The 66,618-nt window shown below is 61.1% G+C and overlaps 4 protein-coding genes across 11 annotated transcripts; 2 read left to right on the forward strand and 2 right to left on the reverse strand.

Moving 5' to 3' along the window:
• The first annotated feature begins 4,521 nt into the window (after positions 1-4,521).
• Positions 4,522-26,827, forward strand: IMPDH1 (inosine monophosphate dehydrogenase 1). 8 transcript variants are annotated; one of them, XM_083366420.1, is made up of 15 exons: positions 4,522-4,619; positions 4,849-4,947; positions 8,314-8,362; positions 9,010-9,111; positions 9,308-9,382; positions 9,626-9,832; positions 10,083-10,170; positions 10,328-10,527; positions 11,096-11,185; positions 14,280-14,385; positions 14,716-14,973; positions 15,391-15,535; positions 15,872-16,015; positions 16,661-16,744; positions 26,152-26,827. In XM_083366420.1, exons 2-15 carry the CDS (start codon positions 4,850-4,852, stop codon positions 26,171-26,173), a joined length of 1,668 nt encoding a protein of 555 aa, XP_083222546.1. In that variant the 5' UTR covers positions 4,522-4,619; position 4,849; the 3' UTR covers positions 26,174-26,827. The 8 variants fall into 8 exon arrangements, with proteins under 8 accessions (XP_083222546.1, XP_083222547.1, XP_083222550.1 ...); XM_083366421.1 differs by lacking the exon at positions 4,522-4,619 and having other exon boundaries at positions 4,796-4,947; positions 11,096-11,186; positions 14,290-14,385; XM_083366424.1 differs by lacking the exon at positions 4,522-4,619 and having other exon boundaries at positions 4,796-4,947; positions 11,096-11,186; positions 14,290-14,385; positions 14,830-14,973.
• A 1,109-nt stretch (positions 26,828-27,936) lies between these two features.
• Positions 27,937-45,859, reverse strand: PRRT4 (proline rich transmembrane protein 4; the record flags this gene model as incomplete). Its single annotated transcript, XM_083365409.1, has 4 exons — positions 27,937-29,639; positions 37,722-37,841; positions 38,121-38,695; positions 45,624-45,859. 4 exons carry the CDS (start codon positions 45,857-45,859, stop codon positions 27,937-27,939), a joined length of 2,634 nt encoding a protein of 877 aa, XP_083221535.1.
• Positions 34,139-35,578, reverse strand: LOC310642719 (adenylate kinase 8-like; the record flags this gene model as incomplete). The annotated part of the gene is made up of 1 exon (XM_083366606.1): positions 34,139-35,578. One exon carries the CDS (start codon positions 35,576-35,578, stop codon positions 34,139-34,141), a length of 1,440 nt encoding a protein of 479 aa, XP_083222732.1.
• Positions 45,860-51,973: 6,114 nt separating the features above from the next.
• Positions 51,974-59,527, forward strand: RBM28 (RNA binding motif protein 28). The gene is made up of 19 exons (XM_083365529.1): positions 51,974-52,135; positions 52,221-52,376; positions 52,476-52,573; positions 52,688-52,763; positions 53,035-53,127; positions 53,926-54,000; positions 54,230-54,314; positions 54,513-54,691; positions 55,237-55,306; positions 55,466-55,575; positions 55,786-55,859; positions 55,943-56,078; positions 56,226-56,290; positions 56,821-56,979; positions 57,489-57,623; positions 57,934-58,008; positions 58,250-58,590; positions 58,733-58,823; positions 58,915-59,527. Exons 1-19 carry the CDS (start codon positions 51,982-51,984, stop codon positions 59,053-59,055), a joined length of 2,313 nt encoding a protein of 770 aa, XP_083221655.1. The 5' UTR covers positions 51,974-51,981; the 3' UTR covers positions 59,056-59,527.
• The last annotated feature ends 7,091 nt before the right edge of the window (positions 59,528-66,618 follow it).

A 66,618-nucleotide genomic window follows, 5' to 3' on the forward strand; every position in this document is an offset into this window, starting at 1 on the left:
ACACCCAGAGCCCTGCTAATAATCCTGAGCTCATGTATGGCAGAGGAAAGGCTGGGGAATTCTGGGAGTTGAGGTCCACGAGTCTTAAAGTTGCCAGCCTTGGAGACCCCGGGGGCAATCAGGAGCAGCCACAGGATTGGCCACAGGAGCGTTCCTCCGCTGCAGCAGAGATGCCCACCCTGGGCACAACTGGGCCACCGTGGAAGGCCAGGGCCGCTGGGGGCAGCAGCTTTCATTCCTGCCCCAGCCCACCCCTGGGGTCTTCACCGGCCAGAGTGACCCAGAACCTCAGGCTGGCAACCGCTGCCTTAAAAAAGATCACGTGCATAGACATTTAATTAAGGAAACCTTTGAACCCGCTCCTCCCTTCTTTCTCACATCTTCAGTGTGAAATTTAGTGGCACACAGGACACCCACCCACGCCCTGCTGCCCTCCTTCAGCAAATCACCAGGAATCCTTAAGAATTGGACTTTTGCGCTTAACTCTGGCGATTCCTGGTGACCTCCTTGACCCCTTCGCCCAAGTAGCTGGCCGCTGCCTTCTTCCATTCATAGCCCTGAGATTCCTGGTGGCCTCCCATCCGAGCACGAAGCCTTACAATAAATTAAAGCAAATTTGCATCCCTGAACTCTCCATTTTCTGCCCTTCACTCCCTCAGATTTTCCCATAGTCCAAGTGCTTTATTGCATTTTGGTAGTGCTGTTTTGGAAGTATAAACCTTGTTTTCAGCACAGACCAAAAGTTTATACTGCTCAAAAGATTATTCATCTTTAATAATTGAGGTTTATGCTGATTCTCCATCATCCAGATCAGGGCTACCCCAAAAGTGCTTTTTCCAAAAGGCAGCTGGAATTTCTTGTTCCTTTTTCCTTGAAAAGGTTTCACTTCTCATTCAAGAAGCTTCCTCAGTTCTAACTGTTCTAAATAACTTTCGTTAAAACTGAAGAAGCTTCTTGGACGGGAAGTGAAAACTTTTCAAGGGAAAAGAAACAAGAAATTCCAGCTGCCTTTTGGAAAAAGCACCTTTGGGTTAAAAACTGATGTTTCTTTTTGTAGAAAGCGTTTGGGATAAGCTGACCACAAACACGTGGTATATATTTGGTGTATCTATGTATGTGTGTGTGTGTGTATACACAAACACACAAAGGTAGTCCTCAACTTACAACAATTGAGCCCAAAATCTATGTTGCTAAGTGAAACATTTGTTAAGTGAGTTTTGCCCCATTTTCTGACTTTTCTTGCCATCACTGTTAAGTGAATCACTGCGGTCGTTAAGCTAGTAACACGGTTGCAAAGCGAATCTGGCTTCTCGATTGACTTTGCTTATCAGAAAGTTGCAAAAGGGGACCGTCATAAATATGAGTCAGTTGTCAAGGGTCTGAATTTTGATCCCAGGGATGCGGCAACAGTCATAAGTGTGAAAAATGGTCATACACTTTTTTCAGTGCTGTTGTTAACGTCGGTTGCTCAATGAACTGTTGTAAGTCAAGGAATACACACGTATATATGAACATACATACATGTACGTACACACACACACACGCACACACACAAACTACCCACCTATCAAGGGCAGGAAGGAATCGGGGTCCCCTCTCACCATGAAGGCCTGTCAGGGGCTGATTAAATGTTCACCACCCATCAAAGAGACCTCTAAGGCCCGATTAAGGGATGCACTTAATTGTTTTGCCACGCAAGGAAGGGGAAACTTCACCGAAGGGGAATTACAGCCCCCCCCCCACAGCCCTCCCCCCTCGCCAGCTGCTGCTCAGTCTGACTGGGATTTTTCAGCCCAATTTTCGGTTTTTCCAGGGTGCCAAATCACAAGAGGAAGCAGCAGCCCCAACGCACAACAAGGGGAGGAGAGCAGGGAAAATTCCAGCCCTGCGGAACAAAAGGGATGATCCAGCCATTCCTTCTGGGTGGGGCATGTTTTGAACAGTCCTGAAGAAACGCAGAGCCCCCCCTGGTCCTTCGGGGAGGCCATTATCCCATGGTTCTGGCTGTCCTCTCTGGGCAAGGGGGTGCCCTACCAGAAGAGGGGGTGCCAACTTCCATCCCGCTCGCCAGTCCCGGGCACAGGGGCACCTGCTCGAGGGTCTTCTGGGCCTGTGCCCAGAGGCCACCGACTTGGCCTGGGTGTGATAAAGGAGGGAGAGCTCTGGGGGCCTCCAGGCTCTCTTGCTCCAGCGTTGCCAGCCAGCCTGGAGCCCTCCAGGCCGGGATGAGTCACTGCAGAGCCGCCTGTTGTGCCAGCCTGGGGCTCTAAGGAAGGGGGAGCGGCTATGGTGGGCAGCGGGGCAGGCTTTGCCTGGGCACAGCAGCTCCTCAGGGCTTGTGGGCACAGGAGCTGCCTTGTACCCCCAACCCAGAGCAGCTGCTGCCACCCCCCTCCGCCCTGGGGTCTCTGCTTCAGCCATCTCAAACTCCTGAAGTGTTCCGCCACTCTGTGCGTGTGCATGCGTGTGTGGTGAGGGGGACGCACAGCTCCCCACTTGCCAATTCTTGGAACTCCAAATTTCTGTCAGCGGCAGGACTAGGCCCCAGGCCAGCAGAGGAAGACGGGTCTCTGAGCATAATCAAAAGTGCCTTGCCTTTTCTTGCTGAGGACCTTAAGGCACTCTAAAGAGCCTCTCAGAATTCAGCCAAGTCACCTGCCAGGTAGGAGGTTCAGGTCTCTTGCCAGGCTGACCTGCATCCTCTCCAACCCTTGGGGGGGGGATGAGGGGGCAGGCGGTTCAAGGCAGGAACCTTGGCCCTGGAGCAGCCAGGCGGCCTCACACCTCCAGCCGCCTGCCAGACTAATGCAGTCCTTGTTTGTATAAACAGAGGCACAGAGTCAAGATCAGGTGAAGTTCTGGCACCGCTTTATAAAGCCTTAGTGAGGCCACACCTGGAACACTGCATCCCCATTACAAAACAGACGCTGAGACTTTGGGAAAAGTGGAGAAGAGCAACTAGGATGGTGAAAGGCCTGGAGACAAAAACATCTGGGTTTGGCTAGTCTAGAAAAAAAACAGGAAGGGCGACATGATAGCAGTATTTCAGTATTTGAGGGGCTGCTCCAGAGAAGGGGGGGGTGTCACCCTCTTCTCCAAAGCCCCTGAAGGCAGGACAAGAAGCAAGGGATGTAAACCGATCAAGGAGACGCAACCTGGAATTTAGGAGGAATTTCCTGACAGGGAGGACAATCGAGCAGTGGAGGGGCTTGCCGTCAGAAGTTGTGGGGGCTTCCTCAACGGAGGTTTTTAAGGAGAGGCTGGACAGCCGCTTGTCCGGAATAGTATCGGGTCTCCTGCCTGAGCAGGGGGCTGGACTAGAAGACCTGAATTGAAATCGTCTTCCTGCCCCATTCAGGTGGGGCAGGGTGGGGCTGATGTTCCTCAGCTGGGAGGTTTGCCCAGCCACCCTAGCTTCCCACGCCCAAGCGGCCCCTGCGGCCGAGGGGGTGGCCTGGCGTGGGCTTCTATTCTCCCACACAGGAGCCTGATGGGAAACGTTACGGGTGCTTTAAAGGCACCTGTTCTTTCAAGCAACTGTGGCTCCGCCCGGAACTACAGTTCCCAGCATTCAACAGGGCGGCAATGGTCAACCTAGCCCAGGATTTGGAAAAGGCCCTGTTGTTCTCTGCTGCCAGCTAGGCCTGCACCCTGGAGAGCACTTGCCCGGTCCTGCCCCCCCCCCCCCCCCCGTGAAAGTGGCACCCTGCCTTAGTCCAGCCGCTCTCGGCGCTGCTCTGTGCTCGGCCTTGAGATCCTAGATGTTGCCCTTTGGGGAAGCAAGGCTCCTCTCCTCCCCCCCCCCGCCTTTTTCTTGGCAGATGGACACCCCCCCATGTGTTCCTGGTATCTCAGTGCCAGCCTTTGTATTCTCCTTCCCGGAGGGGAACCTCGGCTGGGGGCAAATTGGAATCACGGGTCCGGAAAGGCAGGCAGGCGTAAGTGAGCCTGGCTATCACGTCCTGGTCAGGAGATCCGGTGGCCACTGCCCATCAGGAAGGGGGGAAGGTCAGCCGGGCTCCGTGCCATGAACCCCGAGGGGGAGCTGGTTCCCACCAAATGCCAGGCTGACACACACGGGGGGGGGAAGGATGGGGGTGCAAGACCCTGCCCCCCCTCTCCTGCTCCCTGTGGCCAGGCCCCCTGCCCCACAGCCGGACCGAGGTTGGGCTGGGCTGCTCGGGCAAAGCACAGCCACTAGGCCAGGGGTGGGAAGCCCCAGTCCCTCCCCGGGTGGCCCCCCCCCGGCCAGGGAAATCCCAACGGGGGCGTCTGCAGGGCAGCCCGGGCGGGGGGGGCTGCCTTCGCCCAGCTGATCCGGAGTCCGCTGAAGGAGGCCCCGGTCGCGGGCAGGACGCCCGCCGGAGCCAGCCCGGCCGAAGGAAGCGCCTGGCGCGAAGCGGGCGGGGGGCGCGCGCCGGCCCCCTCCGAAGCCCCGCCCGGGCTCAGGTGGGGCGGGGGCGGGCGCTGCAAGGGACGCCGGGACGGTGACGCGCAGCCAGGAACTCAGCCGGGCGATGCGCGCGGGAGGCGGCGGGGCGCGCGGGCCAGCGGGCAGCCTTCGCACGGCCCGTCTTCCGGGGGCGCCGCGCGGGACCGCAGCCCGGGCGGGCGGGCGGGTGAGCCGGGCGGGGCGGGGGCTCCTGCGGGGGCGGCGGGGGCAGCGGCGCATCCCTCCAGCGGAGCGCCCGGGAGCCGCCCGGCTGGGGCTGGGGCTGGGGCTGGGGCTGGGGCCGGGGCTGGGGCTGGGGCCGGGGCCGGGGCCGGGGCCGGGGCCGGGGCCGGGGCGGGCGGGGGTCCCGGGCGGGCGCAGGCTGACAGCCCCTCCCTCCCTCCCTCCCTGCGCAGCATGGCCGACTACCTGATCAGCGGCGGCACCGGCTACGTCCCCGAGGATGGGCTGACGGCGCAGCAGCTCTTCGCCGTGGCGGACGGGCTCACCTACAAGTAAGCGGCGCCCGGCGGGGGGCGGGTGCGGGGAGGCAGGGCGGAGGGGCGGCGGCGCACGTGGCTCTGCGGAGCGGGGCGCGTCTCTGCCCGGCCTGGGAAGGTCCGCGCCCGGCCCGGTGCTCGGGGGCCGGCCGGCGCTGCGGGCTCGGCGACGCGGAGGCAGCGCGCGGAAGGGCCGTCCGCCTCCCCTGTCCGTGGCGGCCGGGAGGAGGGGAGAGGGAGCCCTTCGCTGCCCTGGGCCCCCCTTTGCTCAGCTGATGGCGCCCCCGACCTCCAGCTAAGCCGTCGCGGGAGGCCTGTGTCTGGGCCGAAGCCCGTCCACGCAGCTGCTGAGAGGGGGCTCTGCCCAGCCCTTTGACTGAGAAGCGGGCCCTGGGCAGAACCCCTTGCGAGCCAGATCTGGCCTGCAAACCGTGGACAGGAGAGGCTGGCGGAGGGAGCCAAGCCCTCCCGCCTCCGCAGCATCCCGTCGCAGCATCCCGTCGCCCTGGCCCTGGGCGGACGCAGGGGTGCCTGGAGCCTGGTTGGCAGCAGGGCCCGGCCCTCCTGCCCCCGAGAAGGTGTTCTTCTGCAGGAGGGTGCAATGCCACCAAGAGGGCCAGTCTCCCCCCCCCCTCTTGGAAGTCTTAAGGCTCCAGGCGTGTTTACTCGGAGGGGCTGCTGCGTACCCCCATAGTGCTGCTTCCATTCAGTCCAAAGGTGTGCTCGTGCAACTGGGCCTGGCCCCACTGCACACCTGGGGCTGCCTGTGGGGACAGGCCTTAGCCTCCTGCCCCTGGGCTGGGGGCTTTCATGCCTTTTAAAAGGTCTCTGCTCTGAGGGTGGGAAACCCCAGGATGGGGAGGGGCTTCTCAACCACCTTAGCAGCCCCTTCATGCCCAATGGGGCCCGGGGCCCGGATCGGGGCAGGTCTCAGCCTGGCTTGCCTTCCTACTAAGAGGCACTGCAGGGACTCAGCAGGCAACAGGGGTAGAAGCAGACGGCGCCTCCTTTGGCCCAGCAAGAGCCCAGCACTGCCTGTCCCAATGCGGGGGGGCTGCTGCTGGGTCCCCCACAAAAATAGCAAAGCAGGGAGAAGCGAGGCAGGACGGGGGGGGGGCAGGCTGAGCATCCTGTTAGCTTTGCAGATTGTTGTGCAGACTTTGAGGGAGGGGGAGGCCTTCTGTTCCTGGCCCTGGTTTCGGAAAAAGAGAAGGACCTCCGGGAGGATTTCTCCACCTGTGAGATGCATGGGGGGCGAGCAAAGGAGTCCCGCGTGGCTCTTTCAACAACCAGACGTTTCTAAGGTGTGCTGTTTTCGCTGAGTCTCTGCTGCTCCACTCTGCCCGTTTTCCCCTGTGAAAACTCTGGTTTCACTTTCAGGCTCATAATAAAGTGGACATTTTTTTCATTTCTTGTTTCTGTCAGAGAAAACCAACGGTTAAAATTAGCTCCTTCTGAACCGCAAGAGCAGTTGGGGCCAGGTGCCAGAGAAGTGGGGTGCCCCCTTCCTCGGAGTTAGGGGCAGGGGTCTCTCTTGCATTCCTGAACCTGGCTGGGGCTACGTGCCCTCTTCCCGCTCTGCAGGCCCGCTTTTACTTACGTTTCATTGTCTCTTCGGGGAAAGCGTTAAGATATCTCCGATGAGAGCCAGGCTGCTTCTGCACGAGGCGGCTTGCGTAGCTGAGTCCTCCCCACAGCACCGACAAAGGGCCTCCTCCGGGGCCCCTGAACGGCAGGTTCAAACAGCCCCAGTGTTTAATCTGTCTTTCCAGTGGTGGGTTCTGTTAATGTTTGACTGCTGAGCCTTGCCCAGAATCCTTTAGAGCAAAGCTCTGCGACCTGGACAAGTTGGCTGAGGAATTCTGGGAGCTGAAGTCCACAAGTCTTAAACTTGTCAAGGTTGCAGAGCCCTGCTTTAGGGGACAGGCTGGGCACCGGTGTTTTAAACAAAACACTGGTTTTCAAAGCTGGCAGGTGATATGCCCAGAGCCTCCTCTTTGAGGCCTGGGGATGGTGGCTGGTGAGACACCAGACTGGGTGTCTGTATGTGTGCGGGGGGGGGCAGTCATCCTGAGTCCCAGGCATGTGAGAAGGAGGGTCTGATCTTTGTTAGCCTCTGTCCCAAATTAAATTGGTACTCATTTGCGCATCGTTTGGGCACCTGCCCGGCCTCGCGGATCATGTCACTTAAATGCCTTTGATTCACGGTTCAAGGAGACGATGTGTCCCCACAGGTCAGCTGCTGTTGCGAAGGCTCTGCTGGGGCCTGTGGGCAGGGTGGAGCCAGGCTGCTCAGAGTGGGGGTCTGTGCAGGGATAGGGGAGCAGCCCCTTGGTCCCGACACCAAGGTCGTGTGCCCATCACCGAGTGCACGGGCTGCCCAGGGAGAAGGCGGGGGCCTTTTCTGCCTTAAAGCTGAGCATGCGGCCAAAGGAAGAAGGGGCGATGATGCAGGGGTCTCGAAATGGGGTGGGCGGCCTTTGGGAAAGCTTCCTCTGGGGTTTGAAAGAACGGCTAGGATCCACTTTGTTTCCTGATGGCAATTTTGATCTAGTTGAGGATTTACAATTTGTTTTGCCTTGCTGGCATCCTCTCATGTGTATAAACTCTGTTGTATGAAAGTTGAAAAGTTAGATAAAAGTTCAAAGCCCTTTCGGGGTGTCCCCAGTTCACAGTACAAAGTTGACACTGCCTTGAACACTACCCAGCGAATAGGAAACATTTGTGCTTGCTAAACCCCATGGGAAGCAGAAACCAGCTCAAGGCAATGGCCTGGTTCAAAGCACAGGCTGGATCATGGGGGATCAGCTTAAACAGGCCCCCAACCCTTTCCAGTCTTGTAAACTGCACTGGTGCTTCTTTGTGCTATAGAGGAGGGCAACTGAACACACACACACACACACACACACACTGGACAATGTTGGTGATGTCTCTGATCTGAAAAGGTACTTTGGCTGACCAACAGCCTTGCAGCCTCCTCCTCCTCTGCTGCCCACCAGTTTCTGGCTGGATCCTGGCCAGGTGACGTGGGGATGTGGTGAATTTTGGAGGGCTGGCGACGGAGGCGGGGTGGCTGTCGCTCTGGCTGGCTTCCGGGCTGGGCAGCTGGAGGCTCCTGGCAGTGGTTCTCTTCCTTCATGGCCGGTGCCCGTTAGTGGGCTTAAGTGGGGAGGGGTTGGGGCGTGACATGCCCTGGATTGATGGATGAGAGAGGAGGGCTCCGGTACAGGGTTTCTTGGCTGTGGAGCTGCCCAGAGTTGCCTTTTACCAGATGGGCAGCCGTATCAGCTGCGGGCTGCGTGTGGTGCCAGGCCAGGACTGGTCCGCCTCCTGCTTCCCCTGGCATCGGGCATCGGGTGATGTCTGTGCCTCTCTCTGCAGTGACTTCCTGATCCTTCCTGGCTTCATCGACTTCACGGCGGATGAAGTGGTGAGTCTGGTAGGGGCCGAGGCTTCCCGGGGGGCGTCTGGGGAGCCCCATCAAAGGGGGGGCACAGCTGTCCCATTCAGCTCCCTTGTGCCGAGAGCTCCAACGTGGCTCCTGTGGCAGAAACAGGCTTTGCTTGGCCATCTGTGTCCGAGGGGCAGATCGCTCGTCGTATTCCAGGCCAGTGAGGTGGGCTTAGCTACGAAAGGCCCAGGTCGCCCCCTCCCCACCCCCGTTTCAGATCCTCCACTGCCGGTGGAGCTCCGGATGGCATCAGACCTCCGAACCTTCCGTCGCGGTCTGAAGACCCATTTATTTGAATTAGCTGGTCTGGCCTGATGGGGGATTATGGGTTTTAAATTGTTGTTTTAGAATGGTATTATTGTTTTAATTGGGCATTGGTTTAATCTTTTTAACTTTTGTATTGTTATTTTTATATGCCCTGTGAACCGCCCTGAGTCCCCAGGGAGAAGGGCGGTATATAAATTAAATAAAACCTTAAACCTTAAACCTCCTCCCTCAGCATCAGCCCTGTCTCCTCGGCAAGGCTGGAGGGGGGAGGGTCGCCTTCCAGCTTGGCCTGGGAGAGGACGGGGAGGGGCGGCTGGCGGGCAGAAGACCAAACTGACCCTTCCCCTCTCCCCTTGTAGGACCTGACCTCTGCTCTGACCCGGAAAATCACCCTGAAGACGCCCCTTATCTCCTCCCCCATGGACACCGTCACGGAGTCAGACATGGCCATCGCCATGGCGGTGAGCCTCTTCCAGGGCTGAGCCCGGTGTGGGTCTAAGGATGCCCAGGGGAGGAGCTCCCCTCGGACCCCCTTTCCACAGGGGATGCCAAAGCGGGGCGCTTCTGCTCCGGGGCCAGAGGGCAGAAGCCACAGCTGCCTGGGCAGCCCCCCCCCCAGCCCTGGGGCTTCAGGGCTCCCCCTCTCTCCCCCTGCAGCTGATGGGGGGCATCGGGATCATCCACCACAACTGCACCCCGGAATTCCAGGCCAACGAGGTCCGCAAAGTGAAAGTGAGTGTTGGCTGAGGACTGGGCTGGGTGTGGAGCCGGCCCAGAGACTCCGGCAGGAGGGGCCGTCTGGATGCTCTGGGGATGGCCCAGCAGTGGAAGCCCCCTCCCCAGACTTGCCTGCCAGGCTCCCCCGGGTGAGAAGGGAGGGCGGGCAGGTGGGGGAGCCGAGCAGAGAGAGAGAGCGAGGGGGGAGGGGAGGGGGGCTCTGCAGAAAAGGCCGCTCCTCTCTCTCTTGGGCCACAGAAGTTTGAGCAAGGCTTCATCACCGACCCGGTGGTCCTGAGCCCCAGCCACACCGTGGGGGACGTCTTGGAGGCCAAGATGCGGCACGGCTTCTCGGGCATCCCCATCACGGAGACGGGCAAGATGGAAAGCCAGCTGGTGGGGATCGTGACCTCCAGGGACATCGACTTCCTCTCCGAGAAGGACTACAACACCCCTCTCAGTGAGGTGATGCAGCAACCCCCGGGGGGGTCAGGAGCCCTCCTGCAGGGTGGGGCCCCTAGCAAGAGCCAGCCCCTCCTTTGGGGCCCTTGCCTGGCTGGATAGGGGCCCCTGTTGAGCCCCGTTTAGGAGCCCCGTTGCTGTTCCCCTCATCCCGGAAAGGCAAACCAGTTGGGGGGCCTGGTTCACCCCTCGGCTAAGGCAGCAGCTGGCATTCGGCCGCTGGCTGAACCTGGCCCCCCTTTCCCTCCCCCAGGTCATGACCCAGCGCAGCGACCTGGTGGTGGCCCCCGCAGGCGTCACCTTGAAGGAGGCCAACGAGATCCTGCAGCGCAGCAAGAAAGGTGGGAGGGGCTGGGAGGCTTCTGGGGCTCCCGCCCTCAGACGGGGTGGGGGTGGGGGGGGTCTTCCAGTGCCCTAGGGAGGGAGGGCCCACTGCGGAGAGGCTCCCTTCCCAGCCGTGGCCCGAGCGAGCGACTGGCCGGCCTTCCTGCTCTTCAGGCAAGCTGCCCATCGTGAACGAGGTGGACGAGCTGGTGGCCATCATTGCCCGCACCGACCTGAAGAAGAACCGGGACTACCCACTGGCCTCCAAGGACCCGCGCAAGCAGCTGTTGTGTGGGGCGGCCATCGGCACCCGGGAGGACGACAAGTACCGGCTGGACCTGCTGGTGCAGGCCGGAGTGGACCTGGTGGTGCTGGTAGGTGCGGAGCCGGCTCAGAGGGGGAAGGGTTGGGAGGCTTCCCGGGGCGATTCGGAGGGTGCCCGCCCCCTTTGCTGCTCCTCAGGCACCCCCAACAGGGAAGCCAAAGGGCCGTTTAGAAGGAGCAGAGTCTGCCCACTGACCTCCCCCTCCCAAAAGTAGCCCCCGGAAGGCCTTGTGTCCCACCGCTAGCCCCCTGCCCAGCTGAAAGGTCCCCCGAGCGCCACCAGGAGACCGAGCCCATGGCCCACCCGTGAAATGCCCCCGGGTTCCCTGCTTCCCTTCTGCTGCTCAGGTAGAGGAAGGGCAAGCCCCTCCCACAGCCCCCCCCCTCCTGAGCTGTGCGGCTGGGATCCTGGTCTGTTTCTCAAGGCTACGCTTGGCATTGCTCGCTGCCCCCTTGGCCTGGCACACGAAGGGCTGGTGCCTCCTGCCCCTTAACGTCCTTTGTGGGTAGGTGTGGTCAGGCGGCGCTGCTTGCCTTGTGTGCCATGGGGCACCTGTGGGGCTATTTGGGTGCCTAATGGTCCCTCCCTTTCTTTTCCTCCCTCCCCCACCCCCCCAGGACTCCTCTCAGGGAAACTCCGTCTACCAGATCAATATGGTCCACTATATCAAGCACAAATGTCCGGAGCTGCAGGTTGTCGGGGGCAATGGTGAGCACCTGGGGGGGACACTGGCCTTTGGGGTCCTCCTTTCGCCCCCCTCCTTTGCTTCGTGGTTGCTTCCCCAGCTGAGGGGGTCCTGCAGGGTCTAGTTGCAGCGCGCGCACACACGCGCGCACACACACACACGCAAACTTTTCCAGCTGACTGACCCAGCTGGGTTGCCAGGGGGCAAACGGGACCCAGTGACGGGTTGGGGGAGGGGCCTGTGACTGATTGGGGGGAGGGGCTCATCGCTCTGCGCATCCCACATTTCTGGCACCTGCAATTAGGTGCAGAGTTACAAGGGACGTCTTAAAAAATGCGACCGTGCATACTTGCAGGTAAGCCAAGAATTTTAGGTACCAAAATGCAGCCCCCAAATTGGGTCTGGCTTACCCAAAGTACCTATGGGAGTGTTTGGTTGCTACAGTTGTTAAGCGAATCACAACAATTGTTAAATTAGTGACACGGCTGTTAAGTGAATCTGGCTTCCCCATCGACTTTGCTCACCAGAAGGTGGCAAAAGGGGATTGTGCCCCTCCCCCCACGCCGGGGACCCGATGCCAAGGCTCTGGATTTTGACCTTGTGACCCCAGGGAGGGCTGCAGCAGTCGCAACTGGAGAAGGGTCACAGGTCGCATTTTTCAGTGCCGTAACTTTGAACTGTCATTAAACTGTTGTAAGTCAAGGACCTGTGTGTATAACCCAATCAGCAGATAAACCAGCCCTCAGATTTTTAATCAAAGTACTGTGAAAAATGAGATTTTGGTATTATTCATGGTATTTTGGCTAAAACTTCCCCGATCAGCTTATTCCCTGATGGGCTTATAAGCAAATATATTTGGGAGACGCTGGCAGAATTAAAGTTTCGTCCCAGAACTGCATTTCCCATGGAAATTCTCACAGTCGGAGGAAAACAACTTCGTATCGGGTTTTTTTCTGTCTGTGACTAAAAAACGAATGGATGGATGGCTGGACCGCCGGCCGTGCGGGTGGGGTGGACAGACCCCGAGTGCCCTCCTGTGCGCCAGAGGCCGCTGTGTGTCTTCGGTGCAAGAAGGAGGCGCAGAAACACAGGGCTTGATTTCAGTATAAACAGAATCGCTTTTGTGCATAGCTGTTTCTGGAAGTGGCTCCTCGTAGCTTCTTGGCTCTGGAGACTCGGTGACTTATTTATTTATTTATTTATTTATTGATGGGATTTATATCCCGCCCTATCTCCTGAAGGACTCAGGGCGGCTCACAATAAAACATATAATAAGTACATAAATCAAGATAAAATGAAAATTGAGAACATCAGTGCAATAAAAAATTAGAGAATTTTAAAATGAATTAAAAATACTAAATATAAATTAATTAAAATGCCTGTCAGTCTAGGTCAGCTTGGTGGAACAGGTGTGTTTTGAGGCCGCGGCGAAAGGATTGGAGGTTTTGGGCTATCCGAAGCTCAGGGGGGAGCTGATTCCATAGGGTTGGTGCTCCCACAGAGAAGGCCCTCCCCCTGGGGGTCGCCAGCCGACATTGCCTAGCTGACGGTACCCTGAGGAGGCCTTCTCTGTGTGAGCGTACTGGACGATGGGAATTTGTTCCCGGCAGCAGATGGTCCTGCAAGTATCCCGGACCTAAGCCATGTAGGGCTTTAAAGGTAAGTACCAGCACCTTAAATCTCACCCGGAGGGCAACTGGTAGCCAATGCAGCTCACGCAGGAGGGGTGTAATATGGGAGTATCGGGAAGCTCCCATCACAACCCGTGCAGCTGCATTCTGCACCAGCTGAAGCCTCCGGGTGGTCTTCAAGGGCAGCCCCATGTAGAGAGCATTACAGTAATCAATACGGGAGGTAACGAGTGCGTGGGTGACTGTACGTAGGGCATCTCGGTCCAAAAAGGGGCGCAATTGGTATATAAGACGAATCTGGGCAAATGCCCCCCTAGCCACGGTTCCAATGTGATCTTCAAAACTGAGTCGTGAATCTAGGAGGACGCCCAGATTGCGTGCTTTATCAATGGGAGGTAACATCTCTCCTCCTATAGTCAGAGATGGAACCTCTTGGACTAAACGAGATGACGGTATGTACAGCCACTCAGTCTTGGCCGGGTTGAGTCGAAGCCTGTTTTCTCCCATCCAAATCTGTACCGCTTCCAGACAACGGGACATCACATCAAGGGCATCACTGGGTTGGTTCGGGGTGGAGATGAATAGCTGGGTATCATCAGCATATTGATGATATTTCACCCCGAAGCTACGGATGATCTCTCCCAGCGGCTTCATATAGATGTTGAACAGGAGGGGCGAGAGCACCGAACCCTGAGGCACTCCACAATTAAGAGGCCTAGGGCTTGACCTCTGCCCTCCTGCCAACACCGTCTGCGAACGGTCCGAGAGGTAGGAGGAGAACCAACGCAGAACGGTGCCTCCCACTCCCAGCCCCTCAAGACGACGCAGTAAGATACCATGGTCGATGGTATCAAAAGCCGCTGATAGATCTAATAGGACCAGGACAGAAGAATAACCTCTATCTCGGGCCCGCCAGAGATCATTCACCAGCGCGACCAATGCCGTCTCCGTGCTGTGCCCCGGTCTGAAACCCGATTGGTACGGATCTAGATATTCAGCTTCCTCCAGGTTCAAAGGGAGCTGTCGCGCCACCACACTCTCAACGACCTTCGCAAGGAAGCGAAGGTTGGAGACAGGACGGAAGTTGTTTAAAACAGCTGGGTCCAGTGCCGGTTTCTTGAGGAGGGGCCTTACCACCGCCTCTTTCAAGGCAGCAGGGAAGTACCCTTCACTCAGTGAGGCATTGATAACTGCTAGGAGCCAGCCTCGTGTAACCTCCCGAGAAGCATAGACTAGCCAGGAGGGACACGGGTCCAACAAACATGTGGCGACACTTAGTTTCCCCATGATCTTGTCCATTTACATTTCCTTATTTACATTTACACTTTATTTTGCCAGAGACAGGCCGGCCGGCTGCAAGTGGGGGTGGGGGGTGGACGGCAATCTGTCCTCCGTGCCAGAAGAGTGCCTTAGTGTGGACCGAGGGCCCGGGAGGGGTCTTTTGCAGCTCGGGGGTCTTACGCCCCTTCTGCTTTCTGCCCTATGGGGTGTGCAGTGGTGACAGCCGCCCAGGCCAAGAACCTCATCGACGCTGGCGTGGACGCCTTGCGGGTGGGCATGGGCTGCGGCTCGATCTGCATCACGCAGGAAGGTGAGTCTGGGGCGGGACCCCCAAGTGTGGGCGCCCCCCGCCTCGGAAAAAGCAGCAGCTGAATTCCTTGTGTGCTCCCGGGATCCTGGAGGCGGCCCCTCTGGGATCAGCCTTTTGTCCAGCCACAAAACAGCCCCCAGTCTCCCAAGTGGGGGGGTCTGCCGGTCAGCGGGGTTGGGAGGCGGAGTGAACCGCTCGGAAAGCGAGCATCCCCGGGCCGCTCTGGCACTGGGCACCCGCCACAGGGTCCCAGGAGCTCCGGAGGCTGGCGCTCCCGTGCCCGGAGACTGCAACGCAATCACCCTTTTTTCCTCCTGGGTCTCTGATCAGAGCTGCCTGCGCGTGCCTGGCTGCAGCCCCTGGCTCTCCGGAGCTGCCAGGGCGGCCGAGGGCCAGGCCGGACCCTCAGTGGGCCCTTCCTGCCTATGACTCTCCCTCCCTCAGTGATGGCGTGCGGCCGGCCTCAGGGTACCGCGGTGTACAAAGTGGCAGAGTATGCCCGCCGGTTTGGGGTACCCGTGATCGCAGATGGTGGGATCCAGACGGTGGGCCACGTGGTCAAGGCGCTCTCGCTGGGGGCCTCCACAGGTGAGGGGGCTTGCCTTGGGGGGGGTAAAAAGACCTGAGCCCTCTCGGTCCGTGACAGGGAGACCAGTGGCAAATGAACTGCTACCGTAATGCTTACATGCGCAATGCATTTTTTCTCATGTTCCGCAAATAGGCAGTGCATACACATGTGCCACCAGAAAGCGCGACTCTTTTGAACAAACTCGCTGAATTTTAGTTGCTTAAAAACGTTATTTGGATTTCAGGCGCTCTTGCCCCTTGAGCTGCCGATTAACTGACCCACCTGAAGGGCCCCCCAACCCCCCCTCCTCAGTGCTGCTGCGGGGGGGGCTCCCTTGAGGCTGACTGACCAGGGGTGGCTGGCCTGGCCTGAGGGAGGACTGCCCCCACCCCTGGGTACGGCCTCCAGCCCTACCTGGCCCTCCCTTCTCCCCCCAGTCATGATGGGCTCCTTGTTGGCGGCCACCACGGAGGCCCCGGGGGAGTATTTCTTCTCCGACGGGGTGCGGCTGAAGAAGTACCGGGGGATGGGCTCTCTGGACGCCATGGAGAAGAACCGCAGCAGCCAGAAACGCTACTTCAGGTGAGGGGGGGAGGTGGGGAAGGCCCCCCTGGAGGAGAAAGCAGCTGGATCTCCCTGGCCAGCTGGGCCTGGGGCCGGAGGGCAGGCGGGGCCCCAGGGCCTCTGGAGGGAGAGGGAGGGGCTGCCGCCCGGAGCCCCTGCGAAGGGGGAGAGGCCCTGGTCAGGTCGGGCAACTCTTCTGCCGGGGGCCTGGTGACCCCGACTCAGGCAGGGGCAGCCCTGGCCGCCGAGAGGCAAGCAAGCGAGGTCACGGTACAGGGCGGGGGACTCGGCCCCCCTGCTTTTGAGCTGGGGGGGCTAGAGGGGCTGCCCTCCAGCGTCTCCCTCCCCTTGCAGCGAGGGGGACAAGGTGAAGGTGGCGCAGGGCGTGTCTGGCTCCATCCAGGACAAAGGCTCCATCCACAAGTTCGTGCCCTACCTGATTGCTGGCATCCAGCACGGCTGCCAGGACATTGGCGCCAGGAGCCTCTCCGTTCTGCGGTGAGTCCCACCGTGTGCTTGGCCGGCCAGGCTCTGGGGGAGGGGCTGAGAGGGCCGCTTTGGGCAGCAGCAGGGGAGGGGAGGAAGGGAAGGCGTGAGGGGCCACAGGGCCCCCAGGGAGCCAGGGGGGGCCTCCCAGAGCAGGAGGCCTGGGGAGGGCACAGCAGCGACCTCAGTGGAAATGCGAGGAGAATCCGAATCGCGTCCCTCAAGCCCCGCCCCCTCCGCGCAAAAGCCCCTCGGCCTGGGAAGGTTGTGCCAGGAAGGCCCTGGACGGCCTCTCCATCTCTTAACCTCCCCCCACCTTCCTTTGGCCGGCTATCTTCCTCACCCTGAAGTCTGAACTCCCCCCCCCCCCATGCTGCCAAAGGCCTGGGTTCAAGTCCTTAGCTGGGGATCCCTCTTACACCGGGCTCCATTGATTTCCCCTCCCCATTCTCTCTCTCTCTCTCTCTCTCTCTCTCTCTCTCTCTCTCTCTCTCTCTCTCTCTCTCTCTCTCCAAGGTACCTAGAAAGGTTGAGCCAGCTGCGGCCCCCCTCAGGCCCCTCAAGTATCCCCCTGCCACCATCTGCACTCGCCCCGGTGCTCCTGGTGGGCTTAGGGGAGAAGGGAGACCCCTAACCCTAACCCTTTCCTCTTGCCAGCTCCATGATGTATTCAGGGGAACTAAAGTTTGAGAAGAGGACGATGTCGGCCCAGATTGAGGGGGGGGTCCATGGCCTCCACTCGTAAGTATCTCTGCTTGTTTGCAGCTGCTGCCCTGAAGCCCCCTCCCCTCCTGCTTCCAAGGAGCTGTCCACCCCCTGCCCCTTCGCCCCCCCCCTGCTGACACCAAGCAGGCCCAGGTGAGGAAGGGAACAGTGCCCTCCTCCCTCCTTTGCCCTTGGGGAGCCCCCCCAATCAGCTGCTGGAGGACAAGTGCAGCCAAGGGGGGGCTGCCTGCTCCAGCTTCAGGCCCCCTTGTGGCTCCAGTGCTGGGGGCGGGGGGGGGCATGGAGGACTCTGCCAAGCAAACAAGGCAGCTGCTTTTGAGGCAGGGGCGGAGCCAAGAGTCACAAGGTGGTGTGCGGTGTGGAGAACCAAGGTGTGTTGTGCTGCACCTGGAACAAATGCACTGTGGCTTGGCAGATTGGCAGAGCCGTTCGGCAAGGGGTTAGCTGGTCTCCACAGAAAGCCCAAATATCCTGCTGGTTGTGGAAGCGGCCTTCAGGGGAGGGGGTCCTTGCCTCCCCCCACAGGGTTTGTGGCAAGTGTGCCAATCTCCTAATCCCGCCTCCCTCCATCCCTCCCTCTGGGTGCCAGGAGCATCCTGTGCAATGGGTCGCCCTGCCCTGCCCTTCGGCTTCCCCCACCTTTCCCTCCCTCTCCCTCCCCCTCAGTAGCCCCCAAGGCTGTCCTCTCCCCCACCCAAAGTGTTTCGCCCAGACCACCTGCTGCCAGTTGGTGCCTCTTGGCGCCAGCACTAGATTTCCCACACTGCACTGGGGTGCATTGTGCACCCTACTCATCCGCCAGTCTCCAGACCAGGGGCGAATGGCGTGCGCAACAGGAGGTGCTGAAAGCAATGGTGCCCGCTGCCACCTTGCCTCGCCCAGTGCCCAGAGTTGCTGCCTTCCTGGGTCACTTGGCATTTGTCCCAAGTGGAGCCTGCAAGGGGCGCCCTCCCCATTTCCTACCCCGCTGCTCTTAGCCAGGGGAGTGCTGAGCTGAGGGGCAGGCAGCCTGTGTGGGCGTCTGCTGCTTCGGCGTGGTTGCGTGGCACACAGGCCGTCCGGCTGCAGAGGGATTGTGGGTCTGCTTGAGCACCATTGCTTTGGGTGGGGGGGTGCTTGGCCTGAGCCGATACAGCTGTGCCACAGTTCAAGGAAAGAGAGATGCCCCCTCCCTCCTTGGGCCCGATTGAGAAAAGATCCAGCGGGAGGGGTCTCTTTCAAAAGATGAAAGGGCTGTTGAAGGGCAGGTACTGGGGCACTTGCACGCCTGGCACAAGCGAGAAGAAGCCTGCTCTTTTTTCCTCCTCCCCCCCTCCTCCTACCCCCTCCCCCCTTCCTCCTCCCCCCTCCCCCCTCCTCCAGGCCTTATTGGGAGCACTTGCCCTGCCTTTGTGCCCACTCTTTGGGTTCTCCAGTCTTCCCCAGTGTCTGAGGAGTTCATTCCAGAAAACGGCCCCTCCTCCCTTTGCCCGCCCTTTTTTGGGAAGAGCCGGGGCTGAGCAGGGGCTCTTCGGTGGGCTCCAGAGCCCCAAGGGTGAACGCCTGCAGAGCTTGTAGGGGGGGAGACCCACGGTGGGAGGGGTCCTCTCACCCCCACCAGAGGGAGAGCTGTGCTCGGAAGGGTGCAGACTGAAGAAGTTAAACACCGGCACAGTGTGTCCAAGCCTGCCAGTGTTGAGCTGTGGTGGTGCAGTGGTTAGAGTGCGGCATTGCAGGCTGACTCTGCCTTCCCACTGCCAGGGGTTCGATCCTGACCGGCTCAAGGCTGACCCAGCTTTCCGTCCTTCTGAGGTCGGTAAAATGATGACCCAGTGTTCTGAACCAGCCCTCTTCTCGCACCCCTAATCAAAAGAAGAGTCTGGAAAGCGTCCAAGACCAAAAGGCTTCTGCCAAGTTTTAATTACACTGTTACAAGAATACAAGAGCTTGACTTCTCAAACGGAAAAGTTGCTTTCAGCAACCAGCCCCTCCCCAAACACTTCTTTTATAGAGAGCTCAGGGCGTGGTCTCCCTGTGCCTCCTCCCGAGGAGTCCCATAGCCTTTCTTTGTTTGTCCCTGCTCGTCTGCCTCCTGCGTCGGGCGTCCTTGAACAGGGCCAGCTGTGGGTCATCATCCTCCGCACTCTCGGGCTCACACAGCTGAGAAGAGGTTCCCGGCTGAGGACTCTGCAAAGTCTCCAAATCATCATCAGCCGGTTCGTTTCCCTCCTCCCCCACATCTGAGTCCTCCGATACATCGGACCCGGCTGTCGGACCCACAGGCTGGCCCTGAGTCACAACACTATCCCGCACCGCAGGGCCCTTCCCCCGGGTCTGCCGATCCGGATGCGGTCGGGATGGGAACTGTTCGTGAAACGCAGTCACCAACGCAGGGGCATGAACGGCGGTCGCGTCTTCCCATGTGAAGTCCTCCGGCCCGTACCCTTTCCACTCGATCAGGTACTGGAAGCGACCTTTCAACCAGCGGGAATCCCTGATGCTGGCGACCTCGTACTCGGGGGTGCTGTCGCCATCACGAGGTCCTGATGGGGGAGGTTCCGCTTGGCGAAGTGGACAAGCCGGTTGTTCGGGGACCAACAAGGACCGATGGAAGACGGGGTGCACGCGCAGGGAACGTGGCAGAGTTAAACGATAGGCGACCGGGTTGATGACGGCCTCGACTGGGAACGGTCCAAGGTAACGGTGGTCCAGCTTCCTCGCCGGCCGAGTGGATGGTAGGTTCCTGGTGGACAGCCAGACCCGATCCCCCACCGATAATGGAGGCGTATCCCTTCTCGACCGATCGGCGAACCTCTTGTAGTCGGCCTTGGCCTTCTCCAGCTGCCGTCGCACCAACCGATGGATCGCCTGTAACTCCGCCATGAATTCGTTCGCTGCCGGCTCCGGTGAGTCCACGGGAGAAAGGGGGAAAAACCGAGGGTGATAACCCACATTGGCCAAGAACGGTGTCATCTGCGTGGAGGTGTGCTGCGAGTTGTTAAAGGCAAACTCGGCTATGGCCAAATAGTCCACCCAATTGTCCTGCTGCAGGTTAACGTAGCAGCGCAGATACTGCTCCAAAATGCCGATGACCTTCTCGGTACCCCCGTCGGTCTGAGGATGATGCGCGGACGAGAGGCAAACCTTAATGTCCAACGCCCGCATCAACTCCTGCCAGAAGCGGGCTGTAAACTGGGCCCCCCTATCGGAGACGACTCTATCGGGAAGGCCGTGCAGCCGGAACACCTGTTGGATGAACATGCGACTAGTGGTGCGAGCTGACGGTAAGCCGCGACAGGGGATGAAGTGCGCCATCTTGGTCAACATGTCCACCACCACAAACACTGTCGTGAAGCCGGAGGATGGGGGTAGATCCGTCAGAAAGTCCATGGACACAGCCCCCCAGGGTCTCTTGGGCGTTGGCAAAGGCTGCAGTAAACCAGGCGGGGCCCCTGTCGCTGACTTGGCCTGCCTGCATGGGACGCAGGAGGTGACATAAGACTGGACATCGTGTCGGACTCGGGGCCACCAGAATGTACGGGAGACCAGGTTCAGAGTCTTGAACAGGCCAAAATGCCCCGCAGCCGGGTTATCATGACATTGGCTGAGGACGAGTCCCCTGAGTGGCCCTCCTGGAACATAGAGCCGGTCACGATAATACAGGAGTCCATCCGTGACCGACCAAGGCGAATCTGGCCCCACCTCTTCCTTCCGCTGAGCCACCCACGCCTCCTGCTGCTGCGCCTCCCGGATCCGAGCCCGTATATCCACCGGCTCCCGCACCGCAGCAAAAGACTCGACGGGGATCACGGTCCTGGGCGGAAGCTTGTCTTCCACTCGGGTGTACTCGGGCTTCCTGGACAGAGCATCCGCTCTCTGGTTGTGCCCGCTTGGTATGTACCGCACCCGGAAGTCAAACCTCGCAAAGAAGAGGGACCACCGGATCTGGCGTTGGTTCAAATTCCGAGCGGTCTGCAGGCTTTCCAGATTCTTGTGGTCCGTCCGGACCTCGATTTGATGCCGCGCCCCCTCCAGATGATGCCTCCAAGCCTCGAACGCCGCCTTGATGGCCAGCAGCTCCTTCTCCCAGATGGTATAGTTGCGCTCCGAGGGATTCAATTTCCGTGAGTGATACGCGCAAGGGAAAAGGGTACCGTTGGGCGTCGCTGCCTGGAGTAACACGGCCCCAATGGCAATGTCGGAGGCGTCCGCCTCCACGACAAACGGCCGTTGCGGGTCAGGATGCTTCAAGATGGGCTCCTTCATGAAGGCGTCCTTCAAAGCTTGGAACGCCTGTTGTTCGGGGGCGTTCCACTGGAACCGAGTCTTCTTCTGCAGGAGCCGGGTGAGGGGGGCTGTCAAGGCAGCAAAGCCAGGGATGAATGTCCGATAGTAGTTGGCAAATCCAAGAAGTCGCTGAATATCCTTCACGCGACGCGGGGGTTGCCAACTCTGCAACGACTCAACTTTACTCGGTTCCATGGCGATGCCCTCAGGAGAAATGCGGTGACCCAAGAAATCAATGGTCACCTGGTAGAACTGGCACTTCTCCAACTTGGCAAACAGCCGATGTTTCCGGAGGCGCTGCAGGACCTGACGGAGATGCTGATGATGCGCTTCACGCGACGGGGAGTAAATCAGGATGTTGTCCAGGTAAATCACAACAAACTGGTCCAACAGATCCCGAAAGATGTCATTCATAAAATGCTGAAACACAGCGGGGGCGTTGGTCAGGCCAAACGGCATCACCGTGTACTCGAAATGTCCATAGCGAGTACCAAACGCCGTCTTCCACTCATCACCCGGCCGAACCCTGACGAGGTTGTAAGCTCCACGCAGGTCCAGTTTCGTGAAGATCTTAGCCTCCCGGAGTCGGTCCAAGAGCTCGGGGATGAGGGGCAGCGGGTAGCGGTTACGCACCGTGATAGCGTTGAGTTTCCGGTAGTCACAGCAAAGCCGTAACTCGCCCGACTTCTTTTTGACGAAGAGCACGGGCGCAGACACTGGCGAGGACGAGGGCCGGATGAAACCACGAGCCAAGTTCTTCGTCAGGAAGTCCCGCAATGCAGCCAACTCGGGCTCCGACATGGAGTACAAACGCCCCACTGGGAGAGGCGCATCAGGGACTAGGTCAATGGAGCAGTCGTAGGGCCTGTGCGGGGGTAATTGGTCCGCCTCTGACTCGCTGAACACGTCAGCAAAGTCGGACAGTTCGGGAGGCAAGGAAACCCCTGGGGAACCCTCCACCTGGCCGGCACAGATATGGCGGGTGTGGTCCACGCACTGCAAACTTGGGAAGGTGACCAAGTTCTGAGACCAATAGATCTGTGGATCATGCGCCCGGAGCCACGCCAGTCCCAAGACCACGGGGAAGTGCAGATCCGAAGTGACGTAGAACTGAATGGCCTCCACATGGGTACTGATGGCCATACACACGGGTTGCGTGGCGGCCGTGATAGGCCCGGACAGGAGCACTCGACCATCGATGGTCTCCACAAGCATGGGCGGATCCACTGGACACTGGGGAACAGCCCATTTGGCCACAAAGGCCGAATCCATAAAGTTAGTGGTAGCCCCAGAGTCAATTAAGGCATGGACTGGAATCCCCTCTGGCTTGCCAGGAAGGATCAGACGTGCCTCCAAAATCAAATGCCGTGGAGGTTCACAGGCACCGTCGGAACAACGTCGCTCGGTGTGGATGTTGTGGGTCGCCCGATCTTTCACACCGTCTAGATCGGGCTCGGGCCGTTTCCCGATAGCAAAGCAGGGGACTTTCTCGGGGCAGGCTTGGTCACTGACGCCCGCTGACGCTTCTTCGGGCAAGAAGCAGCCAAATGTCCAGGGTCCCCACAGTAAAAACACAACCCCTCCGATCGTCGTCTGTCTATTTCCGTCACCGATAGACGGGACCTGGCGGCACCCAGCTCCATTGGCTCCTCCCTCTGGACTGGGGGCTCACGCACAACAGGGGCGGCAGGGGTCTGTGGGGTGGCACGGCGACTCTTACGCTGCTGCAGCCGGGCATCGATCCGCAGACAAAGATGGATCAGCCCATTCAGGTCTGAGGGAATGTCCACGCGGGCCAGCTCATCCAACATCTCCTCTGACAAGCCATCCTGAAAGGCATCCACGAGCGCAGCCTCATTCCAGGCGGAATCCTGGCTAAGCAGCCGGAAATCGCTGATATAGGCCTGTAGAGGGCGCTGACCCTGCCTCAAAGCTTTCAGGCGTCGGGTGGCCGTCTGCGCCTTAATCGGGTCCTCGTACATGAGGCGCATATGGTCACAAAACCCCCCAAAGTTATCCAACAAAGGGCTAGGCTGTGCCAACAGAGGCGTGCCCCAACGAGCTGCATCTCCCGACAGAAGGCTCAATACGAATCCCACCTTATCTCGGTCAGTGGGGAAATCAGCTGCTCTCACGCTGATATAAAGCTGGCATTGTCCCAGGAAGGCAGGAAACAGTTCTGGTTTACCAGCAAATTTATCCGGCATAGCTATCTGACATTTCCTCCTGGGTGGGGGGGCAGCATGTACCTGAGCCTGCAGTTGTGCCACCTGAGTGGCCAGCAAGGTGAGTTGCTGGTTGAGCTGGGCATTCTCGGCAAGAAGCTGCTCCATCGTAGTATTAAGGGGTGGGTGGCTGAAAGCAAACTGTTCTGAACCAGCCCTCTTCTCGCACCCCTAATCAAAAGAAGAGTCTGGAAAGCGTCCAAGACCAAAAGGCTTCTGCCAAGTTTTAATTACACTGTTACAAGAATACAAGAGCTTGACTTCTCAAACGGAAAAGTTGCTTTCAGCAACCAGCCCCTCCCCAAACACTTCTTTTATAGAGAGCTCAGGGCGTGGTCTCCCTGTGCCTCCTCCCGAGGAGTCCCATAGCCTTTCTTTGTTTGTCCCTGCTCGTCTGCCTCCTGCGTTGGGCGTCCTTGAACAGGGCCAGCTGTGGGTCATCATCCTCCGCACTCTCGGGCTCACACAGCTGAGAAGAGGTTCCCGGCTGAGGACTCTGCAAAGTCTCCAAATCATCATCAGCCGGTTCGTTTCCCTCCTCCCCCACATCTGAGTCCTCCGATACATCGGACCCGGCTGTCGGACCCACAGGCTGGCCCTGAGTCACAACACCCAGATGGTTGGGGGTGGGGCAAGAGGCTGACCCTGTGAACCGCTTTAGAGAGGGCTGTAAAGCATTGTGAAGCGGTATATGTCCAAGGGCTGCCACGATTGCTAGTTGCTGTGTTGTGTGTTGTGTCCTTACTTTGCTTTCCCGGAGAACTTAGGATGCTTTGGGTGAAGTTTTTCTCCCTAACGGCGGAGTAAAAATCTAGGGAACTTTGTCCTGTGGCCTTTTTTCCTCATGGGCACTACATATCCCATGCCGTGAAGGACGTGGACCCCGAAGCCCATCAGGTCCGACAAGGAGCTTCTGCCCTGAAGCTTCTTTCCTCCTGGGGGGTGGGGGGGAGCTCATCTTGCAGAAGGTCTTCGCTGCTCGCTGTGACAACTGGTGGCCAAAGGAACTCGGTGGTGCCCCCAGGCTCACGCTTTGGGGGGGGCATTTGGAGGTGGAATTGCTAGTAGCCACCCAGCCAGCCGCAGCCAGTGACGGGGTTGTGCAGGCCCCAGTGGGGCAGATAAGTTGGGGTTCACAGGGAGGGTTCTGCTGGGCTGGCCCTGGTCCTGCTTCCTCAGCAAGAGAACTGTTCGGGGTGGGGGGCGAGGAGAACAGTTGCTATTTGTAAAAGGAGGCTTTTGGGGGGTGTCCCCCCAACCAGCAGCGTTTCCTGTGGCCTGATGGACAGCCTTTCTGCTCCCCCTTTTTCTGCTTTCCGTGGGAAGAAGGCTGGAGAACCCCAAAGCTTTTGCATCCTTTGGGGGAGCGGTTAGATTACCCCACCCGGTGCTCGAGCTTGCTTCTGCTTGGCTGACACCCCCCCCCAGTCCCTGCATCTTTCGGGCCCAGGAAGCCCAAAACAGCTGTGCTGTGGGGCAGTCCTGTCTTGGGGGCTCCTTGTGGGTGAAGGAGCAGGAAATGGGGGGGATTTCTCTTCTGTTCCTTGTTGGGGGATATGGCAGATGAGTAAAAGGGGGGAGAGGAAAAGAGAGAAGGACTGGCCAAGCCCCCCCCCCCAACAGACACTAACCTGGCTGTCCTAGCCCAGATCCCCCCGTTAGCCCGTTGCCGACACTGTTTTGGGTGCCCACTGGTGATGAGCAGCTCCGAGGCTGTCCTCCCAGGTGGGGAGGGGGCTTTGGAGCCCCTCCAGGTGCATGTGGGAGCTCTGCAGGGAACTTGCCCCCCCCCTTCGAGGCACCCCAGGAACAGAGCTGGCCTGGCACAGGCTTTCTCTTGCTCTGTGCTGGTTTTCGGTTCCTGGTGCAGGAAGAGTTGGGGGCGTCCCAAGAGGTCTTGCCCTGGCAGGGGAAAGAAGGGAGGGGGCTGCAGGCCAGGCTGAGGGGCTTCTGCTACTTGGGCAGCGCTGCAGCTCCCGTGGGCCCTGTGCGTGGTAGGACTGGCCTCTAGCAAGCAGCTCCGTGGCTGGTGTGGTGACGGTGAGGCAGTGGTGGGGTGGGGGTCTTGAATGAGGGGAACGCGTTGACCTTGTCCCTTTCTTTCTCTCTCCCTCCTCCCCCCCCCCACTCCCACTGCCTTCCTGTAGCTTTACGTTTCTGCCATGTAAGTAACTGACTCCGAGCCACTCCGGGTGTGCTGGACGGGGCTCAGTGGCGCCCTCTGCCCATCACCCCAGGACGGTGGATTGGGTGCCTTGCTCAGCTCCCCCCCCCTCGCTTGGCCGGTTGCTCTGGGCCCCCCCTTCCCATGACCCTGGTCTCTGCCACGAGCACCTCCTGCGGGGGGGGAGCAGGGGAATGCCCTCTTCAGAGGGGGTGTGTGAGTTCAGAAGTGCCAGGGAGGCCTTCTCTGGGCCGGGGGGGGGGGAAGGAGCTGGGTTGCTGCTCTCTTGCCCAGGCCTGATGCCCCCTCAACCCCGAAGCTGCCTGGCCAGGGTGGGCTCCCAAGCTCTGCCCCTTTTGATGCCTGGTGCCCCTGGTGGGCCGTGGGGGTGGGGCTGATATCCCTGGGGGCTCCTTTGGGGAGGGCTCCTGGCTCCTGGTCTTTCTCTTGTGGGCTGAGGGCCCAAGACCCGCAGCAGCCCTTTTCCCTGCCTTCTCCTGCTGCCCCTGCGAGCGACCTCTGCTGCCCCCCACCCTTTATTTGCTCCCCCGCCTGGTTTGCTCTCTCCCTCTCCTCCCCACGTTACCTGGTGAGGGTCGGGGGTCTCTGCGGGCCCCTTTGGAGGAGAGCTAGCAAGGGGGCTTGCTTGGCACCATGGGGCTTTCCTCGGGGGCCACTTCCTGCTGCCCTCCCCCCTTGGGAGAGGTCTCCCCCCCCAGCTGCCGGATGGAGGGGCTGATCCTCCTCTCCCCTCTGCCCCCCTGCAGTTACGAGAAGCGGCTGTACTGAGGACAACTTCCAGAGCAGCGGCCAGTGACCGCTCCGGCCCCCCTGCCCGTGGCCACTGCTGAAGCCCACCAGCACGCCCACCTCTTCTCTCGCCCCTGGTTTGGCTGCGGCGCTTCGGGCTGCCTGCGGGTGGCGCCTCGGCAGATCACAGCTCTCCCGGCGGTGGGGTTGTGGCCGACTCCACGGTGGGCAGAATCAATCGGGTGGGGTGAATGCCCCTCTTGGCTTCTCCAGCTTGCAGGTGGGGGGCCTCGGGTGGTCTACCAGCCCTCCCCTCCTGGGCACGGCCTCAGGTGCAGCTGGACCCAACCTCCTGGGCCTCCGGGTTGGGCAGCCAGGAAGGATTTGCTGCCCTCCCCCTGGCCTGGGGAGTGAGGGGGTGGTCCCAGGTGGAAGGAGCTACGAGGGACCAAATCCAGGACAGCAACTAAAAAGGGTGGGGGCGCCTCTGTCCAAACCCTTCTCCACCCTGTGCTGGCTCTCTGGCCCCCACTGCAGCCTCCGTGCTTCTCTGGGAAAGAGGATCTTGGCTATGAAGGGGAGGGGTCCGGCTTCCCCCCCCCGCCCCCGGATTCCCAACACTGTAATTTTCGCGCATGCGGGGGCCCTATGCTGCGTCCTGTATTATCCGTAAATAAAAGCAGCAGAACGTCATTGCAACGGCTCGGCTGGTCCTTCCTTGTGCTGGAATTGGGGGGGGGAGCAGGAGTGAGAGCTTTTATCCCTCACCCAGGAGATCACAGAGGGGGGGAGAGACGGAGCCCCTTGATGCATTCAGCTGGGCTGCCCGAGAGCCTCCAGGAGACCCCCGTCCAGCCTTGCCCAGCCTTTGAGTCCACTCATCCCACCCGTGGCAAACAAAGCACTTGGTCGGGGGGGGGGAGCGGCTTTTCAGAACAGCCTCAATCCATTTGGATGCTCCATGTTTTCCTAAGGCCGTCCACAGTTCGGTTGGGATGTGGTAATAGGCGCAGAGGGAAAACACAGCCCTCCACTCGGAGGGAAAAAAAGGAGTGGGGAGGGGAAATGCGAGTCCTAATGACCCCACCCCACCTTGGCAGGGCCGCAGGGAGGGCGCACCCCAAGAGGGTGGCCAGCTGGTGACTTGAAAGGCCCCCAGGCGGGGTGCTCGTGGCGGGAGGGCAAAGGGTCTCGACTCTAAGAGGGGTGGGGCTCTCCCCTCCCCAAACACGAAGACCAGACAGCCTTTCCATAAAGTCCTTTTATTAAAACTCCAGAGCTGCGGAAGGAGGGTTTGGATTCCTCCCCCCCCCCCGCGCGCAGAACAGAGCCGCCCGTTCTTTTTGCTGGCTTTGAAGGTCGGGAAGGGGGGGTTCACTTCAGTGCCACCTCGGCCGGGTCCCCAGCAAGGAGGAGACGGGGGAGGAGCAACCCTTTACGCTAGCAGGGGAGGAGAGGGTGGCGGTGCAACGGCAGAAGCCCGACCCATCGCCTCTGTTTCCACGTTTAACCGGGTCCGCTGAAGACCCGGCAGCTGCGTTTGCACAGCGAGCAGCTCGCTTAGTTGTGGGGCGCTTGTCGGGCTTTCGAAACCGGCCCCTTTGCGGGCAAGAATTCGACGCTTTGCGCGGAGGCAGAGCGACGTGGGAAGAGGCAGGGCGCGCCTTCCGCCGGGCCAGAGACCCCGGCCCACCTGCCCCCGTCCCTTCCCAAGGAGGGAAGACCCCAGGCCGGGAACGCTCGTCGCACCGGCAACCGGCGGAGGCTCGGGCCGGGGGTCCATCCTGGGGGGGTCCAGGGGGTTATAAATCTATGGTGTCGCTGCCAACACTGCCAGCATCCGCCTGCCGGCTAACCTCCGCCGACTCCTCCCGCGCGAGGGCCGCGTCCACCCCGGGTTGCCCCACCGACGCCCGGGAGCGCTCGGGAGGGGGCCCGAGTGGGTCTCCGGGAGCCGGAGAAGACCGGAGCGAGCTCCCGCGGCTCGGGGAAGGCCCCGGGGCCGCGCTCCCGCTGGGGCTGGCGGGGGAGGAAGGCCGGGTGGCGGTCCCGGGCTGATGCAGGGCGGCCGCGCCGTCGTCCAGGCCCAGCTCCAGGCAGGAAGCCGCGCGGGGCGGGGGGCGCTCGGGGCTCGCGTCCAGCGAGAGGATGCTGGAGGCGGAGAAAGCGCCGCTGCCCCGGAGGAGCCCCTCGCTGGACAGCGCCTCGTCGATGCTGCGACGCAGGTCGATGGGCGAGGGCGGCTGGAAGTCGGCGGTGGGGTCGGCTGCCTCCGCGGCCAGGCTGAGCACCGACCAGGCGGGCGCGCCGGGGCGGGCCTCGACGGGACCCTCCGGGGACACGGCGCACAGCGGGAGGTAGTCGGACTGGCTGCGGACCGCCGGCTCGAGCGCGGCCAGCTTCTCCTGCTGGGAGAGCGCCCAGTGGAGGCTGCGGGGCAGCGGCGGGGGCTTGGCCGGGCGGGAGGCGAGGCGGCGGCAGCAGCCGGCGGCAGAGCAGCCGCAGGCGAGGTGGAGGCCGAAGGCGGCCAGGGGCAGCCCCACGCCCGCCTCGCACAGCCGGCACGAGAGCTGCAGCGCCCACCAGGGCCAGGGCCCGAAGAGCGCCGGGCGCAGCCCGTAGCCCAGCGCCTGCAGCACCGAGTAGGCGTGCAGGCCGGCGCTCAGCAGCCCGAAGGCGGCGGCGGAGGAGGCGGCGCGGGCGGCGCGGCTCCAGCGGCGGCCGCTGGCGAAGGAGCCCTGGCCGGGGGGCGGCGGGGCGGCGCTCCGAAGGTCGTAGACCTGGGCCGGCTCCCCCCGCGCCAGGCAGGAGCACCCCAGCATCGCGGCCGAGAGCAGCGCGGCCAAGAGGGCGAAGAGCCCCCGCGAGGCCAGCAGCAGCAGCGGCAGCCGCTCGGCGGCCAGCACGGCCCCGGCCGCGGCCGAGAAGTGGCCGAGCAGCAGCAGGGCCAGCAGGCAGGGCGGGCGGAGGCCGGGGCGCGCCGAGAGCTTGGCCCGCGGGCGCCGCGAGAGCAGCAGCAGGGCGACGGCCAGGGCCGAGGTCAGGCAGGGCAGCGGCAGGTCGCGCAGCAGCCGCACGGCCGGAGCGGGGAGCCGCTCCCGCTGCCGCCCGTCGGCCTGGCCGAAGAGCAGCCCGGCGCGGGCGCCCCCGGCCCCCAGCAGCAGCAGGTGGAGCAGGCCCAGCAGGCGGGCCTCGGGGGCGGCCAGGCGGCGGCGGCAGGGCAGCGCCAGCAGGGCGAGCAGGGCCAGCGCTGCCTGCAGGGCGAAGAGGCAGCCGGCCCCGTAGACGTGGGCTTCCCAGGCCGGCCCCCACGCGGCCAGCGCCGCCTTCCAGTCCGAGTGCAGCGGGACGAAGAGGGGGGCGCCGGGCGGCAGCGGGGGTGTGCCGGGCTCGGGCCGGGGGGAACCGCAGGCGTCGGGCCGGTCGGGCAGGCAGGCAGGCAGGGCCACGAACGCCTCCTCGCCGCCCGGCGGGGCGCTGGGGCTGCCGCTGGACTCCGCCGGTCCTGGGGAGAGAAGAGGGAGGGAGGGGTAAGCCGGGGAGGGAGGGGCCGCTCCTGCCCCGACTCGCAGCGCGCCCTTGCGGAGCCCCCCCTCCCCAAAATAGAAAGCGCAGCAAAGGGCAAAGGAAAGCCGTGCTGCTTTTCTCCGGAGCTCCTGGTCCACGCCCTGCAGTGCCGGGCCAAGGTGGCTCCCCTCAGCCGTGGCTCCCCCCCTCCCCCCCCCGCAGAAGTGCTGGCACAATCTGTGCGTTGGGCAGCCTGCGGGAAGTCCCGGAGGAGGAGGGGGGGCTGTTGTAGTGCTGGAGCCATGGAGGTGGGTCTCCAAGTGCCCTGTAATCCTTCCCTGTCTCTTCCTAGTGCCGTGCCAAGCCTGCCATCTGAGGGCCTTCAGAGGTCCAGAAATTGGGCAGCACAAATTCCAGGGTTTGGTGGAGGCTGGCAGTGGAGCTGCCCCCCTCCCTTGGAAACATCTCTGCGCTTCCTTCCATTACCTGATCCTCAGCAGCTTCGTTTTAATCTTGGCCCCCTTCTGTCCCGCAGACCCCCGAGTGCTCCTAGCCTGGCCTGCCCCTCAGCAGCCACCCTCCTTCTCCTGAATGTGTGGGGAGGGGGACCCAAGGCTGGCAGAAGCTGATCAGGCCCCCCAAGGAACGGGCAGCCACCAGGGAGGTGGTCCAACCCAGTCGGGATGTAGGAGTCCAGCCCCAGGACCAGAGGCAGCCAGACTGACAGATAAGATAGCCTTTATTGTCATTTTGTTTACCGTGAGCACAAGGGCACACATCAAAAATGAAATTTAGTTGCCCTCTCTCAAAGTGAACACATACATGACACACACCTAAACATACTATATACAGCATATGTTTAGACCCACAGCCTACATAAACATAACAAATATTAAATATTGTCCATCTTGAATACATAGCGGAAAGAGGAAGCCTGGGAGTTCACAAGGTTGATGCTGTGTGGAACGAAACTGTGGCTGAATCTGGATGTTCTGCTACGGATACCACGAAGCCCCCTCCTCCCAGAAGGGAACAAGGAAAACTGGTTGTGAAGAGGGTGTGTAGTGTCCCAGACAGTCTTGTGGACCCTGCTCAAGCATCGCTTCTGTGCTGTGTCCCGGATGGGAGGGAGGGAACTGCCAATGATCTTTTCGGCCGTCCTCACCACTCTCTGCACCGCCTTCCTGTCCGAAGCGGGGATGCTTCCAAACCAGACTGTGATGCTGTGTGACAGGAGGCTCTCGATGGTCCCTCTGCAGAAAGTGGCCAGGACAGGGGAAGGAAGATGGGCTTTTCTCATGCGATGCAGGAAATGCAGGCACTGCTTCCTCAGGGTCTCACTGCTGAGTGGCCTGTTTTCCTGGCTGTGCAACACTCCCTTGTGAGCAGAAGCCACAGAAAGCCCGTAGCACCCTCCGTGGGGACAGAAGTAGCGGCCCACAGAAGGCGGAATCTGGCTGCTGCTCCTGCCGGGCAGGACGACCGGAACCCTTAAACGTGCTGGGCTGAATCCGTGCTTCAAAAACCGCCCAGCCCTCTTGCAGAATGGGGCTGGATGGGGCACGTGAAGAGCCTGGCAATGCCTCACCGGCCTCTTTCAAAGCACGGCTCAGGCATTATGGGGGGCAGCCAAGGGGCCGGTCTCCCCACAGCCTGAACCCTGTGGCCAACGAAGAGAGGAAGGGTGGCCATTAGGATCCGGGATGATGCCTCTGTTAATGACGCAAGCATTTAGGATTCTGGGGAAGGTATTGCAGGATGGGATTCCTCCTGCAGTTACGAGATTGCCAGAAAAAAAATGAAGCAGGGGAGCCAGCCTCTCTCAGCGGCGAAACCCCCCACCCCAGTGCCTCCCCCTTGTTTGCATTTTACTTCCCTTTGGGCACGCGAGTGCCCCCTTGCAAGGCAGCAGGGGAGGTGGGGAACTTCCCGAGAAAAACCCACTGGGACCCATTTCACAGTCAGGGAATGGAGGCTTCATCCCCATCTACACACAAAAAAATGTCTTAGACCCCCCCCCCCCATAATCCACATGAACATAAAAGAGGGAGGAGGGGAAGCACGATCACACCTGGATGTTGCCATGGGTGGTCCTTGACCTATGACTGCAACTGAGGCCTCGTAAATCACGGGCGTCATATGACCTTGCTTGATGCTGCTCCTTCTTTTGCCCTGGGGGGGGGGGTTAAGGGAAGGCAGCGGCTGCGAGGCAAACGCTGTGGGGTGCTTTTAGATGAGGACTGGAAGTAAACATTGGTTCCCAAGAAAAACATCCTAAATTGGGGTCATGTGACTATGAATCATTGCAGACACTGTAATATAAAGTTGGAAGGGACCTTGGAGGTCTTCTAGTCCAACCCCCTGCTTGAGCAGGAGATCCTGTATACCATTTCAGACAAATGGCTGTCCAGTCGCTTCTTAAAAGCTTCCAGTGTTGGAGCATTCGCAGCTTCTGGAGGCAAGGAGTTCCACTGGTTAATTGTTCTCCCTGTCAGGAAGTTTCTCCTTAGTTCTAGGTTGCTTCTCTCCTTGACTAGTTTCCATCCGTTGCTTCTCGTCCTGCCTTCGGGCGCTTTGAAGAATAGCTTGACTCCCTCTTCTTTGGGGCAGCCCCTGAGATACTGGAAGGCTGCTATCATGTCACCCCTCCTCTGATAAACGTCAGCCGGTTGCCAAGTGCCCAAAATGTGGTCACATGATCACGGGGGCATGGGAAACAGGCCTTTGTAACTTCAGATTTGGATCATAAGTGTAGGTAGTTCTTGACTTTGTCCCAAAGGTGCTTTTTCAGGAGGCAACTGGACTTTCCTTTTTCTCTCTGAAGACGTTTTGCTTCTCTTCCAAGAAGCTTCTTCAGCTCTAACTGGACAGTGGGGAATGGAAGGATTTATATTCCTTTGCAGACAGCTGGTCGTTTGCCTTCTTTAGATGTTTACCTGCGTCCTGAAGGTCACCTGAGTGCTGCAAATAGGTGTGGAGCCTTCTTGGAACTGCTGAAAGGACCGTGCGGTAGACTGGAGAGAGGTGGTGTCGTATCCCCCCACCTCTGTTGAGAGAGGGCTGTTCAGTAGTGACCTAGCCAGCCTCTTCGACCCCTTTCAAACCAGCCGTCCTCTCTGTCCATAACGTGGACTTTGCTGTCCTTGAAAGAGCGGCCTTTGTCCTTCCAATGCGGTCCTGATGGGCTGGTTCTCCTATGTTGTGCCATTGCGTTCCTGAAGACTGGGCCGTCCCAGGCGAGGCGATCCTCTGCATTAAGTGGCTGGCCGGGGATGCCCCGTGAAGGACGGAGGAGCTCAACCAAGCAAATCCTCCCAGCTACGTTCAGATGGAAGGTCAGCCGGGCGGTTTTCAAGAAGAGATGGACAGTCATTTGTCCGGAATGGTTCAGGCTCTCCCGTTTGAGCAGGGAGTTGCACTAGAACAGGGGTCTCCAACCTTGGCAACTTTACGACTTGTGGACTTCAACTCCCAGAATTCCTCAGCCAGCCAAGGTTGGAGACCGCTGCACTAGAAGACCTTCAAGGTCCCTTCCAACTCTGTTAATTGGGAGATGGGGGAAGCAGAAGAAGGGGCCTGCCCTGCCTGCCCACCCAGGGCCAGCCGGAGATGCCCAAGGGCTCTCAAAGCACCCATCCCCCCAAGGTTGGAGGGCAGAGCAAACCTTCTGCTAATGGAACAGATGCCCTGGACAGGCAGAAGACCACCGGTGGGCTGAGGACTCCACACCAGCCAGCCAAAGGGAGAAAGCTCAGCTCCCTCCTCCACCCCAAGGGCAAGTCCTCACTTGTCTCTGTGGCAGCTGGGCCCCTAATAGTGCCGTGTCCGCAGAGGCAAGCCTAACTGGGGGGACGTGGCAAATTTCAGAACCAAACCCCTTTGGAAAACTCCTCCCACTTTTCTGTAGCCACCTGCCCCTCCCTCTACAAAATTAGGAATGGGGGCTGGGGGGCACAGAGTGTGGCAAGGGTAGCCAGAAGCTCCCAGCTGTAATTCCATCAGCCCCGTTTTTCTCTGTCAACTGGACAGAAAGTGCCCCACCTGGACCGGGCTCTGCTGACAGGGCACAGAGGTGCCCTTTTCTTGGGCCCAACCCTTTGGGGCCTCAGGGGTCAGAGCAGGCTAATCTCTAGGGCGGGTATCCAAAACGGGCCACTACGAGCCACAGGATCACTGGGAGAAGTTAGCTCAGCCCTGCCAGAGTTGGCCCAACTTTACTTCCAGGGAAGGCAGAACAAGGCTCTTTTCTGACACCCAGCCTGCTGCCAATTGACAGGGATGGGCACCAAGAGCAGCGACTTGCAGGACCCGGGCACCGTGGCTGACCCAGGGGCAAGGCATTTCTTAAACAAGAGGCAGAGATGGCTTTCGCATTAAAACAAAATATTTTTATTTTCCCATTACTGCTAAACACATTGCCCTCCCCTGGCCATCCATGCCCTGCTGCTTGCTGCCAGGGCAGTGCTGGCAAAGCCACGGGAGGTCACCTCTCTGGCTTTACAGCTTACAGACGGGCAAAGGCTTGACCAGGCAGCTCTCAATGTACTCAAAGACGGTGTAGGGGTCTTGGTCTGCGTTGAGACAAATCGAGTCCTCATAATGCTCCTCCAGGTCAGCCAGCTGCTGGCTGTAGATGTCCGTCTTCCGCTCCACTTGGACGGGGTCATCCTTGGGGTGCCTGCGCAAGCGCTGGTGGACCTCCTTCTCCACAGGTGGCTTGTAGATGGTGTGGTATCTCTCTCCGGTGGCAGGGTCGGTGGCACGCTGGCAGAGGCGTTGCAGCCCTACCTCGGTGGGCAGGTTGAGGAAGAAGACTCGGTTGGGCTCAACACCAATCTGCCGGAAAAGCAGCGCCTGGTCCACGTCACGAGGGAAGCCGTGGAGCACCCAGCCGTAGGTGCGGCAGTCGTCCTGTTCCAGCCGCTCCTTGAGGACATGCAAAGCGATGTTGTCTTTCACAGGGCACCCCATTTTGAAAAAGGGCTTGATGAATTCGCCCACGCCTGTGTTCCCAGCCACTTTCTCCCTCAGGAGGTCCCCAAAGAAAATGTTGACCACCCCGTATTTTTGGGAGAGCAGAGCTGCCTGCAGGCTTTTGCCACTGCCCGGGGGACCCAGGAGCAGGATGCGGGGAGTGAAGGGGGCACTGGAGCGTGGACGACTCTGCACAAAACTGAGCGCCTGGGCAAAGACGTCAACGCAAGGCTGGTCGGCGTTGATAGCCTTGTAGCAATCCTGGTATGTCTGGATGATGCCGGGGATGTTGCGGTGGTTTTCCAAAAGCCGCCGAGCGGTGGCTTGCTCGGAGGTGTCTTCCGGCTTTACCAAGCGCTTCTGCACGGTGAAGTCAACCGGCCAGTCAAAGGTGGTGTGGTACACCTCCTGGGTGAGAGGGTCCACACGCTTTCCCAGGTTCCTCTCGATCAGCACGGTGTCCGGGGCATAAAGGACCACAAGGTGCCGAGGTAGGACACCCAGGGTCTGGAGCTCCAGGGCCTGCTTCCTGGTCTGGGGGAAGCCGTCCACCACCCACCCCAAGGTCTCGCAATCCACGTCGCTCAAGCGTTCCTGCAGGAGAGAAGCCCACAGCTCATCTGGGATCGTCTCCCCACGTGTTTGATATCCCTCGGCCTCCCTGGCCCTCTTCAGCAGCTTGATGTGCACGAGCTCCTTCGGGCAAAGATATGTTGCACTGAGGTGCTTACAAATCCAGCGGGCAATGGTGGTCTTCCCAGAGGCCGGGGGCCCCACGATGAAGACCCTGGGCACCTCTTCATTGTTCTTCTTGAGGTGTTCTATCATGAAGTCAATGGGGTTGGCCGGCCGGGCCACGAGGAGAGCTTCCATCAGGCCCTGCATGATCTGGAAGATGTTGTGCTTTTCAGCATAGATTCCCATCTCTGGGGGGATCTTGTGAGGCTTGCTGGTCGCATCCATTTCTGAATGTTGGAGACTGCCCAGTAAAGTGGGTTCTGAAACAGACTCTGCATTCCAAGGTTGCCAGGTGCTTCTGATGACGGAAGCAGCCCATGGAACCTTCTGCCACAATTGTTCAGTTGAGTCAGAGAACTCCCCCCCATGGGAGTGCCCCCCCCAAGAGAGTCCAGGGAACTCAAGGGAGAAGAGGCCAGAGCAATCCTGCTCAGCTGCAAATATTCCGGTTTGCCTCGTCCCTCCGCATTTTTCACTTTTGCTTCCTGGCACTCGAGACGTCCCTGTCCCCTCCGAGACACACCGGGAGATGCTCTCCTCCCCTTGAAGCAGCCAAGTAGGGGCTGCCATCCTCCATCAGGCTACTCACGAGACGGCTCCTGCCTGCAGTGACAGCGTTGCAGGTGGCACTCCTCTGCCAGCCCTGGGCACCTGAGGTGGCACCGGCTGCCTGTTTTGAAGTTGATGCCCCTTGACACCCATCGCCCAGGATGAGCAGGGCTATAGTGGAGTTCAGGAGAAGGGCAGCTGCTTCCCTCGGTGGGTGAGGCCCAGAAGAGGACGTGTGCCCGCCTGTCTGTAGGGCGCTGCATGCCAAGTGGAGCCTCACTTGCTATGTCCTTGGACCGGGCTATTTTCATGGCTTGTGGGTTCTCTTATCGTTCCCTGCCCAGAGTTGTACGCTTAAGATGGACAGCTGAATCTACGTTCTACATAAACAATCAGAGATGCTTTTAAATTGTTCCCCGGGATCCATGACGAAACCAGGGAGGAATGTTTGAGGGTGACAGGGGCAAAAAGCGAGACAGGCGCTGGAAGGCAGCCAGCCAGCCCAAGAGCCGGTCTTGCCCCTTAGGCCTTCTGGTGACCAGACCCGCTGATGCTGATGCAGAAGAGGCTTTGGATGGCGGTTCCTGCAGGCCCACCTCTCTCCCCTCTTCTGTCCCTCTTTCTCCTCTCTGCACACCCACGCACAGCCCCTCCCACTCTGGCATTGTTGCAGGGAAGAATTAGGGGCAGGAACATCCCCAGATCCCACATCCTCCATGCTTGAGAATTCAGATCCAACATTCTGAAGCTTTCAAGCGGATTCTGCCCCCACCTGGAGGCTCCTGGGAATGTCTGTCCCGCTCGAACATCCTGAGGAAATTCCTGTCTGGTGAGCAGCCCCCCCCCCGCAGCCCCCTCCCACAACTACACGGGTGCAAAGCAACTGAGGGAGCAGGTAATCTAGGTGCATTTGCTTCGCTGCCAGAAATCCCAGCAAAATCCTCTTATCGTTGTTCTTGGAAATGTAAAAAAGCGTGAAGGGACATTTTATCATGTAAGGTGGAGTTATGAAAAAGCAATGAGGATTCAGAGTTTTAAAAACTGATCAGTAGAATTTCGCTTACTAGGACTTATGGATAGTCAGTTGGAAGAGGCTCCTGGATGCAGTCAAGTTAATATACACACAAAGACAGAAGAAGACAAGGATGCACACAATGGAGGAACGGAGGGTGAAGAATCTGCAGAAATGGCTAAATTCACCTCTTTTTTACTTTTATAACAGATCAGAACACATTAACGGACTTTTTGCTTAAAATGGGTAAAAATGAACTGGCGATTTGTGGAATTGCCGACTAATAAAGGAGAGAGGGAACCCCACTATTAATTAAGAAGGGAGGAGGGAGCTTTAAGCACGTAGCTGCTGTAGAGAAGATCGGAAGTTCCTCCTTTGAGGTTTAATTTTCCCTTTGCTCTCCATTGTTTGTTAACTATTTAATCTTTTAACTTTACAAAAAATGCTTTAATACGAATTATTTTCAAAAACCTCAGCAAATCTGAGGGCTGTTAATAGTCACTGCTAAAGCACTTTCCTTGGGAAACCTGCAGGAAGGTCAAGTGACTGGAAGACATCCAAGGCCTGGTTTCCAGACCAAGGAAGGTTTCCGGGGGACCCCTGAGGGAACCCTGGTGGAGGACGGGCCCTGGGGGGGTGGCCCAAAGGACCCTTGGCTGCTCCACCGTCCCAATCCAGAGAAACGTTCCAGGAGGAGACCAATCTCACTGCCATCTCTGGCTCCCTCTCCCGGCCAGGTGTCCCGCTGTGGGGCTGCAGAACTTCCTTGCCCCGTGCATGGCAGCCCCCCCCCAGTTATACTCTTACCTGGCCCTAGGGTCCCTTCAGCAGTGGGGTGGGGGTCCTCAGACGCTTCCACGGGGCTGCCGGTGACATTCCACTCCGGGGGCTTCCACAGCTCCGGAGGCAGGGTGAATCCAAAGAGCCCTGTAGAAGCAAGGACCACCCCGTGCAAGGGATCAGCAGGGGGGCTGGGGACCCTCTCCCCCAGGATGAGTTGGCCAGAGCCTCGGCCCCGTTTCTCTCTCTTCTGTCCCTCCAGCCGACGCCGCCCAGGGCCTGGCGGAGCTCCAGCCATTTCTGCGGGGGCCCTCGCTGGCCACCGCAGGGCTCCCCGGCGCCGGACGTGCCCTGGCTCGGCCTTTCCAGGACAGACATTTGCGCGTCCTCCCCCGCCCCCTCCCCCAAGTCTTCAGCAGTACTTACCGGGGCCCCCTCCTTGGCTGGCAATCCCCAGTGCGTCGGCCAGGGCAGGGAGGAGGCTGCCGCCGCCGCCGCCCAGCACCGAGCCCGCCTCCTGGCTCAGCCCGGCGCTCAGCCCGATCTCCACCTGGAAGCCGAGCTCGCTGCCGTGCTCCCGTGGCCGGGCGGGGGGCGCGGAGGGCCGGGGGGCCGGAGGGACGCGCGCCGGGGTGGAGCTCGGGCCGGCCGTGGAACCCGGGACGGGCTCTGCAGCCTGGCCGGCGCCCGCGGAGACCCCCTCGGCTGGGGAGTGGGCGGGGGCGTCCGGCTGGCTGCGGGGCAGGGACCCTGCGTGGGGCTGCCCCTGGCCGAGCACCTTCACCTGAAAGTTGAGCCCCAGGTTCAGCCGCAGGGCGGGGGCTTCGGTGTGGGTGGGCGGCAGGGTGGGGGTGGCAGGCGGGGCCGGGGAGGGGCCGGACTCATTCTGGGCAGGGGGCAGGGGCATCGCAGGGCCCGGCGGCGGGGACAGGCACAGCAGCAGCAGCGGCAGGAGTTCCCACATTGGCCTCGGTGTGAGTCTCGCCGCGGGCAGGAAGCACCTGGGGAGGGGAGGGGGAGGGTCAGCCGGACTCTGCGCGAACCTCCCTATTTGGTCCTGGGAAGGTTCCACCCAGCCCCCACCAGCTTCAGACGCAGCAAGGATTGTCCCCAGGAGGCAGCCGGGGAGGAAAGAGTTAATTCCTCATCTGCCCCGTTGCCTCCTCATACGTGCACCCCACACATTCATGCACAATTGAAAACATGCAAGTCAAATGCAAAACCAGCCGAGCCCCGGAGGAGACCAGTAATAAAAGATAACCTGCTCAGCAGAATGGGAACCCCCAAAGCTGACCCCCCTCCCAGGCCCCCCCAAAGAAAAACAGATGGAGCGAGGACCCTGTCTGGCAGCCACCACCGCAAGGAGGGCGCTGCAGAGGCCTCCTTCCCCTGGCCAGCCGCAGGCAAGGGGGCTGCCTCATGCCAGGGAGACAGAGAGTGGCGTCTCCTTCTCACAGCCCAGGACCAGGCCTGGGGGGCACTCCGTGCGCTGGGCAGGCAGAGCGAATGAGCGAGGCAAGAGGGATGCAACTAGGACACGCGTTGGGGCCGTGGAGGCAGAGGAGGCGAGGCAGGGAGGTAAGCCAGGCTGCAAGCAAGCGGGTGAAGGTCGAGTGCGCAGGGCCTCCACACACAGGCAGCACAGCAGCCGCTCCCAGGCCAAAACTGATGTGTGGCCACCACCCTACAGACACTGAAGCAAGTGGACGTTCCCCTCCCCCAATTTCTGGCACTCTTAGGCAGTCGCACACCTGTCAACTGAAGCTCCTCCAGCTGAGCCATTTTGGCCTGACCCCCTGGTCCCCCCCCCCGCCCTTGCAAGAGGGGCGATGGGCGGGGCCACTCTGGGAGGGAGGGAGGGTGCCCACCCCGAAGCCTGGCTGCTCTCAACTGGCCAGAGAAACCTCTTACATCTAGAACAAGGGGCTCTGTGGGGCAGGCCCCCAGCCTCCCCCAGCCCTGGAGGACCCAAGTGAGCCATCCGAGGAGATCCTGCAGGCCCAAGGGGGACGCAGCCCCAGTGGGAGAGACGTGACAGGCAGAGAGGCAGAGGGAGGCAGGTGAGGCCCCTCCAGCAAGTGGAGACGAGGCGTGAATTCTTCCTCAGCCTGGCAGGTGGCGGCATTTCCCAACCAGGCTGAGGTGAGCTGGGAGGGGGAAGAAGGCCCACCAAGGGGGTCCAGACCAACCCCCTCGGCCTGCCTAGGCCTGGGCCAGAGCAGCTGGGGGCTTTGGGGCTTTGCTGGCTGAGACCAGAAGAACCGAGCTTCGTGCCAGTCTGGAAAAGGCCGCAAGAGGGAGTGCCAGCCTCCGGCGTCCCACAGGTGGGTCCCCGGGGATCCCTCTCGGCCCTTCCTGGAGAGCCCCAGCCTGGATGACGGCCAGCAGCGCCTTTAAGAAATGGGCACCCGCATCCTTTGGGGCAGAGAGGGACCCTCTGCCCGGCTTCGGCACCGCCTGCAACCCCAGTTCTCTCTGGGGAAGGGACCCCCCCCAGTTGGGCTGTGGCAACCTGGATGCTAAGTACAGGCGGTCCTCGACTTACAGAAGTGCATTTAGTAACCGTTCAAAGTTACAGCCGCACTGCAAAAAGTGACTTAGGACCATTTTCCACAATTACAACCGTTGCAGCGTCCCCACAGTCACGTGATCCAAACTCAGACACTTGGCAGCTGACACGTACCTATGACGGTTGCAGCGTCCCAGAGTCACGTGATCCCATTTTGCAACTTCCCGACAAGCAAAAGCAACGGAGGGAGCCAGATTCATTTCACAACCGGGTTATTAACAACTGCAGGGATTCACTTAAACGACTGTGGCAAGAAAGGTCATAGGAAAACCCCAAAGGGCTAAACCCCACTGAGCCCCGCCTCCCCCGCCCCGGCGCCAGCTGTCCATCCTGCCGCTCAGCCAGCCGGGCTCCAGGAGGAACGTCCCACAGGGAAACAAGGGGGTCGCCAGGCTTCCCACGGCATCTCCCGTAATTCCGGCGTTTTCTTGGCCCGCAGCTGACTCTGCCCGCAACCTCGAGTGGCCTGGACTGCAGAAGACCTTCAGAACCAAGGGAAGGTTAACCCTGCTGGGTTCTGGCAGAGGGTGTCGTGTGAAAGAGCGCTCAGATTGCAGCTCTTCCCAGAACTTCCTGCCCCTCCGCACAGCCCGGACTGCCCTGAGACGCTCCAGACTCTCTCTTTCGCCTCTGCAGACAAGCTGAGTGCAGGGAGCTGGGCCCTTGGGGCAGCCCCTGCCCACACGAGCGGTGGCATTAGGGCCCTCTTTGGGGCAGGGGGTCCTGGAATCAGGGTGCAGGCTCCCCCAGGCTCTCCAGTCGGCTGGGCTGGGCTGCCTTGAGAGGAAAGTCTTCCCAATAAGCCCGTTCACACACACACACACACAGAGGTCACCGAATGGCAAAGGAGTCCCAGCCATGCCCCCTCCCCGTGGACAGAGGAAGAGGAGAAGGCTGTCTTCGCCCCAGCCTTCCCCTTCCACCACGAAGATGAGCTCCCACCAGCCTCCGTGTGTGGGGGGGGGGGTGGAGAAGGGCTGGGCCCTTTCCTAAAAGGCGCCTCTCTTGCTCACTCACTCCATTTGAGCTACCTGGGCACCTTCCTCCCCCACCCCCCGCAGCTCTGCGCCCCCATGTGGCCCCCCCTTGTTCTTCTCCCATCAGTGCCTTTCTATGTGGCTCCAAACGTGCCCAGCATCCTTTGGGGCAGGACCCCACAGCAGCCCCTGGACGTGCTGGAGCACTCTGGCCAGACCCGGGAGGGATGCCGGTGAGGAGGTAGGTCTGGGGGCCCAGCCCGTCTTTCAGGAGGCGGAGAAACGGGGGGCATCAGCCGGCCTTGGGCGCTCCCGCCCGGAGAAGCAGCTCCCTCTCCCGGATGTCACAGCCGCTCAGCTGAGCCGTGTGAAGCGACAGGCTCCAATGCCAGCTGGCATCTCCCGGCCTCCCTCTCCGGGCACCGCTGGGCGACAGCTGAAGAGGCAGGAGCCGATGGAGCTGACAGCCCAGCCCCAAAGGAGCCGTTCTGGCTGGACCCGGATGCCTTGTGGGCATAGCTGCTGCCAGCCAGGCACCAAGGCAGGCAGGAATCTGTGTGCTGCTCTGCTGTGTGCCCAGTAAGGCCGTGTGGCAACTCCACTGCTGGCGCCACTACCACCGTTTCACACCTCAGCGTGTGCAAAGACCAGAAGCCTGGCTTGGGCCCTAAGGCAGCGTTTGTTTTACTTATTTATTTATTTATATTATTTAACAGAATAAGAGAGTTGGAAGGGACCTTGGAGGTCTTCTGATCCGAAGCCCTGCCCAAGCAGGAGACCCTCTGCCATTCCAGCCTCTTCTTCAAAACATCCAGTAATGGAGCAGCCACAACATCTGGAGGGAAGCTGTTCCCCTGGTTAATTGTCCTCACTGAGCACAAACTTCTCCTTAATTCCAGGTTGCTTCTCTCCTTCATCACTTTCCATCCCTTGTTTCTTGTCCTGCCTTCAGAGGCTTTGGAGAATCACGTGAAACCCCCCCTCTTCTTTGTGGCAGCCCCTCAAACACTGGAAGGCTGCTATCCTGTCACCCCTGTTTCTTCTTTTCTCTAGACTGGCCATACCCAAATCCTGCAACCGTTCTTCACATGCTTCAGCCCCCAGGCCTTGGATCATCTCTGTTTATTCATATATCAAACTTCTTACCTGCCCATCTCCCTCATGGGGCGGGTCAGGGAGCAGGCAGCTTGTGTCCCAGCACAGTCATGGTGGGGGGCTTTTATCCAAGGCCGGGTGGGCCCCCCCTCAGTTGCAGCTGAAGAGCTGCATTTGCTGAGGAGCCTCTTGCAGGGCTGAGCCTGACGGGCTGAGCAGTCCCATCCAGCCAGTTGGCTGATGGCTCCACAGCTGGACACAAGCAGTCCTCAACTTACAACAAGTCATGGAGTGACCGTTCAAAGTTATGACATCATTGAAAAAAATGGACATGCCCATTTTTCACATGATTGTGGCAGCCCCCCCCCCATGGTCACATGGTCAAAATCCAGACCCTTGGCAACTGACTCATTTTTATGACAGTTGCAGTGCCCGGGGTCACGTGATCCCCTTTTGCCACCTTCCGATGAGCAAAGCCGACAGGGGAAGCCTGATTCACTTGCCAGCTATTTTACTCACTTCACAGCTGCAGCGACTCACTTACCAGCTGTGGCAAGAAAGGCTGTAAAATGGAGCAGAACTCACTTAACCGATGTCTAACTTAGCCACGGAAATTTTGGGCTCAGGTGTGGCCGTAAGTCAAGGACGGCCTGTGCTGAACGGAGCCGAGGCCGTTTTCTGTCTGACTTGCATGTTGACTCACGAGAGGCTCAAATAAACTGAAGTCACATCAGCTGCTAATCACGAAAATGTTAAAAGTTGGCCAATCAGGGCTCACCCAAATCAATAAATCTGATGACTGAATTATCCCAGTTTTGGGGGTTCCACGACATGCCAAATGCTCAACTGAGGCTGTCTAATTTCATTTTGGCCGAACGAATAACCCCGGGATGGCTCCACGCAAGGGTCTGCTTCCCGCTGCATCTTAACACTCGGCTTCCATCCCCACAACCGCCCAAACCTGCTGGGCCTTGTTAGGTGTGTTGCCAAAATCCACAAAACGTGCTAAGCCAGCCTTGCAAAAGACAGAACGAATCGAGCTGGAAAGCCATCCCGGCTGATGATGTGAACCAAAGACGGGTTGTGCAGTTGTGCAAACTGTCTTGTGCAACTCAAGCAGACTCTCATCAATCACCCTTCGGAGAAGGGGGTCTCAGCCCCCGTTGTTAGGAGACGGGGGGGCTCCCAGAGTTTCCCAGCCAGCCTCCCTAGAGATCATCTAAACATCTGCATAAGAGCATCTGGCCCACCTAGCGCAGCTGTTGGGCGGCTCGTTGGCCACTCTGGACTGGAGGACAAGAGCCGCCCTCCCCGCCAAGCAGGTGGGGCTTCCGGACTGTATCTCCCCCCACCTCAATTTAGCCGCATCTTGTCTCCGGTGCCCCAATCGGCCAGCCTGGGCTTCTCGGGGGCGATCTTGGGGTCCAAATGGACTCTCTGACCTCCACACTGGACTGAGAGCAGGGGTTCCCCAACAGCCGTGCCCCCAGGCCTTGGCTCGGACTCCAGAGGGGGGAAAGCCATCTGTATTCATACCCCCGAGGCCCAACTGTCCACAAGCCATCAGCCCCTCTTCTCATCATCCAAAGCAGCTTTTACGAGAACAGTCCCCGGCAGCAAAGTCCATGGCCTGGTGGGCCCAGAAGCTTTTCCTCCTGCTAGCCCCACACTGAACTGAGCCAGACGCCTCTGGGGCTAACAGGACGAGCCCTCGCCTTTCTCTCTGTCAGCCTGATTGTGCAGAGCCAGCCCAGGCCTGGCTTGCCTGAAGGAAGGGAAGCCGTTGCTCAAGCTCTCTCTGACCTGGCCAGAACCAGCCAAGGCAGGAGGCCCAAGACCGAGCAACAGGGCCCCAGGGACCCCATGTCAGCAGCCTGAGGGGGACTGCAAAGGGCCCGTTTGGCTTCAGCCCCTCCGAAAATGCGATGCTGCCTCTTCCTCCCAAACGGTGGGCAGGAGGGATCACATGGGGGGAGCTGCTGAGGCTGGCAGTGCATTGCATCGCTGTCCATGCACAGAGTGTTTTCAACCCCCAGAGTGTGCTCCCCCCCCAAGTATAAGAGATCTTCTACACCAGAAGCGCCCCCCCCCCCGCTCGTCCCTCTGCTATTAAAACTATGCAGCTCAGGAGGGTCCCTGCCTCACTTGCCTGGAGGCTCCTGGGAGGGATCCCAGAGGGAGGTGATTGGGGAGCCCCCCCCCCACCAAGAGTCTCTCCTCCACCGGTTTTGCCTTTCCGCTTACATCTAATCCTCTGGCTGGTGTTCCCAGGGAGCTTCCAACAGAAACCAGATCAAGAGCCTCCCGGTGGGTGGGTGGGTGGTTGGGTGGGGGTCCTCAGCGCCAAAGGCTGGCTCTGCCCTGAGACTCCTTGGGGGCTTCATTCAACCTTCCCCTGGACCTGATCCCCGGAGCCTCTCCGAGAAGGGCCACTGGCTCCTCCCCCACAGCAGCCTCGCCGGTGCAGTCGCGGAGTCTTGGGGGAGGCAGACGCTTCCTCCCCCTGGGGCTGGCTGACCTGGGCTTTCCTTGTAATGGGGGGGGGGAGCTGCTGCTCCAGTCCTCGCAGTTCCTTTCCGGGATGCGCTGCGGTTCGACAGCGACGCCCGCGAGCTGGCTCTCCCGAGGTCCGGAGGAGAGGGAGCGGGGGAAAGGGGGGGGTGCGAATCAGAGCTCCTCTTTTTGCTCCGGAGGCAGGCCACCCTCCTCCCGCAGAAAGTCTCCTAGCCGTTGGAGCTCCTAGCAGGAGCTCCAACGGAGGCGGCCAGGAGATGCCTCACGCCAGCCAGCCGAGGGACATCGTGCCCTGCCCCCCCCATAAAGGCCAAGAACGACGCCGCGTCCCACCTGGGAGGCCCTTCCGCAGCGGCAGGAGAGAGTTTCGACCGGCCCCGATAGCCGCAAAACCAACCGGCGGGTTCGGAGGGGCGAGAGCCGGTCGGGGGACCCGCAGGGAAGGCGCCGCATCGTCCGGGGGCAGCCGCGGAGCAGAAGGACACGCGCAGGGAAAGCAGCGGCGGGGAGGGAGCCCTCGCCCACGCGCGCGCTTTGCCCGCCGCCCCGCGCGACAGCCAGACCCACGCGCGGCTCCCGCTCTTCTCGGGGCCCGCCTGCCTGCCCCGCCCGCCGCCCACCCTCCCGCCTGCGCTGCCGGGACCCGGAGCCGGGGGCGGGCTGAGGACTGGCTCGTCCGGCTGTCCCCCCCCCGCCGCCGCCTTCGAGGCTGGGCGAGAGGGGCTCGGCAGCGCCGTCGGGGCCCCGAGGAGGTGGCTGGCCCGGAGTGCTCACCTGGCCCGGCCCGACCGGGCTGCCGCTGACCAGGCCCGCAGCGCGCCGCTTCCCTCGCCTCCTTCCGCAGCAGCCCAGCTGGCGCCTGGCGGCCCGGCGAAGCGGCAGGGCGAGCAGCCCGAGTGACAAGCGGCTGCAGCGGCGGCTCCTCCCCGTTTGCCGTCGGAGGCGCCCCCCCGCCCCCCCTTTCCCCCTGCCCACGGCGAGGCGGGAGCCGCTTCGAATCCTGGGCGCATCCCGGCGGCTGCCGCTGATGGCAGCGCGAACCTCCCCCGGGCGGAGCGGAGGCGGCGGCGGCGGAGGAGGAGCCGGCAGCTGCCGCCCGCACGGTGCCAGCCCAGCCGCTGCCAACCTGCCCGCCGGCCTGGAGACCCCGGCCGGACCTCCTGCGCCGGAAGGGCCGGGCGGGCGGTCCTGGGCCCCTGCAGGCCCCGCCTTCTGCTCCTCTGGCTCGGCTGGGGGCGCCTTCCCGCCCAAGACGTGGCTCAGCTGGGCAGGCCAGCAGGAGGGACCCCGAGGTCCCTGCCTGGAAGCCCAGGCTGCGCAGAACAGGAAGGGCCGGGTCTGATCTCATGGGGCAGCCAGGCTCTCCTTCAGCTGCAGGCCTCGGCTCAAAGCCTCTCCGCGCCCCACCAGCCTGGGCACTCAGGCTGCCCTACACTGCAGGGCTGTTGTTGAAGAGCAGATGTTGTAAACCCTTCCACCATGGGCAGCACCTGATGTGAACCAGTCGGTGGCTGAGACACAGACACGCAAGAGTGCCCAGCGAATAAAAGTACAACTCATAGTGCAGATCTGTACTTGACCTGAAGCCTGGGAAATGGCAGTGCTGCCCTCGGCTACTCGGACAATCAAGCCCGGTCAAGGGAGAACCAAGGAGAAAACCCCATCGACCCTGGCCGGACAAGCCCCCTCCCTCCTAGCCCTGCAAATGCCACCTAGCCTGGCAAGGAAAGCCCGGGAGCTCAGAAGCAGCAGGGGCTGGAGAAATTCGCCCAGGGTTGGCATGTGGCAGCTGCCGCTCTAGGGCCTGGCAGCTGTCACGGGGATTCCAGGGGCGGAACAGGGGCCCCCTGGCCTGGGAGGAATGACTAAAGCTGAAGCAGACCATGGCCTGGATCCAGGATCAAATGCCAGGCTCCAGAAGGCACTGACCACCATGGCCCCTCTAGGCTGAAGGGGCTGCAGGGAGACCTCGTGGGGCCGAAGAGCTCCCCGAACCTCCCCCCCGCCTCATTTCCCAGGGGGCTGAGCAGAGGTGAGTGGGCTCTCCTGGCACCTTTTCAACTCAGCCCGTGGAGGGGGTGAAGGCCGAGAATGCCTCAAGCCAAAGGGGTCTTAATAGGGAGGTGGACGGGGGGGTGTCTCCGGCCAATAGCAGCACTCAGAAGAGGGGCCAGGGCCAAGTACCGAGAAGGGCCCGAAGGGTCTCTGGGGGAAGGAGAGAGCCACACGGGGGTTCTCTGGACAGGCTGCAGGCGGAAGTTCAACTTGCGAGTACCAGGAGCCTCTTCCAGGCAGAATTACGTGCCTGCCAGGCTGGGCTGGCTGAGACCTTTGCTGGTAGGAGCACCCAGGCCAAAGGGAAGCCGCCTACGTTCTCAGCGCAGAGCCCCTGGCCCGGCCGTCCTGCTCCTCGGGGCGTCTTCCCCGTTCATCTCTATCCCGTGTTGCCCCCCCCAGGTGAGGGCAGGAGGGAGATGGGCAGCTCCGGTTGCACGAAAGCAGCCGCCCCCCCTCCCGGCCAGGACTGGCACAGCCGAGGGAAGGGGGGAGGTCCATTCCCCACCTCCTCACAACCTGCTCTCCAGCCCCTGCCCTGCTGGCCATCGCTTCAAGAGGCGGCAACGCTTAGCTGCCCCATGCAGGCCGAGCTTGGCTCAGGGCAGCTCTCCATGGGGCACGGTGGGCACAGAGCACCAGTGGCCGAGGCATCACGGGTGGGGTAGGGGCACTGATGGGAAAGGCCCTCACTGGGACCCCCTGGCATCTGGTGAAAGGATGAGCGCCCCTGTTGTGGGTGCTGCTATTGGCCAGAGAGCCCCACCTGTCCACCTCCCTGTTAGGACCACTTTGGGCTTGAGGCCTTCCCCCAGGAGCCCCCGCTCACCTCTGCTCCACCCCCTGGGAAATGAGGCGGGGGAGAGGGGTTCGGGGAGACCTTCGGCCCCATGAGGTCTGTCTGAAGCCTCTACGGGAAAGTGGCCTTTTTCTGTTCTCCTTTTTAACAAAGCCTCGGTGGATGCGGGAGGCAGCTGGGCCTTCGTCCGGGCCCTGGCCTCTCCCTGCCGAGCTTCAGCCAGTCTGCCACCCTGCTTCGTGAGACCGTTGTGCCCCCCGCCCCACCCTTGGAAGGGAGGAGAACAGGAGGAGCAGCTGCCAGCTGCTTCCATCCCCACAGAACAGCCTCTTGCCCTCCGAGCAGCTTCTGGGCGCTGCCTCCCGGCTGCTGCTGGGCCCCCAAGGGAGGGGCTGGGGGTCCTGCCAGCCTGCTCAGCCGGGTGGCCTCTTTTGCCGTGTCGGTCAGGGATGGGCTCTGTGTCGGATGGGCTCTGCGGCACACCTGGCTGGCTCTTTCCTGGGGCGCAGGAGGAGGGGGCCTGCCCTCCCCTTGCTCTGTGTCGCCAGGGCTGCCGGCTGTGTGCTTTGTGCACGAGGTTTCCCGGCGTGCTGGGTGCACCTGACTGTGGCTGCCTGGTAGCCTCACAGCCACCTGCCGGGGCGTCTTTTGCTCTGAAGCCCCTCCGAGCTTCCCTTTTGCAAGCTATGTCCGGGCTTTACGGGGCCTTACAAGTAGTCCTCATCTTACAACCGTTCATTTAGTGACCGTTTGAAGTTACAACGGCCCTGAAGAAAGCGACCTCTGACCGTTTTTCACACTTACCAACCGTGCAGCGTCCCCCAGGGTCACGTCATGCAAATTCACAGGCTTGGCCACTGATTCATATTTACGACAGTTGCAGCGTCCCAGGAGGTCGCATCCTCTTTTGCGACCCTCTGACCAGCAAAGTCAATGGGGGAACCGGATTCACTTGAGAACTGAAGCGATCTACTTAACGACCGTGGCAAGAAAGGCTGTGAAATGGGGCAAAATTCACTTAACAACCGTCTTGCTTAGCAAGGGAAATGTTGGGCTCAATTGCAGTCGTACGTCGAGGACCACCTGTCTACGCCTAATGCACCTGGAGGTGCTTTCCGCAAGAGGAGGCTCTGGGTGTTACTGAACAGGGCAAAGCCTTCAGTTGGGGGGCAGGCAATGGGGCAGCTTTACCCATTGCCCTCCCCCCCGTCCTCCTACAGGGCATTGTGGTGAGGCTTTGGTGGCGCTTTGCCTCTTCTGACGCCCCCTGAATCGGGGCCAAGTGCCGGGGAAAGCGATGGGGGGGGGATGCCTGGAAAGGGGGCGGGACAGAGAATCAGGGGAAGGCAGCAGGTGCAACACACAAATGGCAACACACACACGCACGGGAGTTGTGGTTAGGGAGCAGCTGGGCAGGTGCTTAAGGTGTGTCACCCCGAAAGAGGATGAGCCGAGGGGCAGCTGGGGCCAGTGGTGGTCACAGGCGTGGACTGAATCCTCTTTCTTGAACCCGAGGCAGCTGCCACGGAGGGGGGGGGCAGGAGTCAGGCTGTGGCCAGGCCAGCACACTGCAGGGGGTGGGGGGAAAGGGGGGAGGAGAGGTCCAAAGACAGACTTGAGAAGGTGGGAAGCGCTGGCGGTCCTGATCCTGAATCTGACCTCTAAAGGTCAAGCGGGGGGGGGAGGCCTCCATTCTACCTTGAGCAGAAGAGGTAAGCAAGCCAAGGGGAGCCTGGGGTGCCTTTCCGCCCCCCTCTCCGTGGCCCCCAGGGCACTCTGGATTGGCAGGGGCTGCGACGCCAGCGGGACAGGCAGTTTGGACCCGAGAGATGTCGGGAGAACTTCCATTTTGGGACCCAGCCAGCCCAAAGGCCTGATTGCGATCTATGTTCAAATACAGGAGGGAAGCAGGGGGAGGACACCCGTTCAGCATCTGCCAGGAGCAGCCACGGCCGGCAAGGCTGGGTTGGAGCCACGTGTGTGCCAAGGTGCTCTTGTGCAGACATGCACAGGGCACGTGCCTCCCCCCCACAGCCACGTTGCTTAGTAACTGGTTTCCAAAGGACTCTGCCGCCCTCTGGTGGACGCGGCCGAGGCTGGCAGCCGGCTTTGCCCCTTCTGAAGCAGCCCACGGACCATCTTGAGGATCTGTTCCCAGCCAAATTCGAACTCGAGAGGCAGATGGCAACCTGGCACAAGCTCAGTTAGAGCCTCAGATTGGCAATCCTCTCAAGCAGATATGGGCACGAGGGTGGTTTTGCAAATGAGCCATCCCTGCTGCCCACCCGGTCTCTGAGTCATTCTAGAGGGAGGCGGCGAATCCTCAGCTGAGGCTCTCCCACAAAATGCCCAAGATGGGAAGGGCATTTTCAGAAGACATTTACAGGACAACGTGATCTCGACAGGCTTGGCCACTGGGCCAGACCCAGGAGGATGAAGGTCGGTGCTGAATCCTTTGCGGAGGAAGAAGCCGAAGCGTCAGAAGGCCTGGTTGTGCACACAACAAGATCTGGGGTCTCCAGCTGGACGTGGGCAAGCAGGGTGATGCGGCAGCTGAGAAGCCAAATGCCATTAGCAGAAGCACTGCAGCCAGATGGGGGAGGGGAGGTGTGGGGGGGGAGGGCGGGCAATAGTTCCATTGCATTTTGGGATGTTCCGGTCACTCTTCTCCAGTTTTGGGCACTAGTCTTAAGAGAGAGGTAGCGAGAGCTTCCAAGACGACCAGGAACTTGAACACCAACCCTGCAAGGAAGCCGTATAGGAGCTGGGAGGACGAGCCTGCCAAAGAGGAGGCGGGGAGGAGGAAGGGGAGGGGTCTGCAAATTCTTCTCTGCAGTGGAAGCTGAGAGAAGGAAAATCAGCCAGTCCAAACGTAAAGGAGGCAGATTCTGTGCAGCTCAGAGATTTCTGTGGTGCAAGAGTTGTAAATCAACAGCACCATCTGCCGGGAATGGTGACTTCCCAGTCACCAAACACTTTCAAAGTGTGCTGGTTGAGTCGTTGTCAAGGATTGTTTAGATGACCTTTAAGTGTCTTTCCAACTCACACTTTGTATGAGCCAACAAGGTCCATGTTGATCTCTCTGGCCTGCTCCGTGAGCAAATGGACGGCCTGGCTAACTACTGCGTGAGGGCGGAGGGGGGCGAAGACATCAAATCAAGTTACCAGTGGAAAACTCCCACGGCAGTCGAGGAGATGGACGGGAAGATTCTCCCCTAAAAAAATGCTGGGTTCCAATTTTAAAAAAATCTGGCCTCGTTTCCTACCTCAAAAGGGATGCAAAGAAGAACAGCTGCCCACACGTACAGATGAGGGAAGGAAGCCTTGGCGGAGAGCAGCCAGCCGTGTGCCGCTGCAGCTGCCAGGAGAGCTGGTGCCAGCTTGGGCCGCAGCCAGAGAGGCGAAGCACGGAGGTCCCAAGGAGGGATCCCTGCCCCACATGCCCTGCTCAGATTAGTCCTGGAACACTGGGCCCGCTTCTGGCCCCCAGCATGGATACAAGGAGGTCCCGGAGGAAGCGGAAGCGGGCAGAGAAGAGCAACCAGGAGCACAGCTAAATCCTGGGAAGATTTCCCGGGCGCCTTTAGCCTCCAGAAGAGGAAGATCTCCCAGCAGTCTGCCCAGCCTCCAAGGGCCGGGCCGGGGAAGGCGGGGGGGGGAGCAGTTATTTTATTTTATTTATTCAATGTTTACGTCGCCCGTCTCCCCTCGGGGTGACTCAGAAGTTTTTCTCCGGAGCTCCGGAGGGCAGAAGACCAGCTGAAGATCGGGGAGAACTTCCCGACTCTGGGGGCCACCGAGCAGGGGCTCCTCCTTGGGGCTCAAAGCCGCCCTCCGTTCTCGGGGAGGGTCTGAGGAACCTCGTGCCGGGCAGAGGGCTGGACTAGATGACCTCCAAGGACACACAGTCCCTTCCCCCCCCCCCCCAGAGCAAGGGGACCCATAAAGGAGCCGGAGCCAACGAGGAGCGCCAGGCCGAGCCATTCCCGGCGAAGGTTGGGACAAAAATGCCGCCTTCGCAGCCTGCCCCCCCCGCGCCCCCCCCGTAGCTCTTGGCTGACCCGCCGGCCCAAGCCCCGCCCCTCCCGTCGGGCCCCGCCCCACTCGCTGGGGCTGCGCACGGGCCGCCGGGGAGCCCCGCCCCGCACAGGCGGGCGTGGGAAGAAAGCCCCGCCCCCCCGAGCATGCGCACTCGCGCCGCCCGGCGGACTCGCCCTTCCCCGCCGCGCCTGCAGGGGGCGCCCGCGCTTCCGGCCCAGAGTTTCCGGGAGGCGCAAGATGGCGGCGCCCGGCTCCCTCGCGTGCCTCCCCGGCGGGAGCGGGCGGACGGTGCTGGTGCGGGGGCTGCCCCCCTCGGCCCGCGCCGCCCACCTGGAGCGGGAGTTCGGGCAGGCGGGGCCGGTGCGGCGGGCGGTGGCCGTGACGGCGCCCGGTGAGTGCGGGGCGGGGGGGGGAGGGGGGGCGGGAGGAGGGCGCGGCGGCGTCCCGGGTGCTGACGGGCGGCGCGGTCGTTGCAGGCGGCCAGGAGTGCACCGGGCTGGGCTTCGTCAGCTTCTCCCTGCCGGAGGACGCGCAGCGGGCCCTGCGCCAGATCCGCACCTTCGGCGGCCGCCGGGTCAGCCTGGCGCTGGCGCGGCCCAAGCGGCGCAGGGCGGGAGGCGGAGGCGGCGCAGGTGAGCGGCGGGGGGGGGCTCCCTTCTGGGGCCGGGGCTGGGGGGGGGTCCGGGCCCTGGGCCTCCCTCACGCGCCCCGCGGCTCTCTCTCTCCCCCAGAGGCCCCCCCGGAGGCGTCCCCCCCGGCCCAGAAGCCCCCCAAGGCCAGGGGGCCCCCCAAGAAGGCCCGGCTGATCGTCCGCAACCTCAGCTTCAAGGTAAGGGGGGGCGGCTGTTCCCCGGCCTGGGAGGGGGCGGCTGCCTGGCTCCTCCCCCCCCCCCTGCCCTTTTGCCCTTTAACCCCTTTCGCTTCTCCCCCCCCCCCCCCCCAGTGCACGGAGGACGACCTGAAGAGCGCCTTTGCTCCTTTCGGGACCGTCCTGGAGGCCTCCCTGCCCAGGAAAGCAGGTAGGTGGGCTGGGGGGGGAAGGGAGGCACCTCGGTGGGCGTGCAGAGGCCGCACTGCCCCTCCCCTCCCCAGGGCCTCCCCCTCGGCCGCCCTTCCTCCTGCCGGCCAGGGGTGAAGGCTGTTACTGGACCCTCTCTGTCCCTTCCCACGTGGAGTGGGCGAATCCAGGAGACTCGCTGCTCTGGGCTGCTTTGCCCCCATCCCTCTGGAGGGCAGAAGCTGCGGTTCCTGCGATGTGGGGAAGAAGCTGGCCTTGATCTTCCTTTCCAGATGGAAAGCTGCGTGGCTTCGCCTTTGTGCAGTTCAGGAATGTCCTGGAAGCGGGAAAAGCCCTGAAGGGGATGAACATGAAGGAGATCAAAGGTGAGTCCCTGCAACCCGTTCAGCCCAGCAGGATTTGGGTGGGAATCCGTCCCCTCGTGCTGAGATGCTGCAGAGGAGCAGGAGGGGGACCGGCTGTGGCTCGGGAGATTCCAGCCTTGGGGAAAGAATTGCCTGTCTGACTGCGCGTGCGGTCTTTGCTTGTGTGCAGGGCTGTGGGCCATCGTTACAAAGGTGTTCTGGATATAAAAGCAGCTCAGGCTGAATACTGAGGGGAAGGAACATGTTGCTTTTTGGGAAGGAGGAACCTCAAGCACCGGGAAAGCCGGGATTTTTGCAGAAGTTGAGGGCTGCAGGACAGGAATTCCTGGGGATCTGAGGGGCTGGCCAGTCTGAGGAAGTTGGGCAGGTTCCTGTCCCTGTACCCGGGCAATTTCCATGGTTAGGCCAAATTGGGTGCGCATCCCTGATTGAGGAGGGAAAACTGGGGTTTCTCTAGGTTGCAATTTCCCCTGGGCCGTGCTGTGTGACAGTGTGGAGACTTCTATTTTTGGTCTAGATGGACTTGCGGAGGGCTTTGCCTCCTGCAGGCTCAGTGTGGGTCTGTTGTGGGGAAAGAGGGGAGCTGGGGATGACCCTGGTCATGTGGAGAAAGAGTCCAGTACCCTCCATCTGATCTATTGAGACCCGTTTCTTCCACTGCAGTGGCACTTGCCGTCCTGGCAGCCCTGAAGGTGGAGGGAGGCGTCTCAGGTTTTTAAAAGTGGTCAAAGAGGCGGGGGACCTTTTTGTCCTCCCGTGTAAGCTTCACCTGAGTCTGGGGGCTCTCACCCTCTGCAGAGCGTCCGGTGGCTGTGGATTGGGCCGTGGCCCGGGAGAAGTACCAGGCTGCACAGGCAGAAGGTGTCGCTGATGGTGAGTGGCCGACGTGTGCGAATTGGGACGGGCAATTTCAGGCGCTTGGGGTGGGGAATCTGTTCTGCCCTCCAAGGCTTCATCTCTTTTCACTGTAAGAAGACTTTCCACGGGGTTTTTGCAGCCAAATTTTGGAGTGGCTGGCTTCACGTGTTGCCCCGTTCTCATTTGACATGAGGGTCTGGTTCAGAATCCCTCCTCACCTTCTCCGTGCCGTGTCCATCCTCAGAGAGGAAAGCCCAGCAGGAAGGCGCCGACGGGAGGAAAGAAAAACGCGGAAGACCGGGCTCTACAGGGCCAGGAAGAGGCGGCAGGTGAGCCGCAGGGTTTGCTTGTGGCAGAAGTGTGGGCGCTTGTGGTCAGCTGGGGCTGCCCTCTGAGGAGTAGTGGGCAGTTGCCAAGCTCTGCAGCTTCCTCTTCCTGCCCAAAGCCAGCAGCCCCCCCCCCCCCACGGTTTTGCCTCCCAGAAATGCCCCCTTTCTGGTCTTTCCTGACGCCTCTACTCCTCTCAGGGACCCTGAGCCCCAAATTCCCTCTGCGGATAGCGAGGACGAAGAGCAGGAAGTCGGCTCTACGGAGGAGGAGGAGGAGGAGGAGGAGGAGGAGGAGGAGGAGCCGGACAAGGCTGGGAGTTCCGAGGAGGAAGAGGAGGAGAGTGCTGAGGAAGAGGAGGAAGGAGGAGGAAGAGGAGGTTGGTTCAGTCGCTTTGGAGGGACTGGATGAGGAGGGTCTGCACGTCTTGAGGCAGCGGGAGAAGACCCCATGTAGGTAGTCCTTGACTTATGACCACAGCTGAGCGCAACATTTCTGTTGCTAAGCAGGAGAGTTGTTAAGGGAGTTTTATCTCACTCTACGACCTTTCTGGATCATGTGACCGCAGGGATGATGCAACAGTCATAAGTGTGAAAATTGGTCAAAGGTCACTTTTTTCAGTGCCGTTGTAATGTTGAATGGTCACCAAATGAACGGCTGTAGGTCGAGGACTCCCTGCCTTAGACCAAAGGGTGACGGGGGTCCTCCGAGGGGATTCTGCCGTTGCTTGGCTCCTCCCCTCCAATGGTTTCCCAGAGGCTTCTGCTTCTCCCGAGGGCCACCTTGCCAGAACCGTCTTGCCTGTGAGCCTCGGGGGCTGGGGGGCAGCTCTGGGGAGAGTCCCAGCGGAGGGAAGGGTGATACCTCCCCCCCCCCCCCCGAGATTTCACGCTCTGGCATCTCTGACACTGGTGGTCTCTGCAGGAGAGGGGCCCGCCCCAGAGCAAAAGCAGCGCCGCTCGGATGTTGCAGAGGGCCGGACCGTCTTCCTCAGGTGGGTCTGGGGGGAGGGAGGGGGGCCGAGTGCCTTCCTGGGGGCTGGAGGGCCGCCTCGCCACTCCTGGGGAGGGCTCCTGCCTCGGCCCCTGGCCACGCTTGGCATCAGCATGGACACGGGACAGGTGTGGAGGGAGCCTCCTCTGCTTTCCCCCAGGAACCTGTCCTTTGACACGGAAGAGGAAGAGCTGGGGGAGCTGCTGGAGCAGTTTGGGGACCTGCAGTATGTCCGGATTGTGTTGCACCCCGACACGGAGCACTCCAAGGGTTAGAGGGGCTTGCAGACCCCATCCTCGCTCGGCCGGGGGGAAGCCACCCACGCTCCTTTGGCTCCCCATTCCTCTGCAGGAATGGGGAGCCAAACAAGGGCCAAAATGGATCTTTTCCTTGCCCCCCACCTGCAGTGGCCGTTCAGAAGCCCCCCCCCATCCTTGGCTTCTTTCCTCCAATCGCTCCCCCCCCTTTTGCCCTCCTCAGGCTGTGCCTTTGCCCAGTTTGCCACCCAGGAAGGTGCCCAGAAATGTCTGCAGACGGCGCAGGAGGAGAGCGAGGTGAAAGCAGGGTGCTGTGGGGTGATGGGAGGGGGAGCCCCTCCCCAGGACGCCTCCCTCTCACCCTCTTTTCTCCCTGTAAGGCTCGGGGGCTCCATCTGGGTGGGCGCCGTCTCCGGGTGGATCTGGCCGTCAGCCGTGAGGAAGCCCAGCAGCTGCGGAGCACAAAGGCCCAGAAGCCGACCGGCACCCGCAACCTCTACCTGGCCCGGGAAGGCTGTGAGTGGGTCCTCGGCCCCTCTCCTTGTCCCCAGGTCCTCTGGGCCCGGCCCTGCCAGGGAGAAGCCCTCCGGCCGGCCTCTGACCAGCGGAGGCCCCCTTCTCCCTGGCCAGCCGGCCTTCCTTACCCTCCCTTTCCCTCCACAGTGATCCGGGCTGGCACGAAAGCAGCGGAAGGGGTCAGTGCGGCTGACCTGGCCAAAAGGGCCCGGGTGAGTGGCCCTCCTGCACCAGTCGGGGGGGCATCAGCCTGCGCTTGCTGGCTGCTGCTCAGGGGCCCAGCGAGACGCTCTGCTTCCCGGGCCCTCGGAAGGCTGGCCTTGCTGTTGGGCGCCTCTGCTGGGACCAGAGCTGGATGGCGGTCAGTCAGAGAGGCGTCACTGGGCAGGGCCTGGGACCTGATGACCAATGCCCTCTGAGGCTGCCAGGTCAAAGGCTGGCCATCGGGAGGCAGCCAGCTTCTTCTCTGCCACTCTGCGGCAGGAGCAGCCCGCAGAGCCCGAATCGGTGGGGTGGGGGTGGAGACAGGGCGGTTTCTGATGGGGGGGCCCTCCCCCCGCTGGGATTAAGTGCCCTCCTGCCCGCCTGATTCCCCCTGGGCCAGCCATTAAAGCTGCCCTCGCCCAGGCCCCCGGTGGCCAGACTCTCCCAGGGGGCTTGGACCTGGGGGGTGGGCAGAGCAGCACTTGGAGGTGGGTGGTCGGGGGAAGGCGGGCAGAGCTCTGACCCCCCCCATTCCCAGTTCGAGGAGCTGAAGCGGCAGAAGCTGAAGGACCAGAACATCTTTGTGTCCCAGACGAGGCTCTGCGTCCACAACCTGCCCAAGAGCGTGGATGACGCCACTCTGCGGAAGATCATGCTGCAGGCGGCGGGGGGCACAGCCGGTGCCAGGATCAAGGAGGTGAGCCCGGCCGGCCTCTTCAGGGATCTCACCCTTCTCTGCCTAGGTGCCCTCCTCCTGGGGAGCTGGGCAAGAACTGCGGGTCCACAGCGCTGCTTCCAGAGCCCAAGAAAGCGCAGCAAAAGAGCTCGGTGCTCCCGAGCTGAGCAAGCCCAGAGTGAAGGTCTCTGGGCTCCCCCCTCCCCTCTGTTGTCCCTCCTCCGCTTCTGCAGGGAGGGGGGGCATTCCATGTCTGAGCCAGGAGCCCACCCGGGGGGTGTGTGTGTGCTGTGCTGAGCATGTCTCATCCGAAAGCTGCTGAGCTGCGGTTCTTGGATTCCAGAGCCATCCCGGGTCGGGGGTCTTTGTGACCCCAATCCCGAAGGCTCCTTGGGGTTCCCCCCTGAGGCGTCCCCTTGGCCCCTCTGGGCTGGCAAAGTCTCTTGTGGCAGCGAAGTCGCTGCTTTGTGGATGAGCTCCGGGTGAGGCCCGGAAGCGGCCTTTGACTGCTGCCTGTCCTCCCTGCCTAGTGCCGGGTGATGCGGGAGCTGAAGGGCCGCGGCCAGTCCCTGGGCTACGCCTTCGTGGAGTTCCTGCAGCACCAGCACGCCCTCCTTGCCCTGCGCCAGGTCAACAACAACCCCCAGCTTTTCGGGGACCAGAAGGTGAGTCTCTTGCCCCGAGCGGCTGAGGTCAGGTGCTCCGCAGACCCACAGGGGCGGCGGCACCGCAGGGCCAGTTCTGGCTTGGCCCAGCAGCCCGCCTGGGGTCCTTGGAGTCCCCGCCCCCGTCCGGGCACCCCCAAGACCCGAGGGGGTCATCTGCAGAGGGGTCTGGCCTGGGGATTTCTGGCCGCCCCACGGAAGGAACCAGGCAGGGAGTGGGTGGGAGGCCCCCCACGAACAGGAGGGCAGAGGTCTGGGTGCCCCTTGGCATCTGCTTTGGGGCCCAAGACGGGGCTCTTTCTCTTCCCAGCGGCCGATTGTGGAGTTCTCCCTGGAGGACGGGCGGAAGCTGAAGCTGAGGGAGCAGCGCGCTGAACGCAGCCGGGTAGGGCATCGGGCGCCCCCCTCCCCACCAACTGGGGAGCTGAGACCCTCTCCCAGGCTGAGCAGGGCTGCGAGAGGAGCCGGCCACTCCAGAAGCCGGTCGGCACAAGGGGGCCCCGGCCGGAGAGCTGTGGCCAGGAGTGGGAGGCAGCTGGCCTGTTGGGCAGAGGTTGCTCTCCCTGCCCCTGGGGGGGGCAGAATTGGTCCCCGGCTGCCGGGTGATGCTTCTCTCCCTCGTGCAGCAAAAGCTGAGGAAGACACAAGCAGCTGCCGGGCCGGCAAGTCAGGGGCCACCGGCCGGCACCGGCCGGCCAGGGGCCCCTCAGAAGCCACCCAGGGGCTTGAAGAAGGCCCCGGGCCCCAAAGGAAAGGCTGGGGCCCCCAGCGGCCCTCAGGCTCCACCGGAGCACATTGGGCAGAAGAGGAAGCGGCCTGGGCCCCCGCCCAGCCTCCGGAGCCCCGAAGGAGCCGCCTCCTGGTCAGGCTTCCAGACCCGCACGGAGGAGGAGAGGGTGGAGCTGCCGGACGGCACGAAGCGGCGGAGGGTCCTGGCCCTCCCCTCCCACTGGGGACCCAAGATCAGGTAAACCCAGCCCCTGCGTCCCTGGCATGGCCCGAGGACACCCGGCACACACCCACCACTTTGCCCTCCCCCCTCTGCCCCCAAAGGAAAACCCCCCGGCGCTGCGCTCTGGGCTGAGGGTGGCGGTTTTTTCTCCCGGCAGGAATCGCGACCAGGGCAAAGCGAAGGGGACGCCTGCCAGGAAGAAGAAGGCCAGGCCGAAAGAGCGGAAGGCGCCCAGAGCTGCCCCCCAGGTGAGTTGCTGGGGTCTCCTCCCTGCAGAGCCCCCTGCCTCTGCGCCCCCCCTCCCCCAGCCTTCTGAGCGTGCCCTGTGGTTGTCCTCAGGGACCCCAGAAGAAAAAGGCTGGACGCGGCCGGGCGGACCTTCGTTTCGAGCAGCTGGTGGAGCGGTACAAGCAGCGGATCCTGGGCGCGGCTGGCAAGGCCGCCCCGCCGGCCAAGAGGAGCAAGTGGTTCGAGAACTGACTCACCCCTCCCCAAGGAAGGGAGCCCCCCCCAGCTGGCCGGGGCTGCTTGGAGTCGGGTCCTGCCCTTGTGGGGAGGAAAGGAGGCCCGCCTGGGGCCCGGCTTCTTGGCCCGCCTGGGCGGACGTGGCCCAGGGCCTGGGGGACAGGCAGGCCGGGGGAAGAGCCCCCTGGAGCCCTAGAAATGCTGGGGTCTCTGCTGGCCCGGGACCCCTGCAGCCAGGGTGGGTGTGGGTGCCTCTGGAGGAAGGGGGAGGCAAGGCAGCCCCCTGTGCTGCCAGACCATCCTTGCCCTAAAGAAGGGCGGGCGCGTTAGCCCTGGGGGCCCTTCCTCGCTGCTCAGCCCCACACGGGCAGAAATGGCTCCTCGCAACACCGTCAGCCTGGTGGACGGTGCGGAGGAGGAGAAGGAGGGGCTGCAGCCATGGAGTGACCATCGCTAGTTCGGCCTCTCAATAAATGGCTTTCTCAGAGTTGTGGTTCCCGGGAGTCTCCTCCGGGGCTGGATCACAGGATCTCTCTTCTGTCGGGAGGGGGGGTTGGCGCGCTCATCCCGCTGAAGAGGTAGTATTTTAGCCTAGTTCAGAGGGTTCCCCCCCCCCCGGGTGTTGGAGGCAGAATCAACCTGTGGATTGCCAACTTGACTCTTACCAGAATCACAGACTTGGAAGGGACCTTGGAGGTCTTCTAGTCCAACCCCCTGCTCAAGCAGGTGATCCTACGCCATTCTGGAGAGATGGTTGTCCAATCTCTTAAAAATACTCAGGGTTGGAGCACCCAAAACCTCTGGAGCACCCATAACAGTGGAGGTTGTTCCACCGGCTAAGTGTTCTCACTCCCAGGAAATTCCTCCTTAGTTCCAGGTTGCTTCTCTCTTTGTTCAGCGTCCACCCGTTCCTCCTCCTCCTCCTGCCTTCTGGGGCTTTGGAGAATAGCTTGACCCCCCCTTCTTTGGGGCAGCCCCTCAGATCCTTGAAGACTGCTATCCTGTCACTCCTCCTCTCTAGACTGGCCAGGCCCAATTCCAGCCACCGGTCTTCACGTGTTTCAGCCCCCTGATCATCTCTCTTGCTCTTCTCTGCCCCCTTCCTAGCCTCTCTTCTCTACATCGTGGTGACCCAGACCGGATGCTTTCACTGGGTGGTGAATTCCCTCTGGGGACACCTTTGCCAGTCTGCTCCCAGTGAAGGATCTCGCTGAGCTTAATGGGAACTTCCCGTTCACAGCCCAGTTTCCCAATGGGGGAAAACGTCGTTCAGGGTGTCCGGACTGGAGGGTCCCGTTCTGCAGCCGGAGAGGGAGGGCTGGGTGGTTTGCAGCAAGTGGGGTGACCCAGGCCTCCCACAAAGGGCCCCCCCCCGCAGGTCCTCCACTCAAACGGTTCTGTGGAGGGCACGTGCGAAGGGTTAACTTGGGTTGAGGCTGAAGCATGTGTGAATTTGGCTTGAGACCCGCTTCCCTTCACGGTGACTCTGCTGGCTATGCAGGGAGTCCTCGACGTGCGTCCGCAGCTGAGCCCAAACTTTATGCTGCCAAGCAAGTCATTTGTTGTGGCTTTTGTCCCATTCGGTGACTTTTCTTATCACAGTTGTTAAGTGAATTGCTGCAGTTGTTAAGTGAATCTGGTTTCCCCGTTGACTTTGCATGTCAGGAGGTTGCAACGGGATCACAGGGCCTTGGGACACAGCAATGGTCATAAATATGAGTCGGCTACCGAGCATCTGTGCGGACGCTGCAAAGGTGGTATCTGAGTCAGCACCACCTGGAGGGGGGTGGAGTGTTTCCCTGCCAGTGACCCTCCCAGCCGGCCAAAGGGGAGGGGGCACGGTGGAGAGGAGGCCAGCGGGGCGAGGGGGAGCTGCGTCTGTGGGGCCAAGCCAAGTCTTGCACAATGCCTGAGATCTTCCGAGCAGGAAGCTGGCCCAGGCTCGGCCTCTGGAAAGAATGACGCTCCGGGAAGCAGCCTGTCAACAGATGAGCTCAGGAACAGCCCCGCGGAGAGTCGTGCGGGGAGCTTTCCCCCCGCCTCTGGGGTGCGCAGTGGGAGCCTGAGAGGATGCTCGGTCCAGGCTGGGAGCCCCTGCAGCAGTCGAGGGCCAGGGCAACCTTTTGCCTCGGCTGCTTCTGCTCCCTGGTTTCTCTTTGACCCCCTTGGCCAGTTTACGGGGGGGGACGCTTGGGGTGCACCGCATGAACTTTTGCAGGGTGACATTCTTGTGGCTCTTTTTCCCGCATTATGGAAGCTCCTGGCCTTTTGGGGACTCGGGGCTCACCCGCTCTCTCCCTTCACCTACACCAGGGGTAGGCAAACTTGGCGTTTTTATGACTTGTGGACTTCAACTCCCAGAATTCCTGAGTCAGCCCTGTTGACTCAGGAATTCTGGGAGTTGAAGTCCACAAGTCCTAAAAGCGCCACGGTTATCTACCCCTGACCTACGCTGTCCTTCGGTCTGGGCTCCTGGCTAGTGTGCCCCTGGCCCTGGCCGCTCTCCCCTGGGGGCAGGGCCCTCTTAGGCTCTTGGCCCCCAGAGTGCCACCTTCCTTGCCTAGCAGGGGGCTCGGGTGGGGCTGGGCCTGAGAGCGCCCTCATCCTTTGCAGATGTCCTGGAGTTGGCAGTTCGTGCAGAGGAGCGTGTGGGTCTGGCCCTCTGCCTGCTGGATCCCCTTCTGTTGCAAGCGGTCTGTCTTCCTAATGCAAAACTGAAGCCCGGCTTGTCTTCCCGCCACTTCCCGGCGCCAGGGAAATGAGTGACCTGACTGCCCCCTTCCTAAGAGCCTCCCATCGCCTGCTCCTTCTCTGCAGCTGCTGCCCACCCATTCCTCCCATCTCAGGCAGGGCAGCCAGCTGGCTGCAGGAGGTGGCAACCAGAGGCTACTTCTGCCCTGGGCTCCCTGGCCAGCCATCCCCTCCGAGGGCCTGTGTCCGAACAGGAGGGAAGCCACCTCCGTTTCTCTCTGCCAACCTGCATAATTCAGAGCGGAGAAGCATCTGGTTTTGGCTCGGAGGCTGAAGCAAGACAAATGCAGACCAGAGAGGGAGGGAAGCGGGCCCATGTGATGGCCTGGCTGGCTGCCGCTGCCACCACAGACACTTTGGTGGCCAGAGGAGGCAGCCACCGCCTGGCCTCTGGAGTCGTGCCGCTCCAGGGATGTCGTTGACTCGGCTGGAGCATCCCCAACGCCCCTCCCTGGGCCAGGCGGTAGTTGTGCCTGTGCTGGACACATAAGCACCTGTGGGTCCCCCTGGTCCCTCCGGGCAAGGGCTGTGAACGTTCCCCCAAGGCCCAGGCTGGGGTGGCTCCCCCAGTCACGTGCCAGCAGTGCAGCACCCCCTCCTAGCTATGGGGGCCTCTGGAGCAGGAGGGCTGAGGTAAGATTTACCGGGGGAGGTGTCTGCACCTTTGGCAAACTGAGTCGGGGGTCCAGGCCCTGCACATTTCTTTTGAGCCTGCTGGGCACGATCCTGGGCAGGGCATCAGGCTGGCGTTCTTCAGGAATCGGAAGCTTTGGATCGGGTGTCTGGCTGAACCGCTGCCTCCTCGGCCTTCCCTTGGCCACAGCTCCACGCCTGCCAACTGAAAGGCAGAGGCTTGGGAGAGCCACTGCAGCCCCTTTGGGCAGGCCAGGATGAGGGGCTGATGAAAGAGAAGTCTTGCAGGGGCCCCAAGGACCAAAGCCCAGAGCTCCCTTGCTGTGGGGCAGAGGGGCCTGGGCCTGACCCACAGGCCAGTGGCCCAGGGAGTCCAAGAAAGGAAACTGCCCCTTCGGAGCGAAGCCGGGATGTATGCTGAGCCCTGGAGGGAACTGCGCTGAGGAGGGAGAGCGGAGCAGGGCCGCCTGCCTGGCTTGCAGGGAGAACTGCAGAGGACCAGAGGGAAGGGAGACCAGGAGCTGGGGGATTTGTGGGAAGCCAAACCCTTGCAAGCCCTCCCGAATCGGGGAAGCGGGCCTTTGCAGGGACCGGGCACCGAACTCTCCCTATCCTGCTCAGCCAAGCTTGGGAGAGGCCACCTGAGGCTGGCATGGAGATTTGGGGTTAACAGACGGCAGCACTGCCTTTTTTTCTGGCAGAATTTGTGCCCAGCCCTGGGGCGCATTTGCCAGACCTCCTGAATGCCAGGTGGCTCCCTGCCCTCCTGGCCACCCGGGGCACCAGGGATCTGGGAGGGGATGGCCCAGCAACCGGGGCTGGCTCAAGGGCTGAAGGCCGACTGGCAGTTTCCTGCCCAGGGGAGCCGGTCTCGACCTCTTTGGGCTGCCGATGGCTCCATCCGGGCTTTCGCCTTCTGCCAGGGAGGCTTCTGGGTGCCAAGTCCTTCCCAGCCCCATGCGGCAGAGAGTCGGGTGGGGTCCAGGTCACGCTCTCGCCAGGCGGGTGCCAGGGACATTTGCCCAGCCTCCGCAAATGTGGGAGACGATAGTCCTCCTGCCACGGGGAGCACTGAAGCCTCAGCACCAGGCTGGATGGTTTGTGGGCAAAGTAAACTCGGAACATGCCTGGCCGTCGGACTTCCCTCTTTCGGAGCTTTCAGGCATCCCTCCCCCCCCCCCCCGACTTCAGGCCCCCTTCTCAGTTCAGCAGCTTTGGGAGGCAGCTGCTGGTGGAAGCATCTCTGTGCAGGCAGGCGGGGGGGGGGGCACAGGCCGAGCAGAGGCGGCCCTGCTCTGCGCCACGTCACCAGTGGTGCTGCTGTGGCTGCTTGGGGCCAGGGAGCCGTTGGCTGGGCCTCCGCCAGGTAATCCACCTGGGGAAGGCAGCCAAGGCGGGGCTGCCCCAGGCCGCCTCCTCTTGGGAGGGGCCTCCCTTCATCACCGGCTGCTCTGCCTTGGCCGGCGGCCAGCCAAAGTGCTCTTGGCGAAGGCCTGGGCTAGCTGCCTGTGTGCTTGGCGTATCCTCTGTTGACCTGGGTTGCTGTGGAGACACGTGAACTGCATCTCAACGGCCGCCGGCTGAGGTCATCCTGGCCGAGGCACAAAAGCTGCCAGGGGCGGAGCCCGCAGCCCTCTAGGGTGCCCTGCCCTGGCATGGTGCCTCTCCCAACTGGGCCCTGCTAGAGGTGAAGCGAGGCTGTGCCACCTTCTGTGGCACTGGCAGGTTTGCTCACCGCTTGGGAGGGCGTTGTGGCCCACCCTGTGGGCTATGAAGGGCTGATGGAGGGTTTCAGGCGGGGTTCAGAGTGGACCTCGGGTCTTGGATCAGGGTCCGGCTGCCGAGACGCTCCGCTGAAATGCCGCAGCAGACGGTCTCCTTCACCGACCTGTCTTCCTCGGCACCTCTGCGTGTCCGTCCCGCAGCACAAGCCTTCCGTGGCAGCAGGGATGGGCAGGGGGCATCTGAGGGCTCCACCCTGGCCTCAAAGCTCCTCAACGTTTTCAAAAATGGCCTGGAGAAGGAGACCAGAGGGGAACTCTTTACATGGCCAGATGATACAAAGCTGGAGGAGATTGCTAAGGCCTCAGAACATCAGCAGAAGGTTCAAAAAGATCCTGGTAGGCTTGAGCCTTGCAGTTCAACGGTGACCAATGTAAGACTCTGCACTTAGGTAGGGAAAATCAGACTTACAGGCACAAGGTTGGAGGTATCAGGGGCAGCGCTTGAGAGACGGGCCTCGGCCTCTTGGCAGGCCTCCACGTGAGTGTGAGCCCTGAGAGTGTGAGTGTGTGCTGCAGCTGCCAAAGGAGCTAATGCAACCCAGGACTGCATTAACAGGCGATGAAGCGACGGGTTCACAGGAACAGATCAATGCGGTGTTCAGATCTGGTCCCCACAGCGGAAGGACGCTGAGGAACTGGGCAGGGAGGAGCAACCAGGATCACAGCTAAATCCTGTGAAGATTTCCAGGATATCTTTAATCTCAAGAAGAGGAAGATCTCCTAGGAGTCTTCCCAGCCTTCAAGGGCTCCCCAAGGGGAAGTGGGGGGGGGAGTTTTTCTCCACAGCTCCTGAGGGCCCACCCTAGCAGAGAGGGACCCCAGCTCAAAATCAGGGGGAACTTCTGGATTTCCACAAAGCGGTGGAAGAGCTGCCTCCTGGAGCTCTTATCGCGAGACGTTTCCAAGCAAAGACTGGACGGCCATTTGTTTTTTGGGAGGTCTTGAGGATTCCTACTCTGGGTGGAGGGTTGGACTAGAGAACCTGCCAGCCCTTCACACCCCTTGGGATTGTAAGATAATTCCACGCTGCTCTCCAGACCCATCCTAAACCGTCTCAGTGACAAGCCTAGCACCTTCAATGCCATAAGGCAGTGAGGCTGGCTTAGCCTCCTGTGTGTAGCTACTCCAGGGGGTTGGCTTAGTTAGTGTATTGTGCGAACCACAAAATAGGTGGATTCTGGATCCAGGTTAGGTGTGTTTTGCAAAGCCTGGAGCACCTACCTTTGTCCGTGTGCACACACCCGTCACAGGGTGGGGGGCCTATACCCCACCAGGGAGGCGTGAGCAGCCGGGGGCTCTGCCCCCCCAGGGGTACATCTGTCCTGAAGTGGCCTCTTGCATCAACGCAGAGAGTGGGGCTGGCTCCCCCCCGCCAGCCGCGCAGGGAGGTTACAGGAGGACGAGGGTGGGTGCGGCTGCCCGCCCCAGGCCCTCCTGCCTGCCTTCCCTCGCGAGGGAGAGAGCCCCCTCCTCCTGGGGGCGCAGAGGCGCCTCTCCGGCTGAGCCCCCTGCTCTTTGCCAAGTCAGCAGGGAGGAGGAGGGGGCCGGATTGATGGGCTGGGGGCTAGGAGGCCCCCCAGCCCCACTCTCCACAGGCCCTCTGCCAAGGCACACGGCCCGGAAGCCCAAAGGGGGGGCACGGGAGGCAAAGCTGCAGCCGGCAAGTGGGGGGCTCTGTACTTGCGTGTCTCGTCACCTGGTGCTGGAGGGCTTAATTAAAGGAAAGAGGATCGTAGTTCACAAGGAGTCCTCAGAAGATCTGTCACGTTTTAAACTTGATCTTTTTGCTTAAAAAAAATCCCCAAATGTTCTGGTTTTCCAGCTAAAAGAACACCTCCTATGAACTCAGGTAATAAAATGAAAGCCACCAGGCTGAAGGAGAAGCAGGGAGGGCTCAAAACTCAGCTCCGGCCAGGCCAGACTGGGTGGCTTCTCTTCGCTGACCAGGAAGGCTGAACCAGGCAGAGTCAGCAGAGGTCAAGCCGGGCTGCCCCAGGCCCCATGGAAAAACTCCTTTGGAAGAAGTTGGGCTGGGGGGCGGGATACCGAGGCCGAGACCGAAACTGGTCGTGGCCGTGGCTGACCTGAGCAGGCTTCCCTCGCTGCTGTGATCATTTTAGCTCATAATTTGAGGGCTGCTGCTTCTCGTGGAGCGGCTTCCCTGCCTTCTCCGCTTGTGTCCCGCCAGCCCGTCCGGCGCTTGGACTTGAAGGAGCCCAAGGTCACCCGAGGCTTCCAGACCTCAGCTCCCCACCTTCACAACGTTCACGTGCCCCCCCAAGAAGCCAACTGAGTCAATGAGGAAGGGGGCTGGGGGTTGTGTGGGTGTGTTGTAGAAGAGCACCGGAAATAGTTCTCCTGGGTCCAGTGGACTCCTTCCACCCTCCGGGGCTCAGCTCCACCTGCCTGC

The sequence above is a fragment of the Vipera ursinii genome (assembly GCF_947247035.1).
Source record: "Vipera ursinii genome assembly, chromosome: 6".
Classification (NCBI taxonomy): Eukaryota; Metazoa; Chordata; class Lepidosauria; order Squamata; family Viperidae; genus Vipera; species Vipera ursinii.

Bases quoted from the DNA above. Each gene is read 5' to 3' on its own strand.
- RBM28 (XM_083365529.1), top strand. From the start codon at position 51,982: ATGGCGGCGCCCGGCTCCCTCGCGTGCCTCCCCGGCGGGAGCGGGCGG. The intron at 56,291-56,820 runs GTGAGTGGCCCT...CCCCATTCCCAG, and splicing joins ACCTGGCCAAAAGGGCCCGG to TTCGAGGAGCTGAAGCGGCA. The intron at 57,624-57,933 runs GTGAGTCTCTTG...TTCTCTTCCCAG, and splicing joins AGCTTTTCGGGGACCAGAAG to CGGCCGATTGTGGAGTTCTC.
- IMPDH1 (XM_083366418.1), top strand. From the start codon at position 8,204: ATGGGCAGCCGTATCAGCTGCGGGCTGCGTGTGGTGCCAGGCCAGGAC. The intron at 14,386-14,715 runs GTGAGTCTGGGG...GTCTCTGATCAG, and splicing joins GATCTGCATCACGCAGGAAG to AGCTGCCTGCGCGTGCCTGG. The intron at 15,536-15,871 runs GTGAGGGGGGGA...CTCCCCTTGCAG, and splicing joins AGCCAGAAACGCTACTTCAG to CGAGGGGGACAAGGTGAAGG.